Below are 60,871 nucleotides of genomic sequence, written 5' to 3'. Positions count from 1 at the left end.
CTGATCTAGGGGAGAATCGGTGCACAGTGCACTAGAATCTGGATGAAGAAGTCGAGAGAAAGAGAGAGATCAGAGAGGTAAGCGGCGCCGGTGGCCGTGGCTCTGCCTCTATGTCGTGAAGGAAGGCTCATCCACAGTGAGGGTCTGAGGGATGAGAAGTCAAGAGAGAGAGATCAGAGATGTGATAAGTCAGTAGAGAGAGAGGTGAGTCACTTATGTGATGTAGGTGTGGCCAAATTTGAAGACGGAGAGAGAAATCGGCGAGGAGGGTGGTGAAGTGAGGTCGAGTCGAGAGACAGAGAAAGAGAATGACTGAGTTTCTGAGGGTTTGATTTGTATTCAACGGTTGAGATTAAATCTCAACCAAATCCGACGACTATTAAAATTCCAAATATACATTTCAAATTAAATAATATTTTTTTTTCATTTTGGTTCAATTCGGGATTACCGAAAGAAAGAAATGTGAGATCGGTTCGGTATTGGATACCGAAATTTTTAGGATTTTCAGTTTGGTATTTTTTAGGTTCACTTTCGGGATTTTTTTGGTTCGGATTGGAATATTCGGTATTTTTTTCACCCCTAGTCTTCTGTTTCTATTTTTGAGAAGAAGAAGAAAAAAAAAAAGATACAACAACAAGGCTTCTAGTCATTTAGTACTCTTCATTTGTAAGAGAGGTATTAGGTTTGATTCTCGCCAAAAACGAGTTTGAACCACATTATTTTAATTCATTGTGAGGCTAAACTCACCCCCTCTTGTATATAATACTTGTTTGTTAAAAAAAAAAAAAAAAAAAAAACAACAACAAGGCTTCTCAAGTGGCCTTTGTTGAAGGCTCCTGTGTGTGGAAAGGTTCTTGCCATAGAGATCGGCTTTCAAAAGAGCACCTTTGGGCAGAGGCGTCTCAATAGACTATCTTAAATGTAGAAAAATAGAACACTTCTTTATATATGAATAAGTTATATCCTATCTTAGGGTTACACATCCGTACTATTAGCTTTGTACATATCAAAATTAGGATAAAAAACACACAAGTAGCTTGATATATACCAAAAAAAAAAATATATATAACGTACCACAATTTGTCTTTTAGTGTACTAAAATACTAATACGAACCCAAGTTAAGATACATAACGCACCAATAATGTTATATTTAATGTATATGTGCATGCATATATCATGTTTCATGATTATATGTTAATAGCGTTTGTTGTGGTTTTAGAATTTCAAACGACTTTTATTTGAGAGAGAATTTCTTTTAGAAATGTTATATGATAAGACATCTACTAGATTTTAGGAGTTTTGTGATATTAATTTGTGATTAATTGGCAAATTGAAATGAAAAGTCATAGTTTTTCATCGATAATTAGTTGAAGAATGTTTGATAAAAATTTAAAAACTACAACATAAATGGGTCTCCCTCATGCCATGTTTACAATCTTGATTTGTTTACGAACGTAAATGGTATGAGGCAAGGTGAGACTAAATTTGAATTTCAAGAGCTGCAATGACCAATTTAAGATTTATGAAGCAATTAAGAATAATTTTGTGTTTTGGAAAGCCTCATCGTAAATACCAAAAAAAAAAAAAAAAAAAAAAAAAAAACAATAGACTCCAGTTTTATGGTCCACACAATCTACACGAGAGATGAAAACATGCGTAAAAGTCAAAGCAAAAAATTGGGAGGTCCAGACAGTCAGTCAGTCAGTCAGTCTCTCACTTGGAGTAGAGATATAGAGATATCACCATCACGGCTCCTCCTCTTTAACATTCCTCTCTTCCCCCACCGCCCAGATATCACCATCCTTTTGCAGTTAGCGTATATTCTGTGTCTGTCCCTGCCCTGGTAAACTCTTCCATCTCCAAACTATGCTCATATTCTTTGTTTATATTTCCAATTCCTTAACTTGCAGTTTATTTTTGGTGAATTCTTCAACATGGGTTTGTTTTAATATCTCAGATTTCTTACTTCCTGCATTTTTGGATATATAATATGATTTGGATAATAGCATCTTAGATGATCGTTTGGTATCTTTGATTTGTGAATTTGGATGGTAAGATCCTGGCTTTATTAGAATTACCTCATCAAGTGTGTTATCATTTTATGTATTATAATGCTCCAATCAAACTGCATGAATGATTTTGGTTTTGGATCATCTCGTTGGGGAATGCTGATCACTTTTTTGTTTTTAAGTAACTGGGTTAAACTCTTAAATTTGCTTTCTTTTTTTCTTTTTCTGGTTGAAATCCAGTGCTCACGATTGTTTATGCAACTGAGGGACACGGATTGCTATTGGTTCCAGAGGTCCATTCTCATTTGTTTTATGTTCAATTATTTTTAACCCAATCACTATAGAGGCAGACAAAATTACAGTTTCAAAGTTTTTCGCATAAACATCTGCGTATGTCAGTGGATTGAGTTGTCGATGATAGTTTATGATTTGCGCTTTGGATGGTGATATCACCCAATGGTTGAAAATGTACAGAACTTGTTCATAAATCATGATATCTGATAAAATGCACTTTGGTTGGTGCTAATACCTGATTCTTGACAATACACTGTTGTATAGCACTTCGCTTCCATAGACTCTACTTGTACTGTGACAGGCTTCTGTTGTAGGTCATTTACTCCTAGGAAGAATATGTCAAGTCATGAATGCATCCTAGTAACTACAATTTTTTCCCCGAAGTCTTCACTATATAAAATGGATGAATATGAAAAGAGATAGTTCTGGGAGATTTGGGTTCTGCAACAGGTCATGATTTTGAAACAGTAACAAGCCGTGTTACTAAAATTTGTACTGTAGTAATGGCTGATTGTAAGATCTATTAACTTTGTGGTTGGACTTCTCATGGCCTGAGGTACTGATGCACATGAATCTATTCTTTAACATGCTATTTTCATCATTGCCAAGCTTCAAATTCTTTAACTGCGGCTATATACTTATATCTATAATTTTCACCAAATACTGGCTTGAAGTCCTTATTTTGATTGTACTGTCATTCTGTTCTAATGTTAAAGTAACTTTTACTGGTTAAGCAGCAGCTATGGACAATGGTTCTGGTCCAAGTTTGTTTCCGCTGCACCGATGCAAAACTCTTCACCTGGTTGGTACCGACTTTGATTTTGGATTTGCATACGGTTTGTTGTGGTTTTCTTTGGTTTGAGGGACATTCAATATTGTCTTCGTTCTTGTCTTTTTTCTCGCAAAACATGATTTTACAAATCCATTCATCCAGGTGAGGCATGGACAAGGAATCCACAATGTAGAGGGAGCTAAGAACTACAAAGCATACATGAAACCTGAATATTTTGATGCACGCCTTACTCCACTAGGCTGGCAGCAGGTGGGAAGAAAATCAACAACTTTTTCTTATACAGATACTATGTTACGAAAACTTTGAGAACTACAAAGCCTGTAATGAATATTTTCCTTCTACAAGTAAAGACATTGTCATCAAAGATAATTTATGAATTGTTCTCTTACTGCGGTGGCAGGTTGATAATTTGCGTAAGCATGTTCATGAATGTGGGCTTTCCAAGAGGATTGAGTTAGTCATTACATCTCCTTTGCTAAGGTAATTATGCCATAATTCCCGAATCTAGCCTACCTCTCTGTCTTTTTCTTTCATGGTAGTGCTTTTTATTAATCTCTCTATGTTTTGTTGAAATATTTTCCGCTTGAAAGGTTGAGTACAACAAACAAATAACGGTAGAAAAGGATCCAATTCGTGAATCTTTCTCATGGAAAATTTTTTGAAAAACTGTAAAGGCATAATTTGGTTAGTTGGACTAAGTTGTGTGTATATAGGAGCTTGAGAGGAGAGATAAAACAAAAAGGTTGGGTTGTAATTGTATTCAAGAATCTTGATCTTAACACTATGTTTTTAGAGTTGAAAATATGGTAATTTGGGGGGTCATTTGGAAATTAAACTGTAATTTTCTGTCAAGAGATTTTTGTTTATTAGGTTTTTGGTTAGCAGATAGAAACAATTTCGGAGTTGTCTTAACATATCTATTTCTTTTCAGAGAAATTTTTGGTGTATGATTCCTGGACATGGGTATTATAATCTTTCTGACATGAATAGACACTGGTAGTCAGTGACGGCAACTCCCAGAGTTCTAGTTACAAGATGACAGAGACGAAAATAACTTGTTTTATTTATGATTCGGAATTCACAGAGTACATGATAACTAGTACTTAGAGTTGTAGAGGTTACGCAAACGGAACCTTTTCTTTGTTATTTTATGTTGAAGAGATGATAGGATGTGAGCCAAATCTTAAATTATCTTCTTATTCCAAGATACTGAAAAGAAAAGAAGTATATTACACTTGTTTCTTTGTAATTAAGCTTAGTTTTTCTGGAAATTTCGTTGTTAATGCAATAGCCAATTTACAATTGATGAACTTGCTTAATCTGTTCTTGAAGATTCTTCCTCCCTGGAGAAACATTTCCATTTTTAGATTCTGTTAAGCTGTAATTAAAGTTGGTTTGACTGACTAGGACTCTGCAAACGGCTGTCGGAGTATTTGGAGGTGAGGGTTACAAGGATAGAACGGACGTACCACCTCTAATGGTGGCAAATGCAGGAAATAGTGAACGCCCATCGATTTCAAATCTCAACTGCCCACCAATCATTGCGGTAGAGCTTTGTCGAGAACATTTGGTATGTCAGCTAAGAACCAAATTATTTTGACTTCTTTGATTTTATTTTTTATTTGAACTGGACGTGTGTGAATCGTATGCAACTTAATGTGGTCAAGTTTAACCTCAATTGTTGAACATTATTAACCTAGTGGCTATCTTCAATATCTATGGAAGAAAGCTAAGTTTTCTTAGGCAAGTTTGGTTATTTGATTTGTCCCTTGATAGTTACATTGTTGTGGTGTAGCGTCGCTTAACTTGGCTTGTCTTTGCCATGTATTTTATAATGTCAGAATTTTCTGATCAAATTGATCAGAAGAGATGTCAAAAAAACCTCTTTGTTTATTTTTGTATGTTAAATAAGAAATTGTTAGAACTCATCGTGAACTTGGTCCTTAGTAGCGTTGGTGCGTAGTCTTGATGTTTTATTGATTTGATGCTCTGGGCTTTAAATTTTATGTTGTAAATTTCTGGTTGCAGGGCGTTCATCCCTGTGATAACAGGAGGAACATCAGCGACTATCAGTTTCTATTTCCTGCGGTTGATTTTTCGCTGGCAAGTAGTTGGATAGCTAACAATTACTGGGGGAGGAATTAGTATTTTTAAGTTACTTTATGGTGCTTTTCATCTTTTGGTGGCTGTACATTTGGATTGTTATACAATTTTTTTTCAATTTTTTTATTGTTATATGCTAATATCTTTAGTTTTTACAGATAGAAACTGATGAGGATATATTGTGGAAGGCCGATGTGAGGGAGACGACAGAGGAAGTTGCAGCTAGGGGATTGAAATTCATGAACTGGTAGCTTATCTTGTAACCATCAGAAGCAAGAAGCTATCTTATGGAGCACATGCTCCGTTGGTGTTGCTATCTATTGTTGTTTCATAAACTTTCGAGTTTTTAAGCTTATCAGCCCTTTTGATGCTCTCATCCTCCATAAGATCGATACTTTTTTATTGCTCGTTTTCTTGTATGATCAAACTTATACCGGTTTGGTGCCTCCTTGTCACTTCACAGGTTGTGGACAAGGAAAGAGAAAGAAATAGCGATTGTTACTCATAACGGGTTCTTGTCTCACACGCTAAACGCACTAGGAAATGACTGTCATCCTTCGATGAAAAAAGAAATGTCCAAACAGTAAGTGCACTCTATACAAGGATCACAAGCTTAGTAGATGTTTCAATAGTACTAAAGCTAACAAACTTGTTAGGCATTGATTTTCCGAGTTATCAGGCTAACACTCTTTTTCTTTTATGTCATTGCAGCTTTTCAAATTGCGAGCTTCGCTCCATGGTCATTGTTGACAGAAGGTGAGTGATTTTTCGTTAGTTATGAAAGGGATTCCTTCTGTTTGATTAGGATTCTTACGATTTCTGTTCGTTCTCCAGTATGGCAGGGTCCGATTCATCAACAACTGATTATCCAGGAAAGATTCCATTGGGGCCGGATCTCCCTAGTGATGTTGCTGATGAGAAGTACCGTGGGAAAGAAAAGGTCCGAACTCAAGTGTAAATTGCACTAAAGAAAGGAAGATGCTAGAAGTGGTGGACAAATTCGGACATCGTGCTTGCATAAAATGGTAGTGTCTGGTTTGTCCATGAAAAATATCAGAGCACAGGGTTGCATTGTATGAGACCTGTATTGTTGATGATGGTAAATGGTTATTTCAAGTACAAACAGCAGTGTCCTGTGGTCGCGTATCGGCGTTTTAGTCCTTGAACTATCAGCATTTGCTCACTTTTATAGACAAAAGAGTAATTCTGGTTGCAATGTTTTGGTCCCCTCCCACAGGCATACTTGGCAAGTCCTCTTTGTTTGCGTTTTTCGTCCTCGTTGCTTAACAGTCGACAGTAGTGAATGACCTGTTTCAATTTCAGACGTTGTTAGAACTGGGTGTCCAGCAAACAAACAGCTGAAACTGTTAGTAGTTTGTAGTCGGGAGCTTGGCGAATCGACAGAGAATTAGATAGTACGGAGGTTAGATTCTAGGTTTGATTTTCGACTTTCGAGCAATAAGAGCAAAGGCTGAAAACCAATGTCGTTAATTATGTAGGTTCAAGGAAATACAGGATCAATTTTGTTTAAACCCCAATCATCCACCAATCAGCTTGCAATTCTCCATCCTCAGTGATAAAACTTACAAGCATGCTCATAGGTCATGACAAATGGCATACAAAAGAGTTGAGGCATTTGATAAGACAATTTGAGTGAGAGATTGTAGTGCTCAATGATGCGGCCGATGAAGGCGCTGGCGGCGTTATTGCACACTGCAACGGCGGACCAACAGAAACTAAAACTAAAATAACGTTTGGCAATGGATCATGTTGAACGAAAATGCTGTGGAGCGATTATTATAGGATATCGATAAATTTATAGTCTTCCAAACGCGAATCCAGCCAGCACGAGCAGCTGTTCAGTTAAGACTTTAGAACATCAAAATATTGTACAGGCCTCTTCTTAGACTTGGCACAGAGTTCCTGAAAAACATCACAAGAATGCTTTAGTTTCAAACTGTTGTTTACTTCTACCATCGGGTTTGCGGAGTGCCCAAACACTTGAACCTCTATCGTATAATTGTTCTTCATTCACTGAAAGTTGAAAAGTTGATACCTCTATTGCAGAAGCCAAACGCAAAATTGAAGATTCACCCCATGGGCGGCCAACCAGTTGCAAACCGATTGGAAGCCCTTGCTTGTCGTAGCCAACCTGCACATGGTAAACAAGTACAGAAAAGTAGAAAGTCAGCCAAAAAGAGAGGAAAAAAAAAAACAGTTGACATGAGGAAGGTCGTAATAACATTTGAAATATCTTGCTTCGCCTTTGACCTATATAGGTGAAGGCTTGAGAATAACAACATGACAGAATCAAGTACAGAAGAGTAGAACGTCGCCGAAAAAAACTCAAAAACAAAAAGGTCCCTTGAGTTACAGCTAAAAGAAATCTGCCCTTGTGGTTGTTGTTGGTAAAATCTTCGATAATTCAAATTAATACTTCAAATGTATAATTACTTGCAAAAGTATGGCTTCCATTCCATGAAGTTAGTATTAGATGGCCTCAAAACTGGAGGTTTTAAGAAGTATTGTCTCTGATGCAAGCATTAGAGTACTTTGAATAACTTGTCGAAAAAAAGCACAACAGGATATAGTGCACAATTGTTCTACCAGAGTAACCATAACCAAATTATGAATCCAAGAAAAAAGAAAGTTACTCACTGGTACAGAAATAGCAGGAAGTCCAAGAAGATTTCCCGCAATGACAAACCGCATGAGATCACCTGAAACCAAGGAAGCCATGCATCAATGCAAGTTTGAAAGATTGCAAAAAGTGAATTACATTTTTTTTTCTCGTTCACTAGTGACTTTTGAGTGTGAGATAAAAACTTCAAGAATACCACATTTCAAATTCTTCCAACGACAATGAAGTAATACTAACTTATCAGTGTGGCTACCAACCACTTTAAATTCAATGATTTTGACATGCATCAGGAGATTGCTATAAAATTTTCCAGAGAGAGAAATTAAAAAACAAAAATAATTATCTTCTCAAGCTTCAATTCAGATTGTAGAACAGCTGACCTGTGACCCGCATGTCTGTCTCCCCATCTTTAAGAGCAGCTGGTGGAATTATAGGTGCTGTCATGCTGTTTTGCACAAAATAATTAGAGAAAGGAAAAAGTGTGCATATCAGTTAAATTCTGAGTTTCTACCAAAGAAAAAAATGCATGATTTAAATTGTGGTCATTCATGACAAAGGTACCCACACTTGAAAAAAAGAAAGAAAATTAAAAAAAACAGCGCTACTTATAGAGGTGGAAAATGAGTATAAGACCACTGACTAGTGATGACATCTATCTTCAAACACACAAAAATATAACTAAGACCTGTTTTGCAGAGTGTTCAACAGAAGATGTTTCCCAAATTGAAAGTGGCATTGTAAAATTTTCCCAGAGAATTTTATAAACTTGTTTGGTATTTCGTGTTTTTTTTTTAACTTTATCTGTTTCAATAACTCTGAAAACGTACATCTAAAAAAAGTAAACGAAAGAGGCCCAGGAAATGGAAATAACATGTCACGATGACTGTATTCAACAACAAGAAAAATTCGCAGTACATATAATACATAAATAAAAGGTCTTGCTCATCAATGTTCCTATAAATAAACAAGAGAAACATTTTCGGAACTTGGAATGTAACACCATCTAGTTTAGCTTTATATATAATTATAAGAATACGAATAAGGAGCGGACAGGTGCACACCCATTACTTCAGTAATCAGTTAGGCTTTACATACCCTGTTGTGGGGGTCACTATGACATCAACCTTCTTGAAGATCTCCATATGATGGTACATAATCCTTCTCCTGAAACAAATTAGGTGACCCTGTCATAACCCATAAGAAGTTACTGTATATTTTCAGAGATCTTTGAAACATTTGCATACCATGCCATTCCAAATGAGATAAACCAAGTATTTCTAAATGCAATGCAATTCACTATGGAAAGAACATTAAAATGTAACAGAATTCACATTTAGAGGCATGTTATAGCCAAGTGGGGATTTACAAGCTAAAGAGCAGGTGTTACTGGAAGCCTGGAAGTTGGCCACCTCAAGTCCATTTATGTCGCAAAAAACCTTACCGAAAGAAGTGGGAAAGAAGACCAATCAGCAGAGTCAGATGAAACAACTGGGTCCCACTATGGATAGGTGATACAAATTCAACTTCAATATGAGAAAAAAGTTATTTTTGAGCTTCTACAGATGCCTGGTTAAATGATCAGAGACAAATTTGAAAGTAATGATCCATGAATCACTTCTTTTAACAATGATCACAATCTATGTGCCAAATTTCAGGTTACAAAGAATTGGAAACTAACGACAGTTTAATAGGCACTGGAACATTGTTTTGAGAATCCTCCAAATAAATATTACTGTAAAACTTGAAATTGGGATTTGGAGCATGACAGAAACTAATATTGACAAGCTTCAGAACCTAAAATGTCCCTATAAAGAAAAAACGATTCCAATTCCTCAGGAATAAAAAGAATCCTAACGAAATATCATAAAAATGTTTAGTCGCTTTAGTCAGTTTTCAATTGATATAGGATGCTTGTATGGTTCCTAGAAGCTTGCACTACAACAATGAACTTAAATAAATGTATGATATTACCAAACATCCCAAAAGGTATTAAAGATTTCAGCCATATAATTGTTTTCTGGTAATTATTTTGCCTCACCTAAGACATTGGGCAGCAATATAATCTGACGCAGAAAATGATCGGAAAAGAGCCACATTAGTGCGTGAGTCATATGACAATTTTGCACCATATCTACAGACATAAGAGTAAGAAAAAATCAATAAAATAACATCAGATATAAATAAAAACCGAAAGAAATAGGATCATTCTTTCATATGTTAACCTCCCACCAATTCTTGACTTTTCTATAAATAAAGTCTCTGGTTTTGTTTTTTCAATAATAAAATTGTTTTTTTTTTTCTGAACTTTATCACGCATGTCTTTTGCCCCTTTATTTAAGTGTATGTCTATACATTTTCCCATTTTACATAATCTTTTTCTATTAACTTCAAATGCTAAATAATTATTTTTTGAATTACACTTGAGTTGCTTCTTTTGTAATAGATCTAACTTTTCAAGTGATCTCGTACTCTGCATGCTTTAAAAAAAAAACATAATTTATTCACGTTACTCAAGTTCATTCAAAAAGAAACTTCCGATGTAGATACCCGATCAATTCAAAAATTATAGTCCTTTATACGTGCTTGGTAGCGGCTTTTTAATACTGAAGGAAATTGAAGACATTTAAAGATTAAAGTATTCAAGTTATTCTGGGACACTTCAAAAGTTTGAAACAACAGACAATTATACACATAATATAGAAAATATTCTCAAGATATTGAAGTTTTTGTGTATATTATGTCTACGTTTACTTTCACTTTTATGTTATATAAGTTTGCCGAAACCCCCCCACTTAAAAGTATATTCCTCCCCCTGCCAGTATAGATAACCCAAAAGAAACATACCCTTCCTCACAATATGGATTCAGTGCATTGAGAAACTCAGATCCAATTGAAATGAGATGAGCAGTACGCATTTCATGGAGCTCAGGTACAACAATCTCCACCATCTATGATAAATGGACATGCAGAGTCTCAGCTAACATCCAAGAAGTTATTCCTCAACTTAAGAAACAAGAATGAGTTTCAAAAAGATACAAAGTACATGACAATGATGATGACTTACTTCACAACCATGGGTTTTCAATAGAAGACTAAGAACATCCTCACACGTATCAGAGATATCAGTCGAATGTACGTCATTAAACCACTGCAGGAGAACGTTTGTATATTCATAAGATGTCATGTAACATCTAATCGAAATGACCATAGAAAGGGTAATTACCGCTGTATACTTCCCCAGTCGCAAGGATCCCAGAGTATTCAAACTGTCATACAATGACAAATTTGGCACAGAAGGTGGGGACTACAAAAAATAGTGAACAGAAACTGGTGTCAGATATGGAAGAAATTAAGAGGATTCACACCTTATATATGTAAAACTGCTTGTAAAATTGAATGAAACAAACACCTGTCTTACCATTTCACACACTTCACACACTGAACAAACCATCTCAGCAATAAATTCATTTATAACTACATTTAAAATTAAACTACAAAGAAGATAGTACATTTTTTAATCCACTATCAAAAAACAATCTTATTATATTACATGCACTAGGTTTCTTTCTTCCAGGAAATAGACTTCCCTTTGCCGGTCAAGAACGAGGTCTCATTTCAAATGAGTTAAGAAGGAAAGTAGAATAAGAGTAAAGGGGAATTATGAATCTATTTTGGTGTACCGTTTAAGCCGGTAATAACTAATTACACTTACCGGTTTCAAACTAAGTCTATCTGCAAGAGAGGTGCCCAAAATTGCCGAGTACCTGATAAATTATTATTTTGGTCAGAACACATTAGTAATACTGAAGGTCTTTGGCCAATGCACCAAACATAAAACTGAAAATAATTAGGTTTAAGTAAGAAAAGTTTATTACACATGAGTCACATGACACATCCTGAGAAGGATGGAAGCAAACACCAGCAAGAGTAATGGAGTACATGTTCACAAGTATGAGTTACTTACACTAACATGACATCCTCCACTGTAGATGCAATTGGTCCAATAATTTCCACAGTCCCATCCTCACATAATGATCTGTGATGTAAAAGTGCACAAAAAGTATATCAATTTGGCATGAAGCACATATCACAACATCCCAGTCTGATGCTTGTTGCTTGTCTACATGATTGCATATGTCAAAATTTTATGAGTTATCAATTATCATACTACTTCGATAGGGTTAAACGTATAAGCCATACTATAAAAGTTAGAGAGAGAGAGAGAGAGAGAGAGAGAGAGTAAGCATATATTAAAACTAAAACATGAAACAAACTTGTCCATTAATAAATTTTGTGTTACATGAGAAAAATCTACAGTCAAAGCTGTTTTTCCTATTTAGACGATTTATATGCTTCTAATATAGTTCTCTTAACAATTGAGAGTAATGTGGTAGGTCCTAGAAAGAAAAGGATCCCCTTTTCAAAGTACCAACTCACCCTCCAATATCTGTCCGTCCATATGTTGTCTTCAAGCCCACTACACCACACAGAGAAGAAGGAATACGGACTGAACCTGCCTTTTTACATTGATTTAAGCATCCCAAATTAGTATAAAGGAAAGTAAGAAACAATATTAACCCTTTCATAACTATTTTTTGCACAACCTCCACCATCAGTTCCAAGCGCTGCAGAACACAGTCCAGAAGCTACAAGTGCCGCAGGGCCCGATGAAGATCCACCTGTATACCTTTCTGGTGCATGGGGATTTCTTGTTGTTCTAATGAAACAAAATTGGGAAAGAAAAAAAAATCAGTAATATAAGACTCAAGCGAGAAAACCATGCTAATTGTGAAACAAAAGAAAATAACGCTACTTGTATTTATCTCTCACACAGGAAAAAAATACTGCATAAAGTTTTGTCACAGTATAAGAGTGGTAGTTCGCCTATATCCTAACAACTTAAGCGTTTGAGATTATCAAGTTTACAGTTTAAACATAAGCACACAGGAAAAATGAACTGTATTTAAATCAAAGGATCAAATTGTATAACTATGACTTTGACATGTTAGACACATTGTGTCTATGAAAAACACTGCACATACAAAATCCATCACATGGTTGCTGAGAAAGAATTGTTTACCCATAGTTCGAATTATTTCCGGTTGTACCCATGCCCAACTCATGCATATTTGCCTTCCCAATGAAAATCACGCCGCAACTACGTAATCTCGAAACACAAACTGCATCCTTCTTGACAGTGCGAACCTCATGCATCCATGTTGTTCCACCTGTTACCATAGAGTGATTAGTTAAGTAGGGTCAAATGTTTAACATATATTCTAAACACAAAGGTGAAGATTATTTACCCTTAGATGGATGGGGAAAGCAGTCTATATCATCCTTGATTGCCACAAAAATCCCGTCTAAGATGGATAAGGGATTCCCTACACAACCAAAACAAATGGGCATCAAAGCTTACTACTGGGACACTCTACCATAGGTTAATAGCCAAGACAATCATTACAGCCAATTATCCTTCTATTAATACCTTCCTCAAACCTCTTTGTCGAAGCTGCAGCTTGGCTCCTGACTTCTTCAGGGTTGAAAGTAATCAACAGAGGTTGTGGTGGTTTCTTATTACTGAATTCATCTATAACTGAAATTACATGCTCCGCGACCTGTGAATAAGAAAATAAACTCATAAAAAAAATCAATTTAAGGCGAACCGAGTCATAAGATAGTATCAACTTACCAGTGACGGGGTTGCAAGCTTGGAACGATAAGCATAAGCATAATCACGTATCCTCCAGTACCGAAAAGATTGAATTGAATTCCCACTCCAGCAGCTAGCAGGATCATACTGTGGAAGGCATTTCAAAGCCACTTCAACTCTGTCTTCTGGTTTTCCATCTTCATCAAGAACAACCACCCCGGCTTCTAGTTCTAATTTTCACATCACATTCACCAGGTCAGTGATCCTTACATCCAATTCCATTAAAACAATGGAGTACAACAAAAGATAAAACCTTTTGAGACCCAAATTAATAAAAATCAAAACCAAAAAACCTTGAGGGGGAAATTCAGGTTTGAACATGGGTCCCTCTGGTATCAGAGTATTCCTCAACAACTGTGGATTGCAATAACAGATAATTTACTTTCAGTCTCTTCTAATTCGAATCGAAAATCTCGAACACAGTAGAACATTTCAACAAGTAATTGAATTACTGAAAAAGAAAGCAACACAGAATTTTGAAAGACCTGAGTCATCTTGTTCTGCTTCTTCATAGCTGAGAGTATGAAAGAACCTACGATGGGGGCCTCAACAATCCTCACAAACAGCTTGAAAATCAAGCCAGTCAAATGTGGAGCTGCCAATCCAAAAACCCAACAAAATCCAAATCATCAAACTCAACAACAATCGATGAATTCATCTATAAATTCATAATTTGATATGATCATATGAGCGCGTGTATTGCTTTTGGCTGACTGACCCTTGATTTCTTCTTGCTCGTATTTGACGGCGGACAAGTCCACATCCTCGGCGGCCACCATCACCCGCTTCTTCCCCATTTTTACCGGCAGCAACAAATTCGGCAGAAAGTCAAACAAATTTGTAGTCTGAGCAGTGGTAGAGAAAGAGACGGTGAAGGTGGTTGAGAGACAGAGAGAGCGGGGTACTTTTTAGATTTTGCATATATGCTGCCGTCCCTGATATTGTCATGAGGTAATGCATGACTCGGTCAGCCCTTTTTTCTCTTGCTGCATTGAATTATCCGCAAAAACCAGTAAATATATTTAAAATTCTGAGAAACAAATTCCAACAAGAAAAAGTAATATTTTAGAATATTGTTTGAAATTGTTCAACTTTGGATTTTGAAGTCTCATTCAATCAAAAAACAGTCCAACTCAAGAAATAATATGGTATGGACCAAACTTAACAATGTGTTGAAGCATTTTTCAAGACATTCAAATTGAATTTTCATTGTTCTACAATTCTATAGCATGATTGCCAGTTGACGTAATATCCAAACCAAATTCTTTCTCTTCAAAGTCAATTACCAAGTTTCAATTTGAAAAGCTCGTTTCTAAACCTTGAGCGTGATACTTTCAAAGTCTAAATCGTTTCTAAGTGATTCGTGTTGCTCTGTTGTACTTTGAATACACGTAACAATTTTCATGCAAGTGTCATGTTGTAGTTCAATTTACTTAAGTTTGAGTTAGTTTAACTTCCCAAACTCAATGGTACAATCTATTACTCACATATAGCACAATCCCTAAATTAAAAGTTTAGCTTTCTTGAGTTTTCGAAATTTAACTTTTAGTTTTTAGTTTTTAGTTTCTTTTTTTTCTTTCTAAAAACTAAAAATAGTTATCAGACAAGTTTTATACTTTCAATAAAATAAAAATTAATAATTAATAATTAAAAAATAGTTATCATATAGCCCATAAATTTACTTTATTAAATTTTGTTTGTGTGATGCACCTTGTACCATGATATTTTGTAGAAATCATCAAAATGTTTGTTTGTATTCAACACCATCGAGGTTCTAAGTAGATCTACTGAACTTAGATCCTAATTCTATTTTAAAATTTCTTAAGTTTGTTTAAACCATTTGAATTAGTTGAATTATTACTTTAGGTAACATTGTACGTAATCGTACTCTTTTGTACCACTTTATTCTTATTAATTCCAACTTATCCCTTTTAATTAGGCTATTTCTAACTTAAAGGGCTAAAATTTCAATATTTAGTCCTGTATTTTCCACTATTTATCTATACGTATGAGGTTAGGCAGCTTTTTCCTCCAATGGTAAGGGACCTAGAATTCCCAACCAACTTTATTATTTTGTTAAACTTTTGTATTTCGTTGATTTTTTTTTCCTAATAATTTTGGAATTAGTTTTTGTATAATCTATCTTGCCTTATTTTTGTGAACATTTTTATGTAAATAAAAATTCAAATTCTGAACAAAAAAAATTTATGAGAAAATTGAATTTTTGTATGGATTAGTGAACAAATGGATGTGTATTTATAGAGTTTGGTATCATATCTAATTTGGATTAATTAATAATATTATTTTGATAGTTGGATTTAAATTTGAGCCTTTGGATTTTTTTTTTATTACTGTTAAAATTGAATAAATGGAATTTGAGTCGTTGGATTTAAAATGATGTAACTGGGAGCGCCATACTGAATCAAAACCCAGGAGACGCGACAACCATTGGATGGCAATGGCACGCCAATCTGCACCGTAGAAACCATGTTACTGGTGCAGTTGCCCCCAATCGATCGTTATCTTCCAGCCAGCTAACTTGCGCGGGCCCGCGTGGGCTAGCCTGCTGCTAATGGTCTCACGTGGGCCCCCCAGCACACTTGCAATCTTACCCATTTGGAGTGGGAAGCAATCCCAAATTTCCACCCTTAAACCCAAAATCCCAAATTTCCACCTTAAAATACACCTCTCAAAGAGGTTTTGGGCCCAAATTTTAAGATTTTTTTTGTTACCCATCCTCCATTGGTGATAGCCTTATAGTTGCACACAAAGTATTTGGAAGTAAAACACTCCTAACCATACCAGAATTGATATTCTTAATATTCTTGCTATCCAACATAAAACCACCATAGGTAGGTATCTAGGCATACACAATATTATTTTCTAGAGGGATCAAACTAATGCAAAGGAACTAATTATCAAGATAAAAAATAAACTAGCTAGTTGGAAGGCAAATTCTGTTTCTAAAGCTGGAAGACTAACTCTCATTAGGGCTGACCTCTTAGGTGTCCCCAATCATACTATGTCTTTTTTTAAGTGTCCTAAGAAAATCACAAAGGCTATAGATAGAGAAAGTAGGAAAAAAATTTGGGGAAAAGATTGCAAACTTGTCTTTAGTGGCTTGAGATAGAGTTTACAGCTCTAAGGAAAATGGGGGATTGAGTATCAGGAAAAGTGATTACTTTAATAATTCTTGTTTAGCAAAACTTGGCTGGAAAGTCCTAACGGATAACCAAAATTGGTGGGTACAAATTGTTAAGAATAAATACTTGAAGAGAGAGGATTTCCTTAACACTAAAGTCAGACAGAACCACTCATGTGCCTAGAAAGGTATCCTTAAGGCTAGAGATATTATTAGAATGGGGTTGAGGTGGGTTGTGGAAAATGGAGAGAGTATCCTTTTTTGGACCCATAACTAGGTTTTTCCTTTCCCACAATCCAACTTTATTTCTCCCAATCTTAATGATATCGATCTAAACGTAAAAGTGAGTCAATTCATTATTAATGGACAATGTGAAAGAGATCATCTTCGATCGCTAGTTGATGAGGACACTGTGAATAAAATTTGTAGTATTCCCCTCCCCTTAACCCCCAATGCGATATGTGTTGTTGGGGGCCTAATGCTAATGGTAAGTTCTCAGTTAAGTCGGCAACATGGATACAAAATACTGATAATAACAATGAGAATTAAGAGAGCTTCTTAAGAAAATGTGAAAGCTTAAACTCCCCAATAAAGTTAAAAATTTTAGTTGGCTTCTCATAATTGGAAGGCTTCATACAAGAGACAGATTATCAAGATATGTCAATAATATCTCGTCCACCTGCCCTATGTGTAATTTAGAGGATGAGAACATATCTCACTTATTTATAAATTGTAATTTTGTGAGGCTAGTTTGGAATTGTCAAAATATCTCTAACAACATAAGATTAAATCAATCTCTCCCTTTTAATGATTGGCTCAATGAATTAACTGTTAAGAATGATGCAGGTTTATGTGATCTTAGTAAAGTTTTACTAGTTTGCTGGCAAATTTGGAAGGTGAGGAATCTGGTGGTATTCCAAAATAAAGTTCCAAAACCTACATGGATCGTTAAGTCTGCCTCAATCTCGGAAAGGAGTTCATAGATGCCAATGGTATAATTCATGTGGTTTACGATGGTAGTAGGTCTTCCCCGCCATCTTTTATCCAGTGGTCCATTCTGAATGCTGGTTTTGTTAAACTTAATTTCGATGACTCGGTGGTGAATCAAGGTGCTGCTGCTGGGTTTGTGATTAGAAATGAGAAAAGATAACCTATTGTTGTAGGGGCTAGATTTATTGGTCAAAATACTATTTCGATTGCAGAATGTCTGGCGTTGTGGGATGGCTTGTGGATGGCTAAGGCCAAAGGCTTGGCTCGCATTGTGGTGAAGGCTAATTCAAAGCTGGTGATTGAGTCTATTAGTGGAGCCTATAACCCCCTTTGGAGATTGAAGTCCATCCTGGAGGATATTCACTGGCTTGCTGGGTCTTTTGAGGATATTTGTTAGAAGCATGTTTTTAGGGAAGCCAATTTTCTGGCAGATGTTATAACTAGTCTGGGTTATTCTGTTACTGATTTTCATGTTTGAGATGGAACTCTTCCTTTGGAAGCCCATTAGACCTTCATGTTTGATTGCACCCAAATTGGTTGCCCTATGAGCTTTTCTATTTAATGAAGTCTTTTTCTATTTAAAAAAAAAAAGGTGTTTGAAAGAAATTTCCTTCCACTTGTCCCACTTTGAAATCTTGGCAAACTAAGATAAGAATTGGTCGGCCTTTTTCTTCTTGAATGGACTTGACCATAAATGTGGGGTTGACCTAGCGCATTAAATTTAGACATATATTAGGACTTACTAAAACATACATATAGTAAACGTGCACTTCTAATTTCTATCTCTTTTCTCATATGACTGAAGGTGTACGATAGTATTTTTTTTTCTTTCAAAAAAGGTGAATAACTGATGGTAAGTTACGATTATTCACCTTTTTTGGGTCCGGAGAGACTATAGGGAATTTCACCCTGCTCATGACTAGAGTCAAGCAGACTCACCAACTCGAAGCATCGAACCCGGGACCTCTCGTATTTTTTTGTTTATTGGAGAGTCGCGGTCTGTACCCTTATCACTAGACCACTTGTTATGATTTACAATAGTATGTTTCTTGATAGGACTAGATGCGCTCGTATTGTGTGCGTGTGTGAAAGAGAGAAAATTTCAAATGAAAGAAGATTTGGTACTTCTCTCAAAACTTTCCTAGTTTTTCTACTTACTGACTGGAGACTTTTGAGGCTAAATACCTAACATTCAGAAAAATTTTGACCAAAAAAAACACACATATATACATATACGTAGGTCCTTTTATTGTATGTTTTATGGTCCTTTTATTGTAATTTTGACCCAAAGTCTAAATCGTTTCAAAGTGATTCGTGTTGCTCTATTGTACTTTGAACACACGTAACAACTTTCATGCAAGTGTCATGTTGTAGTTCAATTTACTTAAGTTTGAGTTAGTTTAACTTCCCAAACTCAATGGTACAATCTATTACAATCCCTAAATTAAAAGTTTATTAACTTTTAATTTATCTTTCTTGAGTTTTCAAAATTTAACTTTTTGTTTTTAGTTTCTAGTTTCTTTTTTCTTCTAAAAACTAAAAATAGTTATCAGACAGTTGTAGGCCTATTTAATTAAACGATCTAGGGTTTAGAGAGAGAGGGGGGCGGCTACACTTAGAGAGAAGAGAGATTGATTTAATTGTGAGGGGTGTTTGATTCACCCCATTGTACCTTTATTTATAGTAGTAGGAGAGGTAAAAACCTTTCCCTTTAGGATTACAACATTTAATAGGTAATCTACTCCTAATAGGAATATAAGATACATTCCCAGATTTCCTAGGATTTACACAATCACATTCCTATTCTAAATATGACTGCAACACTCCCCCTTGAGTGTGTAAATACTCAACAAACCATCGCATCAAATCTTCAGCAGATAATATAGAATAGTTGATGAAGTCATCGGCACAACGGGTGATCGCAAGTCTCAAATTTAAGTGAAGTATGCATTTGTAGTAAAACTCACAAAAACCTCGCTATGGTAAAACCCAAGGCATGGGGAAAACCCCATAGACTAAGGAGAAAAGTGAGAAGTATGCATAATGTCTAAAACAAACGTCAAACAGGACGAAAGTAGTGAACTTAAAGAAGTATGATTAACCCAGGATGAGTGCCTCATTAAAACCTTGTTAGGTAGCAAAAACCCAATGGGAAAAATGCTTCTAATCGTAGGAAAAAGAATACATTAAGATCATGTGAGTATGCTTTTAGATACACCCCCTGAGTTAGACATAACTTTTAAATAAGAGAACTACAAGCGATTCAACTTAGATAATTTACGCATACCGATTCCTTGGACGAGCTTTTGAAATGTAGACTTGGGCAATGACTTGGTGAAGAGATTGGCTAGGTTGTCCTATGAATGGATTTGCTTGACTTTAATGTTCTGATGCTACTTCTGGTGTGAGTAAAAGAACTTTGACGCTATGTGCTTGGTGTTGTCTCCCTTAATGTATCCATTCTTCGACTGCTTGATACATGCCGCATTGTCTTCAAAGATCATCATAGGAAGGCCAACAACTGATGTAAGACCACTAGTGCTTCGAATATGTCCCATAACTTCTCTCAACCAGAAGCATTCACGCGATGCTTCATGCAGAGCGGGAATCTTAGCATGGTTAGACGAAGTCGCAACTAGCGTTTGCTTGGTAGACCTCCAAGATATAACGGTGTCTCTAACAGTAAAGACATAACCTGTTTAAAAACGTGCTCTATGTGGGTCAGACAGATATCTAGCATCTGCGTAACTAACAAGGCGAGAATAAATCTGAAGACCATAGAGGGCGGCAACACTCGGAGATTTGTGGGTATAGAACAAGCCCAAATCCATAGTACCCTTGAGGTAGTGGAAAATGTCTTTAACACCATTCCAGTGCCTGCGTGTGGGCGCATTGCTGTATCTTGCCAAAAGATTCACAGTGAAGGAGATGTCGGGTCTAATGCACTGAGCCAAGTAAAATAAAGCCCCAATTACACTAAGGTAAGGAACTTCGGGTTCCAAAATCTCTTCCTTATCCTCTTTTGGATGGAAGGGATCTCGTTTAGCATCTAGAGTCCGAATGACCATGGGTGTACTCGAAAGTTTCGCTTTATCCTCATTAAAACAACGCAACACATTTTGGGTGTAGTTTGATTGATGTACTAGGATTTCAACCCAACAATGCTCGATTTCCAGGCTAATACAGTATCGAGTTTTCCTAAGATCCTTCATTTCAAATTCCAATTTCAAGTGTGCAGCAATTTCCTCAAGCTTTGCAGGAGTCCCAATGAGGTTTATGTCATTGACATAAACTGCAACGATTGCAAATCCAGAATGTGACTTCTTTATGAACACGCATGGGGGTAATTCGTTGTTCATATAACCTTGACTTGTCAAATATTCACTCAGACGGTTATACCACCCACATCCGCCCGGATTGTTTGAATCCGTAAAGTGACTTCCTTAACCTAATTGAGAGAGTGTTCCGTGGTCTAGAACTATTTGAACCAGTCATAGAAATACGCAGTTACCACATCCATAAGCTGCATATTTAGTTTTTCGGAAACTACCAAATTGATTAGGTAGCAGAACATTATAACGTCCATTATGGGGGAATACGTCTCCTCATAATTAATCATAGGGCGCTGAGAGAAGCCTTGTGCTACGAGGCGTGCTTTGTATCGCACTATTTCATTCTTCTTATTACGCTTCTTCAAGAAAACCCACTTGTAGCCAACAAACTTCAAGCGTGGTGGTGTAGGAACAATAGGTCCAAACACTTTAAGTTTTGCGAGCGAATCGAGTTCAACCTGGATTTCTTGTTTCTAGTTTGACCATTTGGTTCTACATCAGCATTCATCGACGGAACGTGGTTCAATGTCATCCTTAAACATGTTGTCAGTAGCTACTGAGTGCTCGAATGCATCGTCGACGATCATCTCATTCATATTCCAAACTTCATCCAATACTCCATAGTGGATCGAAATCTTGCGATTCTCGGGATGTCGGCATGTTTCATCTGAAGCATCACCGTAATCTAGAATAACCTCATGCGTTGGAATATATGAATGAGCGATGGTCGGATTCAAACTAGAGTCACTAGTTGGTGCAATTTTCCTCTTCTGGGGTTGTGAATCCTTTGAACCAAGGGGTTTGCCATGCTTAGGGGTCATAACAGATGCTTGCCATATGGAGGGTGCGGCCTCCCCATCTTCGGGGGTGGTCCAGCCTTCCCAATATGGTTTTTGACGTACGCGGGGTACATATATCCTTTCAGGTGTGTTTGCAGTGAGTATATGTGATCTTGCCACCTTTGCTCGATCATTAAAAGCATCCAACATGCTTTGAACAATGCTCTGAAGATCTATAATTTGACGTACCAATTTCAGACTGGGCAGTGCAGGGATCTAAATAAGACATAATGGGAGCATACCATGACAATTCGCGGCGTTCTACAGGAATGTTAGCATGCTAATCTCCCCATAACGATGGGAAGAATGTCTCATCAAAGTGACAGTCCGCAAAACATGAGGAGATCTCCTGTCAAGGATTCTAAGTAGCGAACAATTGATGGCGAATCATAACCGACACAGATTCCCATTTTTCTATGAGGACCCATTTTAGTACGTAGCGGTGGCGTTATTGGCACATAAATGGCGCACCCAAACACCCGTAAATGCGAGAAGTCAGGCTCATATCCAGTGACCAACTATAATGGTGAATGTGGTTGAGTAGCAGTGGGCCTCAGGCAGACCAACATAGCTGCGTGCAATATTGCATAGCCCCAGGAAGATGCCAGTAATTTGGTTCTTATAACCAAAGTCCGAGCGATCAATTGAATGCGCTTTATGAAAGCTTCTGCTAAGCCATTTTGAGTGTGAACATGGGGTATAGGATGTTCCACATCAATCCTTACTGACATGCAATAATCGTGAAAAGTCTGTGACGTAAACTCTCCAGCTTTACCCAGTCGAATTTATGGTATCTAAATGGTCCGTAGGTTGGTTGGATAGGTTCACAAATGTCCCCTTGAATCCTCTGAAGAAATTTAGAGGGGTCATGAATAATCTTTGTATGGGAAGGTTGAGTATTCAACTTCCCTAAAGAACACGTTTTGCATGGTGGGAGTCCAACATAAGGATGTAACTTATGCCCGTGTGAAGATTTGAGGATACGACGCATCATGTCACGTCCAGGATGTCCCAAACGGTCATGCCAAAGCAACAAAATGTCCTGGAACTCAGGCATAGGGCCGGCCACACTGTGGGCTTCTATGCCGCGAATGGTTGTGATGTACAACCCACTTAGCAGACGTTCCAACTTCTCATGAATATACTTCTGGCTATATTCGTATGAAGTGATACAAAGAAATTCAGAACCATTATCTTCAATGGTTTCAAGATGATATTGATTATCTCAAATATCTTTAAAACTCAGCAATGTTCTTCCGAAACGTGGAGAATAGAATACCTCCTTAATGGTCAAAATTGTACCATTAGACAACATGATTCGTGCATTTCCATATCCTTTAATCAGGTTGGATGAGCCTGAAAGAGTTGTCAAATGAGCTTTCTTGGGTATGAAGTTAGTAAAATAGTGTCGTTCAAGCAAGATGGTGTGCGTGGTTGCACTATCTGCCAGAGAACTAACTTCCCCACTAAACATACCTAGAAATAAATTGATTGAATTGGTCACATGCATAAATATAAGTCCATTCATTCAATTAAGCAATTCGAGAAAATAATATCCATTCAAATAACAATCCATAATTCAAAACAAATCAAAACCAAACAAATTATTCTAAATACTTAAAAAATTGTTCAAAATTAAACCATAAACCTAAAAAATAGGGGGTCGGGCCGGCCACTCCTAGTGGGTTCGGCCACTAGGGGTAAACACCCAAAAACATGTCTAATTTATTCATCCATAGACTCTAATGCATCTTGAAAATCCAATATCTCCATTGATATAGTTGCATCTTCCGGATGATTTACATGTGCAAAATTAGACTCACGACGGGAATGATACTTGGCAATAGCCTCAGGGGGAGCTCGGCATAAGCGTGACCAATGATCCATTAATCCACAATGATAGCACAAGTCCAGTTCAGTAGAAGCGAGCTGAACGGGAGCTTTGCCCTTGTTCTTGAAGTTTAGGGCCTTAGGGGCAAGTGGTGGACGTTGCTGGGTCACATTTCTTCCCTTAGGTGCGGTACTCTGTTGACCTTGGGCCCTGTTGGAAATGTGCCCTAAAGCCAATCATGTGATGATACTTTACGGACATTTCACATGTTAAACTAATCCAGTTTAACATATAAAGGGCATAAATTATTGTTTGAGCCGTCTCATATAAATGTTATATGCTTAAACGATAAAGTCCAAGGAATATGTGATTGGGAGAATGTAATCTAATGAAGTTAGATTCATGAGACCATTCTTTCGTAGACACATCCTAAATGTTCCTGATCATAGGATTGCCAATTGGGCATTGACAGTCCGTTAAGATCGGTACGTACTATGTCTTCTCTCAGGGAGAGTGAACAGTCTCGATTCATTGGTGTGTGTGACATCAAGACAAGTACGGTAGGTGCTCAATAGAGAATGAGTTCACTGAACGCGATCAACGAAGGGTTCTCATATTCCATGTCACATGAGAACTCATGGTTGGGATAATGCAAAGTAGTCCTTTGACCTGAGGCATCATAGTTGTCTTGTGGTTAAGACCTTGATCTTTGATTATGTCAAAGTCATCCCACCAGGAGGGTGTCCACGGCATCGTTGGGGTCAAGCCGCTTAGCTATGGAGACAAGTGAATGCGCAACAAGGGATCTCTAACCTTCAAACCGTTTGAGGGAGAATACTCTCTGATATGATTTGAATCTCTGGCCAGAGTATGAATGAGATTAGGGAATGCGTTCCGAATCACATTCAAGGTAATCATATAAGCACAAGACACACATTGGATAGTAGACATGAGAAAATAAACTATCAAACCAAACAATGTGGTCAAGAGTATTAGATTAGAGAAGGACCGTATTGCATTTGTAATCTCGAACTGAATAGGTTCTCTAACCTCTTCTGATTAGCTTGGGTAACCATGATATGCTGCTAGGTGTCACTCATGGTTTGTGGAAGCCCTAAACGTGTATAATCACTAAAGGGAGAATTGAAAATAGTTTCAATTCACAATCGATGTAAAATGGTTTTAATCGCCTACTACCTCGCTAAAAGGAACCTAATGGATCGCACACCGTGAAAGGTGGAGATTGGAGATTAAACGGAAATGAGTAAGAATGATTAAATGGTTTAATCATTTATTTATGGCAAGGATTAATTAATATGTTAATTAATCAAACGAATAAGTTCGTTAAAGACTTCGGGATAGTTTTGGACCTTAAGGCCCAATGGGCTTCGAACGTCAAGCCCATTAACTTAAGTTGTATGACAATTTAATGAATAAAGATTCATTAAAGCCCAAAAGCCCAAAATTCCCCTAAATGGCCATATTAGATGAATTAGGGTTGTTTGGTTATTTAGGTCACTTAAAGAAGTGACTATATAAATGACTTTATAACTAAATATTCATTAAGTGAAAAATGGGTTTATTTTGGGGGAAAAATAGGTGAGAATTATCTCTCCATTTTCTCTCTAAAGAGGCCAACACCTTGGAGGGTACATCTAGCAATCCTACTACTCCAAGGTCACTCATTTCTTCTACAATCGAACCTTGGTGTCGAGAATTAGAGGTTCTCAATTTTGGGAACTTGGAGAACCTATTCTTCCATCCAAATCCATGGATCTAAGAAGCAAGGAATGAAGGCCCTTATCTCTTTGGGTGATTAGCCTTTGCTTATGCAAAGAGGAATCTACAAAGGTATTAATTTCAACTCACTTATGTTTTGAGTTGATTATTGGTTCACCAATCTACTAGGCTTTGAATTTCATGGGTAAATGTTTTGTTTTTGAGTGCATGTAAGCATGATTCCGCCTTTAATTGTTAATTGCATGCTATATGATGTTGCTCAAATGAACATGTTTTACAAAATAATTCCTTCAAGTGGTATCAGAGCCTAGGTCTAGTAGTTGGTGAATCCTTTTGTGTTTTGTAGTTCATAAGTTTGTGATCTAAAAGTTGTAATTGTTACAAGCTTTATTCTTGCTTCTTTGAAAGTAAATTTTGTTGGAAAATTTGCTATCTCAAATGTTGTAGATGTTGTTCATATGAGCATGAATATTGGAGCTAAAATTTGGTGCCATGCTTTTGGGAAAATTCGGCCAAAATCAAAGGGTGGATTTTTGGGTTCTTGTTTGACTTGTTAAAAGTGTTTTAATGTGTTCTTTGGAACCCCTAAGTACCCTAGTTTGGTTAGATGTTATTTCCCTTAAGTAAGAATGGTTTTGGAATGTTTTTGGGTGGAAAAAGTTCATGGAAAAATTTGGGTTTTTCATGGATGTTCTTCATTGTTCTTGATGTTCTTGCCAAGAACAAAAAGGTTTGGTGTATTGATTCAAAGTTTTGAATTATTTCATAAAGTATATGTGATATGTTTTTAAATGATTTATTATGTATTTAAAGTGTTAGATATTTGTATAAATGATGATTGAAATAATTGTGATTGAATTATTTCATAAACTTATCTTACATACACTTGCATGTTTTTGACAAAACTCACTAATCAACACACACACCAACCTTATCCCTCCCCAAAACCAGCCACTCCCTCAAAGGGAGTACTTTTGGGGCTTTTATGCAATTACATAAAGTTTTGATACTTTTGTGTATTTGCACTTTGGTCCAAAAGTTTACGTTTTTACGTTTAGGTCCAAAAACGCTAAAGGACAAATTGTTTTGATCCTTTAATGATGTTTTTGCATTATTAAAAGTTTGGGTTCTAGTTGTATTTACATGAAGTTGTGACTTTTGTGTATTATACAAAGTGACCCCAAAAGTTTTTGTTATTGCAATAAAGCCCAAAAAGTTGTGGTTATTGCATGATGGCCCAAATAGGATGAGAACAAAATTGTTTTGTCTCTTTAAATGAGAATTGGATTTTCATTTTGTTTAGCTCCATTTAAATCAATCTTATGGATACAAAAACCAAATGAAAATGTTGCATTCAATTAATTAGTTAAAGTGTTAATTAATTAAAGGGTGATTATGAACCTAAGCCTAAAATAATTGAGCTATGTGAAAGGCGTTTCAAATTTGTTTGAACCATGGGAATGTGTAGATTAGATTTTGGTTGTAATTTGATTTGATCAAATGTTGTAAAAGGGCTTAAGCTCTTCTTTACTTTAAAGTAATATGTTATATGCAAATGTTGTAATGAGCATAAGCTCACCTTTACTTTGAAGTACTTCTTTCTTGCTTTATACGATATGCATGAAAATGAAGTAGTTGGGTCCAACGCCCATAAGACAACACGCCTTAATGTGATTAAACGCGTAACTAAAATCAATCTTCATTCCTAGACCGAGATTCAACACAAGGCTCGTGTTGAATCTAAACAAAGGTTCATAATCATCCTTAGGCCCTAAGGCAACTATATAGTCCATCAAATGAATGCAAAGTTTATGTTAGTAGTATCATATACTCTTGCTTTAAAAATCGTTTTAAAAGCATAGTGGGAGTATTATGTACAACTAAAACAAAGGGATGGACCAATAGTTGTAATAGGACCAAAATAGTTTTAATAGAGATTAAAATGTATGTTTATATGTGATGAGACACAAAACCCTCAACCAAACCAATATTAAGTTGATAAGCGAGAGATGTTTAGAATATCTCTTCGTGGCCTTCCACCGTGGTGGGATCCAATCGTTTATGACTTGTACACCGGCTTCACCCTATCATGGGGGAGTACAAAGTGCATGCTTATACTCAGGAGGAATCCATATACATATGATGAGGTGAGTGTAGGCAACGAGGATAGCTATACATCGTATCATCGTGAGGCTATTCTTGAACCCCTTCACACACTAAGCATGGTGGGAAGAACTTAACTAAGTGAAATGGAGCCAACATCATATCATTGTGAGGTGACATTCTCTAGAGGCCAAATAAGATGGGTACTTGCATTAGTTGCAAATGAGTAAGCGTACTCTCTCATTATTATTGTTGCTAGCCATACATCGTATCATCGTGAGGTGGGCTTGGTAATAGTGAGCCTCCCATAACCTACTAGGAGTTTCATCCAAAACTCTCGAATTCCTATGAGGGATATGGAATTTGCCAAAAATAGTGGGTGCTGCTATTTTGATTTAAAGACCCGAATCAAATGGCTTAAAATCAATCAATTTATATTCGTTATGTATTTGATTACCAATATATTTGCAAACGCTATCCAACACTTGACAAATAAAAGCCGAACGTTTAGTTTACGGACTTGGTACTACAAAACCATAGATTGTCTTTAATGGCTTGTAAAAGTACCAAAGTAGTCTCATCCTCACAATCTTCCTATTGATAATGTATCATTAGAAGAATATGTTAGAAAAGGTCTATCATAAAGAGGACAACACTATTAAATGTCATAATTCTTCAATTACAATTTGTTGTATGAAGAAATAGGAGTTGCTTTGAACAACTCTTAGTCAATGCAAACACTTAGTGCTTGTTTCTTTGTTAAATGAACAAAGAACTTGAGAAGAAGGCACAAAGGCATGGACACTTTATGTGCCATGATTCTTCACTTACAATTTGTTGTGTGAAGAAATAAGAGTTGCCTTGTACAACTCTTTAAAGTTTGTAATTATGTTTAGAACATAATGGTTGGTTGACAAAAATAGTCCATTAACATGGACTTATAATGATTTTGAATCATTAAGTGTTGAAGTGATAAACCACTTAACGAGACGGAAACTAGGCAAGGACTTCACCTTTGTTTCCCTATCCTAATCGTTCACTAAGTTTATTGTAAACTATGTAGTGAAAAATAACCACATGCTCTCCAAAATGTTTGATGTGTATAACACAATTGAAAAAGGTTTCAAGAGAGATAGTGGGAGTTTAGGGACCATGACTAATGTAGTCAAAGGTGAAAGTCAAATAAAGAAGATAAATAACTCCAAGGGAACAAACTTTCTTTATGAAATGATGGACATTGGAAGGGGTATTTGCAAGAAATGTCTTGCAAGTGTCAAGAACACACATTTCGAAGGTGTTGAAAAATGTTCTTGAATAGTTCAAAACAGTTGGTTCTTCTACTTGAATGCATGATTCCGTATTAGTGACTATGTTTTACAATCGTTGTAAAAGTGTGGCTAATAAGAAGTAGAAGATTAATGTGAGAAGAGAAAGTACTTCACATTCGAAGCGTGAATCAAATGTAGATCTCTGCGAAAGCAGATGGTACTTACTTCCTCATATGAACTACCAAAGAAATTGGAAAAACATAGATTGTCTTTATATTCCAATTTTAAGGAACTAAATTCCGTCACTATGTGAAATGGATAAATGTTTTGTTTGACAAAACAATGTTCTTTATTAATCAATGATTAGATTATGGTAATCTAATTAATTGTCTCTATAGTAGAGATAATATGGTAGTGTTAACTGTTTAGAAAATAATGATGCTTAAAACCCAAAAGGTTGCAAGGTAGTGACTAATCTCAACTAAAGTTGTGATACCTCTAAAACATAAATTACGAGTTGGTCATAGATGGACGCTTTGGATCGTTAGATCCGGATCCAATACCTTCTTGTTAAAATTGTATAGAGGCGAAATGTTCGAATCTTTATTCTTTTGGAAAGAAGAAAGAATCACAAAGTTGTTGAGGTTAATTCACTTAAATGTTAGTGGCACTTGTCCACAAACATAATACTACTCATGTTGGATAACATTCACCGAAGATCACTCTCGGTTGGACTATAGTTTATTTTGAATAAACACAAGTCCGAATACTTTGCAAAATGTTTCAAAGAATTCAAGTAATGTAAGTTGATGAGTAAGACATCTAAAGTATTTACCTCCTTAGATTTGATCCAAGGAAAGGTAACACTTTAGATAAGTTTCCTTGAAAGATATCAAGGAAAATAGCATCATAAGATAATGTATTTCTCCATTAGGAGAAGAACGAACTTGAATAAGATTTAGTTCGTTAGATGTTATCTATTACCCATATATAGGATATATACTTCTAAAAACAATATGATTGTCAATGAGAAGATCTTCCAATATTTTCATGACTCCATAAGATGTAGTTGGAAAGAAAGACAAATGTTAAGCATGTTAAAGATTTGGGGTTGTGTGCTAACAAGCAATATTTGTTTGATAATAATCTTGTAGGATATCCTTAAAATAACTTTTGGATATCGCTTCTATAAACCAACTAACAAATGTTGTTTTGTTGGGTAGTTCATTGTAATTCTACAATGTGATTTGCCTAAAAGCAAATGAACGAGAGATAGAACTCGAAGAATGGGTTCTTTGAGAGACAAGAAAGTAATCAACAAATATAACAACCTAGTTCCTATACCACAAGCTCCAAGGTAGTCGATAAGGATTTATAAACCGTCTCAGTTGAATGGTTTTGAACTTTATGACTACATTGAGTGCATATACGATATATACTCAAGGAAATGGTAAAGTACCATTTGACTTGAAATAATGAAACCTTCAAAGCTAATTGGTAGCTTAAGGTGACTACAATCAAAGAGAATGGTTGACTTTAAAGGAACCATTTTTGACGTAGTCTTAGTTTCAATTAATTCGAAGATTGCTAGCTACAACTAAATGGTGATTCAATGTTTTGACATAATATGGGTTTCCGAAACCATTATTAAGATAGTCTTGATAATATATGTGTAAAACTACTAATCACAAGACATGTAAGTTGTAGAGATCCATCCATCATGGATCTTAGCAAGTTAGTGGGAGCTATTTGCATTTTATGAGAAAAGGATCAAATCGTTTGATTTCTCATAAAGATGTAAATGAATCTTTTGTTTACTAGTTTTACAAAAGATTAGTGGGAGTTAATCATGTTCCTAAAAATTTAAATATATATGATATATTAATTTTGGAAATGAAAAGAATACTTCTTCGTTAAAGTTATGACTTTAATACATTATATGAAGATAGAATGTATATGGGAGATATAGTCTATATACATGGGATGGAAATCTATAATGATATATTTCATGATATAATTGGATTATATCAATCCCTAATAATAGACAATGGATGCTAGGAAGTTTCTCATATGATGATAAACTTCAATAAGAAGGACGATTCTAGTAAGACTAGCAAGTTGCCCTTCTCAAAGGGAATGTACCCCTTTGACTCCCAAAGAAATAATGCGTAAATTGAATCCTTTATGCATATGCAGAAAGGTGATTTATGTATTTCATATTGTATGAAAAACATTGATATGAGTTGTACCTAGAACGGTACAAGACGATATCAGTGCAAGCCCAGGATCAGAACCATGGCAACTGTCAAGTGAGTCCTTAAGTATTTAAGAAATACTAAAGGATAAATTCCTCAAAGATCGAGGAAGAATCAAAGTAACGTAAAGGAAGCGTAAATGTATTAGATTATGAATCTAATCCATCATTGGATGTTTCTTCATTATGAATGAAGAGATAAACGAATATCTCTTTATTATGACTAAAGAGATATTTGGATGGAAACATTAAAGTAATGACTTTAGTGTGTTCCATTATGAATGCAAGATATATTGCCATATAGAAGTTTACAACAATGTTGTTTGGATGGGAAAGTTCATTTATGAACTCTCTATTCGGTTCCAACCAGAAAGTGTATGACACTAATGGGGCGATAGCTCAAGCCTGGGAATCAAGGTCTCATCAAGATCCGAACACAAATGAGAGACTGAACCACATGATTGAGAATCATGTATAATGGTGACGTCGTTATTCTCAAGGTTGCTTCTGTGGATAACACATATAGATATCCACTGTCTAGGCCTACTATTCAGCCATTTATGAAATGACTACAGAAGAGATATCATCATTGATGATCAAGCTGATTGGCTCTAGTGCAAGTGGGAGATTGTTGGAAATGTGCCCTAAAGCCAATCATGTGATGATACTTTACGGACATTTCACATGTTAAACTAATCCAGTTTAACATATAAAGGGCATAAATTATTGTTTGAGCCGTCTCATATAAATGTTATATGCTTAAACGATAAAGTCCAAGGAATATGTGATTGGGAGAATGTAATCTAATGAAGTTAGATTCATGAGACCATTCTTTCGTAGACACATCCTAAATGTTCCTGATCATAGGATTGCCAATTGGGCATTGACAGTCCGTTAAGATCGGTACGTACTATGTCTTCTCTCAGGGAGAGTGAACAGTCTCGATTCATTGATGTGTGTGACATCAAGACAAGTACGGTAGGTGCTCAATAGAGAATGAGTTCACTGAACGCGATCAACGAAGGGTTCTCATATTCCATGTCACATGAGAACTCATGGTTGGGATAATGCAAAGTAGTCCTTTGACCTGAGGCATCATAGTTGTCTTGTGGTTAAGACCTTGATCTTTGATTATGTCAAAGTCATCCCACCAGGAGGGTGTCCACGGCATCGTTGGGGTCAAGCCGCTTAGCTATGGAGACAAGTGAATGCGCAACAAGGGATCTCTAACCTTCAAACCGTTTGAGGGAGAATACTCTCTGATATGATTTGAATCTCTGGCCAGAGTATGAATGAGATTAGGGAATGCGTTCCGAATCACATTCAAGGTAATCATATAAGCACAAGACACACATTGGATAGTAGACATGAGAAAATAAACTATCAAACCAAACAATGTGGTCAAGAGTATTAGATTAGAGAAGGACCGTATTGCATTTGTAATCTCGAACTGAATAGGTTCTCTAACCTCTTCTGATTAGCTTGGGTAACCATGATATGCTGCTAGGTGTCACTCATGGTTTGTGGAAGCCCTAAACGTGTATAATCACTAAAGGGAGAATTGAAAATAGTTTCAATTCACAATCGATGTAAAATGGTTTTAATCGCCTACTACCTCGCTAAAAGGAACCTAATGGATCGCACACCGTGAAAGGTGGAGATTGGAGATTAAACGGAAATGAGTAAGAATGATTAAATGGTTTAATCATTTATTTATGGCAAGGATTAATTAATATGTTAATTAATCAAACGAATAAGTTCGTTAAAGACTTCGGGATAGTTTTGGACCTTAAGGCCCAATGGGCTTCGAACGTCAAGCCCATTAACTTAAGTTGTATGACAATTTAATGAATAAAGATTCATTAAAGCCCAAAAGCCCAAAATTCCCCTAAATGGCCATATTAGATGAATTAGGGTTGTTTGGTTATTTAGGTCACTTAAAGAAGTGACTATATAAATGACTTTATAACTAAATATTCATTAAGTGAAAAATGGGTTTATTTTGGGGGAAAAATAGGTGAGAATTATCTCTCCATTTTCTCTCTAAAGAGGCCAACACCTTGGAGGGTACATCTAGCAATCCTACTACTCCAAGGTCACTCATTTCTTCTACAATCGAACCTTGGTGTCGAGAATTAGAGGTTCTCAATTTTGGGAACTTGGAGAACCTATTCTTCCATCCAAATCCATGGATCTAAGAAGCAAGGAATGAAGGCCCTTATCTCTTTGGGTGATTAGCCTTTGCTTATGCAAAGAGGAATCTACAAAGGTATTAATTTCAACTCACTTATGTTTTGAGTTGATTATTGGTTCACCAATCTACTAGGCTTTGAATTTCATGGGTAAATGTTTTGTTTTTGAGTGCATGTAAGCATGATTCCGCCTTTAATTGTTAATTGCATGCTATATGATGTTGCTCAAATGAACATGTTTTACAAAATAATTCCTTCAGGCCCGTGGTTGGGCTTGCCACCCATTGCCATGGCCACGACGATTCTTTCGTCATATATGGTTGCTAGAATAGGTTACATGCGCTTCAGGCGCGGCGTTCGAGCCAGTGGGTCGCAATTGATGATTCTTCGTCAAAAGCTAGTTCTGTTTTTCAGCAAGAAGTAAAACAGAGATCAAATCCAAAAACTTGGTGAATTTTATGCCCTATATTGTTACTGCAGGACAATATTGATGGCATGGAAGGTTAAATAGGTCTTCTCCAGAAGATCTGATTTGGTTAGTTCCACTTTGCAGAATTTCAACTGTGAACGGATTCTACAAACTTCAGAGTTGTATTCATTCACCGACTTAAAGTCCTAGAAGTGAAGATGATGCCACTCGTGTCTTACTTCAGGCAAGTATATGTCTTTCTGGTGATCGAAACGGTCAGATAGAGCAAGCCAGAAGGTGTGTGGGTCATCCTTAGCGAAATACTCAGTTTGCAGTGTATCATGGATATGCCTTCGAATGAAGATCATTGCAATAGCATTCTAAGCTTCATCAACAGGTTTGTCGGCAATAGGTGTCTCAATAGTGGCTTTAATGCCCTTTGCAGTCAGATGGAGCTTCACGTCTTGAACCCACTTCAAATAGTTTCTTCCAGAGACTTCTAGAGCGGAGAAATCGAGCTTGTTCAAGTTCGACATGTCCCTAAAACAGAAGGAAAAACGTGAGTAGTCATATGGTAAGCCATAGACATATATTGTAGAACATAAAGGTTATATAAACATGTATTGGTTTAATTTATGCATGAAAATTACAGGTTTCATATGGTATGTTTTGAATGAAAACTTTGGGTTTCAAAGGCACTAAATTTGAAACTACAGGTTCAATTTAGTTTTAGGAACAATTAGTTCATAATGAGAGGTTCCTGTAAGAAATACATAATGCAATATACTAATTTGAATATAGTGGATATGAGGTTCTTTGGGAACTCAAGTGTGAGAGCTTTGTTACTACGAAAGTATGTGACAATTCAATGTATACAAATAAATTATTGAATCGTTAATGTCTAAAAGTGATCTTTAAGTCAATAATTTTGGATTCATTATCAGATTAATGGACTGCATGTCACTTTTAATTAATTCAATAAATCAGGCCACACGGGGTCGATTGTAGAAGCTAAATAATATTAAAATAATATTATTGGATCGAAAATATAGCCCCAAAAATATTTGGGTTGGGTGCCGTGAGTAGGCAAGGCCCTAAGGCCTCAGGGGTGGACTGCAAGTTTGGGCTTCAAGGGGGTGTGGGTCAATGCCCAGTGATAGCTAGCCTGTGAGGTGAGGCACGGGAGGACAAAGCCCAGCCTCATGGGCTGGCGTGTGGGTTCGTATAGGAGCTTAGCCGTATAGGCTGGCTTCCTGTGTTGCGAGCCGTAAGAAAAACTAAGCCCAATCAAGTGGGCTAGCACCGGAAGGAGCAGGTCTGCGGGCCTGGGTGTGTGCGGGACAAGGACCCAGCAAGCAAAGCTTGCCGTGGGTTTGGTCTAGATTTAGGAAGGCTGCAAGCCTCCTTAGAGGTAGAACTAGGGCTTCAGGCCCATACCAGTCAATCAGGCTGAAGGCCTGAGGGTCCAAATAGGTGCAGCAAAGCCCAGAGGGCTGCTACTGATATTGTGTCGTAGGGGTCGTGCCATACTATGTCCAATTTCCCTTAGGGTTTAGGAAACCCAAAATTGCTTCTAATTTATTTTATATAATTTGACTCGCATATTCCACATAAGAATTTAATTGTATGATGCATGAAACAAATTTATATATTGACAAATATATGAACATATACAATATATATATATATATATATATCGAAAGTAAAATATAAACATAGAGGAGTTCATGCATCATGGGGAATGTTTTCATGCTTCGTGGACGTTTGAAATATCTTCTTTTATTTTAAGCGTACCTGATTATCAGAAAACGAATAAGCCTTTGAATTTGGTGGATGATAGCCTCCTCCTACGTGCGTCAATTCCTCAGCTTCTGGCAAGAGCGTGCTGAGAACGTGTTGTAGGCCTTTTTGATTGAACGATCTAGGGTTTAGAGAGAGAGAGGGCCGGCTACACTTAGAGAGATGATAGATTGATTTAATTGTGAGGTGTGTTTGATTCACCCCATTGTGCCTTTATTTATAATAGTAGGAGAAGTAAAAACTTTCCCCTTTAGGATTACAACATTTACTAGGTAATCTACTCCTAATAGGAATATAAGATACATTCCTAGATTCCCTCTAGAATTTACACAATCACATTCCTATTCTAAATATGACTGCAACACAAACAAGTTTTATACTTTCAATAAAATAATAATTAATAATTAATAATTAAAAAAATAGTTATCAAATGGCCCATAAATTTACTTTATTAAATTTTGTTTATGTGATGTACCTTGTACCATGATATTTTGTAGAAATCATCAAAATGTTTGTTTGTATTCAACACCATTTGAGGTTCTAGGTAGATCTACTTAACTTAGATCCTAATTCTATTTTAAAATTTCTTAAGTTTGTTTAAACCATTTGAATTAGTTGAATTATTACTTGAGGTAACATTGTACGTAATTGTACTCTTTTGTACCACTTTATTCTTATTTATACCAACTTATCCCTTTTAATTAGGTTATTTCTAACCTAAATGGCTAAAATTTCAATATTTTGTGACAGCCCGTCCCTAATTATTTTTATCAACAGTGTGAAATGTCTAAATTACCCTTGGACGTTAATTGGTGTTGTGGGTGATATGTTTTGGTTGTGGCCCAATTCATGTTAAGTCCTAATTGTTTGGACCCAATTAGAACTAAATTTTTCCTAGTTTGTGGTTGGTTGTTTTGTTGCCAACTAGGACCACACACACTCACACACACCCATACCCTTACCCGTTGACCTTTTTCTCTCCTCCCTCTCTCGGTTTTCATCCATTATCCGTACAATTGTACGGTCAACTCGTGAACCAATCAATTCAGGCACGGATTGAGGTATTGGAAGCCATCTTCGTGTTCCTTGTGAGCTCAGGAACACATCCATACCATTTTTAGAACGTGAATCTTTCGAAAACCCGAGAACCCAAAAATCCCAGATTTTGAGCACTGTTCATGTGATCGTGATCGTGGAATTTTCAATGAGTTTTAAGGTTCTAGGAAGCTTTAGGACGTCTACACGAAGCTCGAGGAGTAATTTTGAAGTGTTTTGGACATTGGGAAGCTCGAGTTCATCGAGTTTCAGAGGTTGCCGGAGTGTTCAAGGTTTTGATGGATTTCAAGGCTTGAAAGTGGTAAGAATGTGTTCTACTCACTCTAAGCTTCATTTTGAGACAAATTTCATGAATTTTGGTAAGAAATGAAAAAGATATGAAGTTATAAAGTTTTTTCAAAAACCGTCGAAAATTCAAGTTGCAGACGGCGGCAACCAGCGAGGCTAGCCAGGAGAAGGAGAAGAATATTTCGTCAAAGTTGACGGAATATTTTAACGGCGTCAGGTAACGCCGTTAATTTCTGTTAGGGTTTTAACAGAATATTCCAAACGGCAATTAAGTTTCCGTCAGGGTTGGCCGCGCGTCGAGGCGTGTCTAGCCGTGCCCTTGCCGACGCGTGGTGGCCAGTGGGTGGTCCAAAAATTATTTTAAAAATATGGGGATGTTCATGAGGTTGAGTAGATCACGTTGGTATATTCAAACTCCCCATTTGAGCATTGTATGAGAAGTTATTAGCTAGTTTTCGTTGTGTGCTTTAATTAATGTTTATTTAGTTATTTTGCATATAGGTGAGACCTATCCAGAGGACGAGCGCCATCAATCGAGGCTCGCGGGCTACGACCCTTCGACATATCAGTGAGTGGGCTTTTGGTTTTTCGTATATACCTATATACTTGAGATTTTTTTTCCAGAAAATGAATTTGAATGATTGTACGTTTTGAAATGCCATGCAAATTATCTGCCTATTTTATTTATCCATTAGTAGTTGCATATATTTATGATTGGTGTTGCGGACGCATAGGTAAGTGTCAGGTAAGTTCATAAATTAAAGATATGAGATTGCTTTAGTTATGCGAGATATGATATGATGCACTGAGAGATCATAAACCTTCACCCTAGTGTTGGTGCTCCCGCCCATAGTTAGGGCACAGTCCTTCATGTGATGTTCACCTCCTGTATCATATGCTCACCTTGGATCCAAGTTAGGTGCACAGGCTTGTCGTACAGACCATTATAGGTGGTTTCGACTCATAGGTGACCCACGATCATTTGCACAGTCTTCACGTGATCGTAACACTAGAGCATATTTATTTTACACCTAATCTTGTCGTACAGACCACTTTAGGTGGTTTCAACTCATGTGCAGGATTTGATATGATTGAGATTGGTTATGAGCTATAGACTCAGCCGTGCAGGTCACGTTAGGTGGAGCTGGCTGATATGATATCTGGCATTGATATATTTTAAGTTAACTGAATTACTTATGGCATTTTATTGAGATACTTTGGCATGATATATTTCTATGGATTTTCATCCTGAGCATGATTTCTGATATAACATATATTATATGTTCTAGGAAATTATACAAGTTTTACGGCGAGGGGTTAGAACTTTTGAGAAATGAAATGATTTTGAAAAGCTTTGTTTTTGCCCACTCACACTTTCTGCTTTGCGCCCCTCCAAGTTTTAGGTTCAATGCCTTGGTGGCTTACGAGGATTTCTAGAGGTTCTGACAGATTTCACAAATGTAGGATCACCTTTGGGTGTTGTATAATTAGTACTTATCCTGTCGGACTGCACTTAGGCTACTTATGCTCTGGTTGTGTAATTCACACTTAATCTCGTACTAGCACCTTTTCTTAGCTAGTATTGCTGGTAATTTGGTTTTTAGTTATTCGTATTTCCTTATATCTCTATTGCTTCCGCAATGTGCACATGGCTACGTCACCCTCACGTGACGGCCAGCATGCTTCGATATAGGTCGAGGTGTGTCATATTTAGTCCTGTATTTTCCACTATTAATCTATACATATGAGGTTAGCAGCTTTTACCTCCAATGGTAAGGGACCTAGAATTCCCAACCAACTTTATTATTTTGTTAAACTTTTGTATTTCGTTGATTTTTTTTTTTTTTTTTTTTTTTTTTTGCTAATAATTTTGGAATTAGTTTTTGTATAATCTATCTTGCCTTATTTTTGTGAACATTTTTATGTAAATAAAAATTCAAATTCTAAACAAAAAAAATTGTTGAGAAAATTGAATTTTTGTATGGATTAGTGAACAAATGGATGTGTATTTATAGAGTTTGGTATCATATCTTGATTTGGATTAATTAATAATATTATTTTGACAGTTGGATTTAAATTTGAGCCGTTGGATTTTTTTTATTAATGTTAAAATTGAATAAATGGAATTTGAGTCGTTGGATTTAAAATGATGTAACTGGGCGCGCCACTCTGAATCAAAACCCAGGAGACGCGACAACCATTGCATGGTAACGGCATGCCAATCTACACCGTATAAACCATGCTACTGGTGCAGTCGCCCCCAACCAATCGCTATCTTCCAGTCAGCTAACTTGTGCGGGCCCACGTGGGCTGGCCTGTTGCTATTGGTCTCACGTGGGCCCCCCCAGCATACTTGCAATCTTACCCATCTGAAGTGGGAAGCAATCCCAAATTTTCACCCTCAAACCCAAAATCCCAAATTTTCCACCTTAAAATACACCTCTCAAAGAGGTTTTGGGCCCAAATTTTAAGATTTTTTTTGTTTCTCATCCTCCATTGTTGATAGCCTTATAGTTGCACACAAAGTATTTGGAAGTAGAACACCCCAAACAATACCTAAATTGATATTGTTAATATTCTTGCTATCCAACATAAAGCCACCATTGGTAGGAATTTAGGCATACACAATATTATTTTCTGGAAGGATCAAACTAATGCAACGGAACTAATTATCAAGATAAAAAAATAAACTAGCTAGTTGGAAGGCAAATTCTCTTTCTAAAGAAGACTAACTCTCATTAGGGCTAACCTCTTAGGTGTCCCCAATCATACTATGTCTTGTTTTAAGTGTCTTAAGAAAATCACAAAGGCTACAGATAGAGAAAGTAGGAAGTTTTTTTGGGGAAAAGATTGAAAACTTGTCTCTAGTGGCTTGAGATAGAGTTTGTAGCTCTAAGGAAAATGGGGGATTGGGTATTAGGAAAAGTGATTACTTTAATAATGCTTGTTTAGCAAAACTTGGCTGGAAAGTCCTAACGGATAACCAAAATTGGTGGGTACAAATTGTTAAGAATAAATACTTGAAGAGAGAGGATTTCCTTAACACTAAAGTCAGACCGAACCACTCATGTGCCTAGAAAGGTATCCTTAAGGCTAGAGATATTATTAGAATGGGGTTGAGGTGGGTTGTGGAAAATGGAGAGAGTATCCTTTTTTGGACCCATAACTGGGTTTTTCCTTTCCCACGATCCAACTTTATTTCTCCCAGTCTTAATGATATCGATCTAAACGTAAAAGTGAGTCAATTCATTATTAATGGACAATGGGATAGAGATCATCTTCGATCGCTAGTTGATGAGGACATTGTGAATAAAATTTGTAGTATTCCCCTCCCCTTAACCCCCCCCCCCCCCAAATGCGATATGTGTTGTTGGGAGCCTAATGCTAATGGTAAGTTCTCAGTTAAGTCGACAACATGGATACAAAATAATGATAATAACAATGAGAATTAAGAGAGCTTCTTAAGAAAATGTGAAAGCTTAAACTCCCTAATAAAGTTGAAAATTTTAGTTGGCTTCTCATAATTGGAAGGCTTCATACAAGAGACAGACTATCAAGATATGTCAATAATATCTCGTCCACCTGCCCTATGTGTAATTTAGAGGATCATAACGTATCTCACTTATGTATAAATTGTAATTTTGTGAGGCTAGTTTGTAATTGTCAAAATATCTCTAACAACATAAGATTAAATCAATCTCTCCCTTTTAATGATTAGCTCAATGAATTAACTGTTAAGAATGATGTAGGTTTGTGGGATCTTAGTAAAGTTTTACTAGTTTGCTGGCAAATTTGGAATGTGAGGAATCTGGTGGTATTCCAAAATAAAGTTCCAAACCCTACATGGATCGTTAAGTCTGCCTCAATCTCAAAAGGGAGTTCATAGATGCCAATGGTATAATTCATGTGGTTTGCGATGGTAGCAGGTCTTCCCCGCCATCTTCTATCCAGTGGTCCCTTCTGAATGCTAGTTTTGTTAAACTTAACTCCGATGGCTCGGTGGTGAATCAAGGTGCCGTTACTGGGTTTGTGATTAGAAACGAGAAAGGAGAATGTATTGTTGCATGGGCAAGATTTATTGGTCAAAATACTATTTCGGTTGTGGAATGTCTGGCGTTGTGGGATGGCCTGTGGATGGCTAAGGCTAAAGGCTTGGCTCGCATTGTGGTGGAAGGTGATTCAAAGCTGGTGATTGAGTCTATCAGTGGAGCCTATAACCCATTTTGGAGATTGAAGTCCATCCTGGAGGATATTCGATGGCTTGCTGGGTTTTTTGAGGATATTTGTTGGAAGCACGTTTTTAGGGAAGCCAATTTTCTGGCAGATGCTATAACTAGTGTGGGTTATTTGGTTACTGATTTTCATGTTTGGGATAGAACTCTTCCTTTGGAAGCCCATCAGACCTTCCAGTTTGATTGCACCCAAATTGGTTGCCCTAGGATCTTTTCTATTTAATGAAGTCTTTTTCTATTAAAAAAAAGTGTTCGAAAGAAATTTCCTTCCACTTGTCCCACTTTGAAATCTTGGCAAACTAAGATAAGAATTGGCCGGCCTTTTTCTTCTTGAATAGACTTGACCCTAAATGTGGGTGTACCTAGCGCATTAAATTTAGACATATATTAGGACTTACTAAAACTTACATATAGTAAATGTGCACTTCTAATTTCTCTCTCTTTTCTCATATGACTGAAGGTGTACGATAGTATGTTTTTTTTTCTTTCAAAAAAGGTGAATAACTGATGGTAAATTGCAATTATTCACCTTTGCTATAGGGAATTTCTGAAGGAATATTTTAGGGAAAACATGTTCATTTAAGCAACATCAATAAGCATGCAATTAACAATTAAAGGCGGAATCATGCTAGCATGCACTTAAAAACAAAACATTAACCAAGAAATTCAAAGCCTAGTAGATTGGTGAACCAAAACTCAACTCAAAACAAAGTGAGTTGAAATTGTACCTTTGTAGATTCCTCTTTGCATAAGCAAAGGCTAATCACCCAAAGAGAGGGCATTCATTCCTTGCATAATAAATCTATGGATTTGGATGGATGAATAGGTTTCTCCAAGTTCCCAAAATTGAGAACCTCTAAGTCTCTTCACCAAGGAGAGATTGGAGAAGAAATGAGTGACCTTGGAGTAGTGGGATTGCAAGATGCACCCCCAAGGTGGCCGGCCTCTTTAGAGAGAAATGGAGAGACATGTTCTCTCCAATTTTCTCCAAAACAAACCCTAAATGAATTTTGGCTATAAAGTCATATTTATACCTTTATTCATTTGAGTGGCAAACTTGTAAATAAGTCCAAGTTCACTACCCTTAGCATCATGGCCGGCCATTAGGATATTTTGGACTAATTGGGCCTTTGTGAATCATTATTCATTAAGTTGTCATACAACTTAAGTTAATGGGCTTCACGTTCGAAGCCCATTAGGCCTTAAGGTCCAAAACTATCCCGAGGTCTTTAACGAACTTATTCGTTTGATTAATTAACATATTAATTAATCCTTGCCATAAATAAATGATTAAACCATTTAATCATTCTTACTCATCTCCATTGTTTCTTCAATCTCCTCCTTACACGGTGTGCGATCCATTAGGTTCCTTTTAGCGAGGCAGTGGGCGATTAAAACCATTTTACATCGATTGTGAATTGAAACTTACTTTCAATTCCCCCTTTAGTGATTACACACGTTTAGGGCTTCCACAAACCATGAGTGACACCTTGCAGCATATCATGGTTACCCAAGCTAATCAGAAGAGGTAGAGAAAACCTATTCAGTTTGGGATTACAAATGCAATACGGTCTTTCTCTAATCTAATACTCCTGACCACATTGTTTGGTTTGATAGTTTATTTATTCATGTCTACTATCCAATATGATTCGTGTGCTTATATGATTTCCTTGAATGTGATTCGGAACGCATTCCCAAATCCCATTCATACTCTGGCCAGAGATTCTAAATCATATCATAGAGTATTCTCCCTCAAACAGTTTGAAGGTTAGAGATCCCTTGTTGCGCATTCACTTGCCTCCATGGCTAAGCGGCTTAACCCCAACGATGTCGTGGACACTCCAATGGAATGACGTTTGACATAATCAAAGATCAAGGACTTAACCACAAGACAACTGTGATGACTCAGGTCAAATGACTACTTTGCATTATCCCAACCATGAGTTCTCATGTGACATGAGTATGAGAACTCTTCGTCGATCACGTTCAGTGAACTCATTCTCTATTGAGCACCTACGTACTTGTCTTGATGTCACACACACCAATGACTCGAGACTAGTCACTCTCCCTAAGAGAAGACATAGCACGTACCGATCTTGATGGACTGTCAATGCCCAATTGACAATCCTATGATCAGGAACATTTAGGATGTGTCTACGAAAGAATGGTCTCATGAATCTAACTTCATTAGATTACATTCTCCCAATCACATATTCCTTGGACTTTATCGTTTAAGCATATAACATTTATATGAGACGGCTCAAACAATAATCTTTGCCCTTTATATTAAACTAGATTAGTTTAACATGTGAAATGTCCGTAAAGTATCATCATATGATTGGCTTTAGGGCACATTTCCAACAATTTCACCCTGCTCATGACCAGAATCAAGCAAACTCACTAGCTCAGAGCATCGAACCCGAGACCTCTCGTATTTTTTTGTTTATTGGAGAGCCGCAATATGTACCCTTATCACTGGACCACTTGTTATGATTTACGATAATATGTTTCTCGATAGGCCTAGATGTGCTTGCATTGTGTGCATGTGTGAAAGAGAGAAAATTTCAAATGAAAGCAGATTTGGTACTTCTCTCAAAACTTTCATAGTTTTTCTACTTACTGACCGGAGACTTTTTAAGTCTAAATACCTAACATTCATAAAAAGTTTGACCCAAAAAAACACACATATATACATATCCGTAGGTCCTTTTATTGTATGTTTTATGGTCCTTAGTTTAAACATGTGAGATAGATTCTGAAGTAGCTAGTATAGTAATACAGCGTATGCATAATGCATGGGAATAATATGAATATAGATTGAGTAGGACTCATAAGCTATTTCCCTCTATCCTATCATTTAACGGGACAAACACGTAGATACGACCTATAAGCTATTTCTCCATTATTCACCCCACACGTGGATAGGAAGTAACATTTACATAGAGCTAATTGCATGATTTCACAGGTCGACGTGTCTTGAGCGCTTACGCTCATTAAATTGTGGTTGAAAAATACTTAACCCGAGGGCTAGACCTAACGGTACTTATACCCCTGCATAGACCTTTTTTCATATTAATGATCGACACGTGGTTTGGAGTTGACGTTTGGACATTCATGTGCTTGAAGCTCCGTACCAAAAAGTTTCATAGGATGGCTCCACATGGTTGGAGGTTGTGATGAAAATTTGAATTTTGGAAGCTTGTTTTTTATGGATTTGGATCCTCTCCGAGGCAATTGATCGGGATCCTCCTGACCGGTGCCTGTGGGCCTTTGGATTTTTATCCAACGGCTACAATTATTATAACTTTTAGAAGACCTCCCTGTTTGTAGCCGTTGGATAAATATCCAACAACTTACAGACACTGATCAGGAGGATCTCGACCAATTACTTCGGAGATGATCCAAATCCATTTTTTTTATAAATATAGCGGTCACGTCCAAGAGTTGCTTTTGCGTGGGAGATTGTAGTACCTTTGTCGACATAATTTCCCATATTTTGGACACACACAAAATAATTGAAAGCAAATCATTATCATGCCTCTTCTAAATTGTACCGTCTCACATTGATACACCCCATAATATACATGTGTGGTTGCTATTGACAATTTTGCAACGTATATGGTTTACGTTTAATCATATCAAAATTGAAAAATGGTTTCAGCACACATTTTTCCTCTTCTACGAACTCCTGTTTATTTTTAGTCTTGAATTTCCTTCAGTTTCATTAATTTGAAAGTTAAAATTATTAAGTATATAGAAGAATAAAAACTGTGTAGGAATCGCTTCTCAAAACATTCAACGTATTTGGTACCAAGTAATTACTAAACCAATTATGCTTAACAACAATTGACCAAACAATATTTAAATAAGAAAAATGCTAGCGACATTACGTTTTTAGACCATATATTTTTAATTGAATTTTGGATTTCACCTGTTTTATAAATTGGGGTACGTTGAGTATGACTTTGCACCTACTCCAACAATCACTGGAGTTTTTTTTTTTCCAATCAAGGTAAAATTTATGGAAAGAATCAGTTAGTATAAGGTAAGGGGAACTCGAGAGTCCAAGATAACCAAGCAAATGCCCGCTCTACAAAAGAAATTAACAATGAAATAGATCCAAAGTGAGCAACCCATAGCAACATATAAACAAAAAATTTAGACATGAAAATGTAAAGCAGACACCTTCACCAAATCAGCCGCACCACCACCACATATCCATAACCACCACCTGGAAGAAGGGCCAAAGAACTATAAGGATGAACAAAAAATGGGAGTAGGCAAGCTGCTCACGATGAGAGCACTCTCATAATCCTATCAAATAGTGCAAATTGCACTTCAAATGCTACCAACCACCAAATGCGTTTTTTGAGGAGACACCTGATAAAATGAGTAGCAAGAGCAAATGGTTGAGGATTCACGATAAAGAGTGATATTTGAAGAGAAACGAAACATAAAAAACAGAAATGAGATAAACTAAGCGCAAACTAAAATAAATCTCAGAGCAACATGCGATACAAAATGCTTAGAATCAGTCGTGGTTTCTTTTGTTTTTGCTGGTTCACTTCACTTCAATTGGCATCTGCAAATTAATTAATCCAATCCCAGTCAACCCATCACCTCTTATCCCTTCTCCATCTCAGCTTCCCAATTCCACGCTGAGTGGCCCCACCCCCAACCTCATAAGTCTTGCAACCACCGCACTCCGAATAATTTTCCTTCTAAGCGTGCGACTGTCAGATCATTACTTAGTATTACAAGATTAATACTATTGTAATATTTTTAATGGACAAGATAGAAAGATTAAATTTTATAAATTTAATGACTTGATGGTGGTGATGAATTATTATTATTATTATTTTTTGGATTAAATGATTTTATCAACATTAACTGATGGAAAGTTAAGTCTCATAATAGTCTAGCAATAATGTGGTTTTATTTCATCTTTGACGAGACTCAAACTTAAGACCTCTCACTTATAAGTGAAGATGAATACTACTAAATCATAGTACCAAGTGGATGTTATGAATTATTATTTATCTATTGATTAACATGTGTATTTCTTATTATTAATAACATGTCATTTAATTTACAAATGACAGTTTAGTTTATGAAACTTTAACGAAAAGTTTCTGATACTGTTCATTTTAATAAAAAACCACTTTTTACACTAAAAAATAATCCTGATACTATTTAGTTTACCTTTTATTTTGTCTTTATCATTAAAACTCAAAATTTTCAAATCATTTTCGTTAATTTCTTTTAGTTTAATCTACTAGCATTATTATTCATTAGTTTACGCAAGTCTCTTTATTTACAAAAAAACAAACAAAAAAAAGGGAAAAATCTACTAAGTCGTCTCCAACCTCGCTGGCTATGGACTCAGAAACCAAGTGACCTCTCTCTCACTCTCTCTCTTTCTCCTCTAGCGTCCCAAGCTCTTTTCGCCATAACAATGGAAAACTACTCATACAACTCCTATCCCGAGTCCGGCAACTCGTCCCCACGGTCCCGAGATATTGATTTCGAGAACACTCCGCCATGGGAGGTCGACCCAGCCAATTCTCAGACCCAAAGCTACAAGGCCAAGTTCATGTGCAGCTACGGCGGAAAGATCCTCCCTCGCCCGCACGACAACCAGCTCTGCTACGTCGGCGGTGAGACCAAGATTTTCTCCGTCGATCGCAACATCAAGTTCGCCGCCATCATTTCCAAGCTCTCCTCCCTCTCCGAGTACGACGTGGCGTTCAAGTACCAACTCCCCGGCGAAGACCTCGACGCCTTGATCTCCGTTACCAGCGACGACGACTTGGAGCACATGATGCACGAGTACGATCGCCTTTACCGTGCTTCCGCTAGGCCCGCCCGCATGAGATTGTTCCTCTTTAATGCGAGCCCCAACGGTGGATTCGGGTCGGATGATGGAAGGTCCAATAAGGATCGGTTCGTCGAGGCTCTTAATTCGGGTCCCACCCAGGCGCCCTACCTGAATTCCAAGCCTCCGGTCCAAAATAATGTGGAATTTCTCTTCGGCATGGAAAAGGGTGTCGTCCCTGCTGCCGTGGCGCCTCCTCCTCCTCCGGCTCCGATACCGGAACAAGTTGCGCCGCCGCCTGACTTTGTCAGATCGGGCCACACAGAACGGGTTATCGGATCGGATCCGGTGGTGAGTCCGGTGGAGTTCCAAAGGCAATTGCAGAGGCTACAAATCGGAGAACAAGATCAGCAAGCTATGTACGGGAGAAAGAACGACGACAATCTCGTCGGAGGCTATAGCGGCTCTGGAGATTATTACGTACAGAAGATGCCGGAGAAGGCTCCTCCGGTGACGGCTGCGCCGCCAGCTGGCTACTGGCCGGAGATTTCTAGCGGGGGGTTTCCGGGGATAGGAGCTCCGGAACAGCCGATGTATATGTTTACATCCGCACCCGGAGGCGGGGCAGTGTACCACGCACAACCACCGATGGTACGACCGGTAACCGGGCCACCGGGTCAAGAGTACTACCACGTGCAGCAGCGAGTGGGATCTGAAATTTACCGGGAACAACCGCCGAGGTACAATGTAGTGCCACAACCGCAGCAGCAGCAGCAGAGTACTCTCCCACCACAGCCGCCAAAATACGTGGCGACGTACGCCGACACAACACCGTATGCACAGGTGGCGTACGATAGCACGACGGGGAGACAGGTATACTATAGTGCGCCGGGAGGGGTTGTGCAGCAACAGCAGCAGGCGTATCAAGCCGTGGGCCCCGCGGCGGTGGGCGGAGAAATGCGAGCGGCTGGCGCGTTGGGTCAGGAGGGTAAGGTGGTGGGTTCAAAGCTCCCTCAAGCTTCAGTGTGATTATTAATGATTTAGAAGCTTCTTTTATTATATACAATATCATCTTGATATAAATATTATATATGACGACATAAATTTGAAAGTTGGTTTCTTGCTTTACTAAAGAGACATTAATGGCTTAATGCTTTGTGTTTGTTTAAGTCTTGTTGCCAGTAATTAGCTTTATAAGTTTACTTTTGAATTCGAAGAATTTGAACGCGAGATATCTTCGAATTTTGACAAAAAAAATACTATTACGTGTCTAATTTTCAATTAGTAATTTGAATTCGAAGTACTCATGTTTATGAAAATTACAGTTTTTTTCTTTTCTGAGACAATGAAAACTAAGTTAGTAGAAAAATGTTATTGATCATGTTCCTTTTCAACTTTGTAGCTCTCTCTAGTCTATGATTTACAATCTTGAAAATTTGAGAAGCGCAAATATAATGCTAAACTCTCCTTAATTATTAAGTTTTTAGTTTTATTAATTTTTTGAAACGAAATGATAGCGACTTATTTTTTTGGACAAACGATATTATTGTTAAGAGTTTCTTCTTCTTTTCCTTTTTTTTTTTTGTCAAGAAACGATAGCGATTTTCTATCACTAAACCATAACAGTTACAATTGTCATATGGGTACAATCTCCAGTGACCAAATCTTTGATCTGGATGTAATTCGCAAAAACAAGCATTAATAATAATCTCCTAATTGGCTACACAAGTGCACACACATTAGCACAAGCACCGCCAGTACAAATCTGCTACAAAGACGGCATACGTAACAATCATATACCATAGCACATGTATATACAAAATGTTACCATCAGACAAGTGCGATCACATAAAACCATTGCTGACAAGTGAGGTCACTCAAACCATAACTCACAAGTGTAGCACATCAAATCATCGATCATAATTGGGGCCATATCACTCTCTAGGCGAGACATTACCCGCTAGATGTGGGACAAACAAACCTACACAAATCCGTGAAACGAAATCTTTTTGGTTGGCTCGGCTCCATCGATTGGCTCATCTCCACTTTTAAATCTTTGAGTGAAACTTTGAGTGAAACTCGTTGCTACCGTAAGTCAACCATGAAAATCAAGCCATAGAGCAAAGATCTTGATGACTTTATAGGCCCATGCTGATCCACCACCAATATCACTGATATTGTTCCAACTTAACCACCTATTACTAGATGTTGTGTTCTATCACAAAAGACCTCAGTGATATTATGAGTACAAACTGCCATCCCCTATATTAATTGTATATTATTTCACTATATGACCCATGTGAGATCCTATTCTTCAACATGCTCGAGTGGCCCTACACAGGATCGCAAGGGAAACCAATTCCCACATTGGGAACTGGCCAAGTCATCATACTGGAGCTAACACAACTTTTCGAAAGCCCAATCATCATTTAAAGACTAGAGCCAACACAACTTTCCGAAGGCCTAGTCATTCAATAGCCTTAAGCTGAAGCTAGTGCAACTTTTCAAGAACCCAGCTTAAGAAGGCAAATTCGAGCCCAAGACATGTTGAAAGAATAGCCCGCTCGGTTACCATGATAAACTTTATAGGCTCATGCATGTCCACCACCAATATTGTCCCAACTTAATCAATTATTACTAGGTGTTGGGTTTTATCACAAAAAGCCTTAATGATATTAGGGTGGAAACTCCCATAAATTAGTTGTATATTATTTGTCATATGACCTATGTTGAATCCTATTTTCTAACAAATATGACCCACCAACAACCAATAAACCAACCAAACCCGCCTATCTTGCCCTAAATCAAGGGAATTGGCCCTGAGACAGTTGATCTCAACTTTTAGGGCGAAGGCTGCATCAAAGCCATGAAAATTAGTTGTCCACAAAATGGTGAGGGGAGAAGAGGTGTTGCACAACACAAAGACAAGAAAGAACCGGAGAGAAGGGGAACAAGAGAGGGAAGGTCGCAAATGAGTGGTTGGCACAAAAGGAAGGGGATGGGAAAGGGTGGAGAGGATAGGGAGATAGAGAGGTTACAAGGAGAGGGAGAGACTGTCATCGCCCCAAGCCAAAGGAATGGACCAGCGACTAAGATTTGCACATCAGTTAGAGTTTTTGTTTGGAAAGGGAAAGTAAGGAGGCTCGGGAGAGAGCAAAAAGTCCAAAAGGACTTAGGAATACAGGAATTCTTCTTATCTTCTTTGTTTTCTTGAAGTAGACCCTTTAAACAAGATATTACTTCGAAATAAAACAACAACAACAACAAATTATGTATTTTATGTTGCCAAATAATGTGTATTTGTCCTAACAAAAGATGCCCATTCAAGACCCAATAAATATACACAAGCGTTTGAATTTCCACGAAGAGACATGTGTGCAATGATTTTAGCATGAATCAAACATGAATAATAACTAGGGAATTTTAACAAAAAACTCCTGGTACTATACTTTAACGAAAAATCACATTTTTACACTAAAAAGTCAATCTATGTACTATTCACTTTACTCTTTGTTTTGTCCTTATCGTTAAAACTCAAAGTTTTCAAGTCACTTTCATTAGTTTTCCTTAATAACTATCAATAAGTAATGATAACCCCATTAGGAGAGTTTTTTCAGTGTGTCGAGAACATGACCCGGTATACCAAATCTAATAATACAATTGGTTAGAATGTATTTATTTTTTCAAATTTCAGACTAATTGTATAATTACATTTGGTATACCGGACGTGGATTACACTTGATGTACCGAGTCATATTCCTGGCAGACTGAAAAATTTCTCTCCACTAAACATTTGGCAGTTGACACGTGGCAACTTTATTTGAATTCAAGCATAAGTTAAGGATGCATCATTGCATGAGGAGTCCCCTTCTTCTCTTATTTTCCTAGCAACTTTGATGATGTCCATTGACACGATTGATACAATTGGACATTATGATGATGGACAAAGTTGCTAGGAAAATAAGAGAAGAAGGGGACTCCTCATGCATCATTTATATATATATATAGATTTTAACAAGGCCATGGAAAACTTTATTGTTTAGACCAATTGGCTGCAGCTACATGTTAGGGTTAGGTTTTTTTTTGCTCTAACATGTTAGTGATAGTTTGTCGTTCATTAGTATTTTCTTTTCAAAGTTTGATTCGCTATTTCTATGTTGCAAAATTATTCTGACACTAACATGTTGCAAAATTGTTCTGAAGAAGGGGACTCCTCATGCAATGATGCATCCTTAACTTATGCTTGAATTCAAATAAAGAATTCTTATATAATCTTGAATATGCGCTATTTCTATGTTGCAAAATTATTTCTATTTTGAAAAATTATTAAACAATCAACAACTTTATTTTACAGCTGTTTATTCTGACAGCACAATAAAAACAATTTTTTATTTTTTAAATACAACAATATCAAACTAGCTCTTAAAGCAGATTAAAAAACTGAATTCTAACGTGAGCAGTGATCGAATAGTGTATTTAAATTTTTTGGTGCCCACTCCTAACAATAATAAATTTCCGCAATGAAAATGAGGCGGTGAATTCAAGTTGTCGCTTCACCACAACACTAAGGTAGACTTTTGGCGTTTTAATGATGTTTAGTAGGACAACCATTTTTAACGTATAAGATTACTTTTGTAATTTCCCGTTTTATTTTCCTTTCTCATCCCGGGTTTGCTAGGACTATTTATATTTTACCATGTAATCACATATAAAACCGAGAGCCTCTCTAAAACAACTTGTGTTACGCCACTCAGTATTACGGTCTGGTGATATTCCTCTTTACTTGAAAGTGAAAGGTTTTAAATTCGAATCTCGTGGATGGCGAATTCGATACCAAATTAGACTTCCCATTGTGTGGGTTAACCAAACTCCTCATTCCCTTAATGTAAAAATATTGATTTACCAAAAAAAAAAAAAAAACTTGTGTTATAAAGTCCTATCAATGAGTGACCATTTGTGATCCTTTTAACGGTTAAACTTTAACTTCCGCCGTGCCAGTTTATTCTTCACGAGCATTATAATTCGAGTTGAAAAGTGATGACAGGAAGATGCATTTTCTAAAGTTCAATATCATTGAGACATTGAATGAACAAGTCAAACCAATTGACATAAAAAGCCATAATTGTAGCAACAAGGACAAACCATAATGGCCCCAACTTCTCTTACATGTCAGTAAGTAATATACGATGGGTGATGTTATCTACACATCCATTTTTACTGTTTATTTATGTTCTCTGATCCCCTTCAATTCCAATTCATTCGATTTGCACTTTGGGAAAGATAAAAAGAGACGCGTTGATAGCACCATCCCATATGAAAGATGTTTCGTCAATACAACCCGCCCGGTGCAAACAACCAAAGTGTGATTGGGGCAAAGCATGAAACGTTATCCAACCAGATCATTCAATAGCATACATACCATCACCTTCATGGCTTAATTAAGTGACTAATCCACCTGCTTAGCATTCTATAATTAATTATCCAACGACAAATTTGGTCCTCGTTTGGAATAGATTAGTACCAATCTAATTTCTAATGACAATGGTTGCCTTTGTAACCGCGTTAATTGAAAACCTAGCACTGCTCTAACAATCTTAGTTGCAACCAAATGGAAGTTGTTTATCCAAAAACTGGGAGAGATGAAAAACCCAGAAAGAAAGACAAACATAAAAACACAAAGCATAACTAATGATTTCTAGTTTAAAGGATTCACTCAAATCTAAGGTCGGTCAGAGTTAAGAGTTAAATTTACTTATGAAGATTTCGATATTCAGCCACAAGAAAAAATAATCGAATAACATATGAAGCTGCTATCCGCACTTCAAACTAGTCCTGCTCTACCTGGTGTCAAAAAATATGAGAGCGAATACTAGATGACAATTCCAGCGTGCCAGTAACGATAACTGTAATTCTAACAGGTAAGAAAACACCAATTATTCCACTTAGCATTACCTTTTCTTTTTTTTTTCGCAAAAAGAACATTTAAATTTCTCAGAAGAAAGCATATATCACGTAGCCAAAGAGCCTTGAAAAAGGAGAGAACAATAAACACGAGAACTGTTTCTCGGTGTCAACACCTAATGCCCTAGTGATACCTCATCCTTTCTAAGAATGAGAAGGGAGAATGAGTTAAGGAGAGAATGAGTCAAGGAGGTGGAGAAAAACAACAAGATATAAGGTACAACCGTGTTCCTGGCCTGTTTCTTTCCCCAGCATTCCACCATTTTTCTAAAACCTATCCCCTGTGACTAAGAGCAATTCAAACCATGTTCCTGGAACCTAAACATAGAAATCCTGCATCTATAGTAGCATGATGAAAAAACCAGAACAAAGTTATATGCAAGACAAATGTATGCGTACCATAATCATTTTAAATCAAGCAACGCTAACAATAACACTATTGTTTGTTAGAAGCATTCAGTCTTTCATTCTATTTAATAAGTTCATAAACTAGTGCGGCAACATAAACGCCTCAAGTGCATGCATAAGTATCTCCCTACATAGAGATAATCCTATTAGACATTCCAAGTTTCCAAGTATGGTAATAAGGATCGATCATGATCCAGACAAAACAGCACGGAACATTTACCACACAAAGACACTTGACAAAGGTCACATCAAACAAGCATCTGGCACTTGTTACACCGAGCTTCCTCAACTGGCATCAGACTTCTCCAAAGCTGTAACAAAACGTAGTGTCACCGTGTCAGTACATAAATTTATTGGACACCCTTGTAGTAGATTTTGTGCATGTGCAGAGAGAGAGGGAGGGAGGGAGAGTGTGCGTGAGAGATTACTATTGTAGTTGAGAAGCTTCTCGATAAGATCAACATGAGTCATAAGCATACGCCGGCAACAGTAGCGGACCAGACCCAATGCATCAAGTGCATCTCTGTATCCAGAAGATTCAAACCAGTAAGTAAATTTTCTTCCGGGACAAACTAATAGGTTTATTCCTACACTTCAGCCTGGCTGTCTACAACCAGGGAAGAGTACACTTTTAAAATTACTCATAGCTATTTGTCTGCACGTTAAACTCCAATATGTACACACATTTGTATGCACACGGATTCAAAAGAAAAAATATTGGAAACATATTATTCATCATTCAAGAATCTATATAAACTACACCCAAATGATTACTCTGTAAAAACTGAAAAATGAGCACTGCCCATCAAGAAACCTCGTACCCAAGTCATTTAAAAGCCTATTTTATTACGCATGCAGATGCAACAGTACAAATAACGGAAACAGATTCACCATTCAAGGATATATAAATTACTGTAAAACTGAAAAACGAGCATTGCTACTCATCTAGAAGCCTCTTATCCATGTCATTATAAAGCCTATTTTATTATGCACGCAGATGCAACAGTAAAATTGTTGGAAACAGATATGCACCATTCAAGGATCGATAAACTACACTTAACTGATTAGTCTGTCAAAACAGAAAAATGAGCATGGCCAGTCGAGAAACCTCTTATCCATGTCGTTACAAGGCCTATTTTATTACCCACGCAGATGCAACAGTAAAAATATTGGAAACAGATTACACACTGTTCAAGGATCTATAAACTAAACCCAACTGATTAGTCTGTCAAAACTGAAAAATGAGCATTTCCCGTCGATAAACCTCTTATCCATGTCATCACAAGGCCTACTTTATTATGCGCACAGATGCAACAGGAAAAATAATGGGAACAGATAAAGCACCACTCAAGGATCGATAAACTACACCCAACTAATTAGTCTGTCAAAATTGAAAAATGAGCATTGCCTGTCGGGAAACCTCTTATCCAATATCCATGTCATTACAAGGCCTATTTTATTATGCTCGCAGATGAAACAGTAAAAATAAGGGAAACAGCACCGTTCAAGGATCTATAAACTACACGACTGATTACTCAGTCAAAACTGAAAAATGAGCATTGCTCGTTGAGAAACCTCTTATCCTTGTCATTATAGGGCCTACTCTATTATGCACGCATATGCAATAATAAAAATAATGGAATCAGGTAATGCACCATTCAAGGATCTATAAACTACACCCGACTGATTACTAAGAACTGAAAAACTAGCATTGGTCATCGAAAAACCTCGTATCCATGTCACTATTAAGCTTATTTTAGTATGTCTTTTTCCGCCACTCGTACAACACACATATCATCATAAGCCCCTCATAATCAACCCAATTAAACCCTAGGCTATGCTTATACCAGGCATTACAGAACTGGTTTTTGACATTATATTGTGCAATTCACAACATGGAACGACCATAAACTTTATGCACGTTCTCCACCATTAGCATAAACAAAGCAAGAATCTTTGATATTATTGAATTTTAAAAATCGGGGGAAAACACCTGAAAATTGAACAACTCACCCTTCAGTGTAATCGGCCTGCAGCAGGTCTAGATACGTATCCCACTTGTTTCCGATAACCTAAAATTAAACATATAAACCACCAATTATTCAATCATCCCCAAATTCAACCCTATCGAAACGCTGAATGAAATTAGAGGAGCAGAAAACCCTAGGCCTAGGGTTAGGTTAAGGGCGAGTTGGGGGTACCTTGCCGCAGGTGAAACAGCGCACTGGGATGATCATTTTGATTTACCCTAACTCTGCTTCGCGTGTCCGAATGTTTCTTAGTCTTCGACAACCACGGGGGAAAGAGAAACACAGAGAAGGGGAGGAGAGAGTGCCTAATTGCGGGGGCGGGAGAGGTTTAGGGTTTTTGGTTGATATAATTGGCTTTTACAGCTGGGTTGGTTTGGTATTGATAGGCTTTGAAAATAAAACTGTTTCTTGCGAATATGGTGAAATTTTTTTGTAAAAGTTCTTTTGTAAAAATAGCAGTATTATAGTGTTTGGTAAACTTTTATGTAAAATAGCTGTGACGATGTGAAATGATCAAAAATGGTATAATACTAGATGTGCTATTAATTTAATTTTCTTAATAAATAAAGGTGAATTACTAAATTATTTTATTTAAAAAATATATATATTTATAAATTTTATCTTAAACATATAATTCAACGTTTAACAAGAAATCATAATCTAACATTCAACATATAATTCAACATTTAAAATATCTATTTACTATACAACTATTACTTTCATTTTAAGATGAATACCACTAGATCGTAGTACTAAGTGACAACAAATTACTTCCATTAACTTTTCTAAAAAAACATTACTTTCATCTGCAGCCTTTCATTTTTACAATCTATCTTGTTTGTTAATCTTCTAAGTTTGTTTGTTCAACTCCCCAACCAAACAGTAAGGCGTGTTCCAAACAATAAGTCCCATAAGAGGCATGAGCGGGGAAGGAGTTTAGCGAATACGCGAGGAAGGTGACGCATCTAAGTTTTCTGTATTTTGATTGTTTGTATTGTGAACTTTATGAGTAGATTATTTAGATCTAATTCAATGGCCAACACTAGTTTTAGATCCAGTTTAGGCACAATTCCAGATATAGTTAATAAAGACCAAAAACTTGATTTTCAAATTGATGATAGTGTCGACTTTGGAGATTGGAACATCCCCAAAGTTTCAAGTAAAAAGATTTACAAAAAGAAATGGGCAGTAACCTCATTTAGAAGTGAACACCATGTCAAAACAGTTGAAAAAACTTATGCTCTTAGTAAATAACATGAAACTTGTCAATTATTCATTGCAGATCAGATTAAATCTCTTAGGAAATATGGTCATAACTACATTCATATAGGCTTAGCCTAAATAGCCGTAAAACCTTTAACACGTAGAGGCCTTAATCCCTCTATTTTGTTATGTCTCCGAGATGCTAGATTCACTGATTTTAGTGATATTATACTTGGAATGATTGAATCTAGTCTTTACAATGGACATATCCACTTTGATTGTTTTTCAGATCTTACCATAAATCTTTCAGATCCTCATATGTTAAAAGCACTCACATTAAACATCAAAACTTCAGGATATCAAGTTCTTGAAGGAACACAGCCCTTGGCTTTAATCTATCGAGTCTACTACAAAGTTACTGGCACAAATATGAATTTCCAGGCCTTAACCAAAAGTCTTAGAGATCATACACTCTTAATCCAAACCAACCAAGAAAATGCAAACATTAAAGTTCCCAAAACCGTTAGGTGGTCAGATATCAGTCTACCTTCATATTGGTGTTTGATTAATGAAAGTAAGCCAGTAGCCATCCAAAACAGTCTATTCAATCTAGACAACATAGAATAATACTTTGATGGAATGGTTAAAATTAACTTTGATTGTCTAGCCAGAAAGTCCTGTGAGTCTACCCAGTCTCATAGATCCTTTGCTCCTAGCAGAAATTCTTTTTCTGGATCCATACCAACCGATAAGATGGGTCAGGATCAAGAATTAATCAATTCATTAGCCAATAGGAAATTTAAAGCGGTAGAAACCAATTCATCTATTACTCAACAAGAATTAATTAATGATTTGATTAATATCAAGCTAAAATCAATAGAAACAACTTCTCAAGTCACACATCCAAGATACCAACGTCATACCCAAGATCAATGAGAACAAACAGAATCTGATTTCAAAGCAGGTTAGATTAACCATCAACTTTTAGTTTTAAATAAACCATTTAAAAAGAATAGTAAAATGCTTAATGTTGATATTGTAACCACATAAAATATTCCCAGAATGAATATCTTCAGAAATAAATATACACAAGAAGAAAAATTAGAAATCTATAAAAAAATGGAATAATTTTATGGAAACCCACAGATTTGAAGTATTTTTCTTCGATTATGTTGAAAAGTACAATAAGTCTGAAAACAAATTAAAAGTAATAACTAAAGAAAATTGGCTTAAAGAAGACAAAATTACTGTCTCCTCTAGTCATCCTCCACAAGAAACAATTCTCATCACTACTGCAAATACGCAAATTCCAGCAACTCCTTTTAAACTTCCCAAGGAAAATGCAGGAGTTAAACCAGTCATTGAACAAAAAAATTTACCAATCAAAGTCTCCATACAATTAGTAAACAACTAGATAAAATTGAAACTAAAATTGACCAACTTTCTTAACCAAAATCAATAATCAGGGAAAAACCCCTGGTTAACTTCCCAGAATCCTATTCAAAGGCAGTAGCCTTAAAAACAACATCCACAAGTCAAAAAATTGATCAAATGTTATTAGAATTAAAACAAGAAAAAGCAGTTCATGTTTTAAAACATCCTAATGAATCCCAATTAGAAATATCTTCATCATCCTCTGAGTCCGAAAATGATTCAGATTCTATCTGAAAAGTTGAACAAGCTATTCAAAATTTTGAACTCAAAAGAGTTATCGATAGACGAGTCAATCCAACATCTCTTACCAAGAATTGGTATTCCAGACCAATTCCTCCAAATATTCAATTTGAAGAACGAAATATCCAAAATCAATTCTCAGTCTCTTCTGATAAACTCTATGAATGAAATATAGATGGTTTGTCAGAACAAGAACTTCTCAACAAACTCCAACATATCTCTATGGTTGCTAATAACTATATTACCAACCATAATATCAGCCAACCACAAGTTGTCGACTTCTTGGTCACTGGATTTAAAGGAATGCTTCATTTCTGGGGGGAGAAACATCTCACTGAACAATCTAGAAATGAAATAAAAAACGTTGTTAAAAAAGATGAAGAAGGAATACCCATTTTCGATGAACACATTGGACAAGGTGTCCCAGACGCAATTAACACATTGCTTTTCACAATCGTAGAACATTTCGTAGGAACACCTAGTAATGTCACCTCTAGGATTCATAATCAACTCAGCAATCTGAGATGTCCAACTCTAAGCGACTTTAGATGGTATAAAGATATGTTCATGTCTAGAGTCATGCTCAGAGAAGACAGTAATCAACCATTTTGGAAAGAAAAAAATTATAAATGGATTATCAAATCCTTTTGCACATAAAATCAGAAATATTTTAGTAAACGAAGAACGTATCATATCATATCATACTCTTACTTATGGAAATATAATTAATATTATCCAGAAGGAAAGCTTGAAAATGTGTATAGATATGAAAATTTCAAAACAAGTTAACGAAGACAAATCCATCGCTAAATACGAATTAGGCACGTTCTGTGAGCAATGTGGATTACCTCCTATAGCTCACTCCAACAAAAAGAAAAGGACAGATACCTACAATAGGTATCCAACCAAGTACTCCAATAGGAGACATTTCAAATACAATAAATATTAAAACAAAATCTTTGAAACTAATAAGTTTTATGATAAACCAAAATCAAACAAGTGGAAGAGAAAACCTTTGGGGAAAATCCACTCCAAAAATACAGAACAAAAAGGAAATTGCTACAAGTGTGGCAAATTTGGCCCTTATGCCAACAAATGTCGTGTCAAGAAAACAATCAACCAGTTGAAGATCTCTGAGGAAGAGAAACTTCAGCTAATCCAAGTTTTAGAACTTAGGAACACAGACCATAGTCAATCAGAAGATGATTTGGAATTATCCTCTTCTGACAACAACTTTTCAAGTAACAGTTCATCTCCAGACATCAAGGTCGGATGTACCGATGCTTGCTGTAATAAAATCTCAGTTTTTAATAAACAAGAAGAACAAGAAGATCTTCTGATCGAATTAATAAGTAAAGTCGATAACTCTGAACTTAAATCTTTCTATCTCAAGAAACTAAAGAAGTTAGTTTCTTCTAACGAACCTGGCACTAGCCAAATCCAATCAACTCCAAAAATCTCTGTTAGCACAACCTTAGAAATGTTCAATAAGACTAAGAAAGAAATTACAATTAAAGATCTCCAACGTGAAGTTCATAAAATCAAAGACGAAGTTAGATTTCTAAAGTCCGAAAACATAGAAATTCGTACGCACCTCAGTAGAGTTCAAACCCAAACACTTGAAGAACAAAGCAGTTCTTTTTCAGGTCATAACTCGGATGCTCATTTGAGCAAAAAATTCACACAAGACTTAGTTTTAGGTCTTTTAGACAATATAAGAATCCATAAATGGTATTCTAAAATTAAGAAAATAATTGAAGATTTTCATTTAGAAACCATTGCTTTAATAGATTCAGGTGCAGACTTGAATTGTATTCAAGAAGGGTTAATATCTACTAAGTATTTTCATAAGTCATCAGAAATACTTAGTGCTGCTAACCAATCACCGATGCAATTAAATTAGGAAATACCTAAAGCGCATGTTTTCCAAAACAATATTTGTTTTAAAACTCCTTTTGTTTTGATAAAAAATATTTCTGATCCAGTCATCTTAGACTTCTTTTCATGGCACTCATATATCCTTTTAAGGTTCGTCATAATAGGATTACCACCCATGTTTTAGGCCAGAAAGTCAAATTTGAGTTCTGTAAGGAAACATATCTCAAAAAATTAAGACATCTTCAAAAGGATAGCATTTCGCAATCCATTAATTTGATTACACACAAAACACAACAAATTAATTTCTTAAAGGAAGAAATTAATCATAAACGAATTGAAGAACAACTAACAAATAAATCTTTGTTAGAAACCATTAATAATTTTCAAAAGAAACTTGCTAATGATATCTATTTTGACATTCCCAACGCCTTTTGGCACAGAAAACAACATATTGTTAAACTTCCTTACATAAAGGAATTTAATGAATCTAAAATCCCAACCAAAGCCAGACCAATTCAAATGAGTTAAGAAGTTTTGGAATTCTGCAAAACTGAAATACCAGAACTTCTTAATAAAGGCATTATTAGGAAAAGTAAATCTCCATGGTCATGCCCTGCATTTTATTTTCAAAAGAACGTAGAATTAGAAAGAGAAACTTCCATATTAGTTATTAACTACAAACATTTGAATGGAGTATTGGAATAGATTCGGTATCCAATTCCCAACAAAAGAGATTTAATAAAGAGAATTTCTCAAGCAATTATTTTTTTTTTCAAAATTTGATATGAAATCCTGCTTTTGGCAAATCCAAATTCATGAAAATGCTAAGTATAAAACAGCTTTTGTAACCCATTTCGGTCATTATGAATGGA

At 36.5% G+C, this 60,871-nt stretch overlaps 4 protein-coding genes across 10 annotated transcripts; 2 read left to right on the top strand and 2 right to left on the bottom strand.

Moving 5' to 3' along the window:
• Window positions 1–1,658: 1,658 nt before the first annotated feature.
• LOC103430977 (phosphoglycerate mutase-like protein 1) lies at window positions 1,659–6,416 on the top strand. 7 transcript variants are annotated; one of them, XM_070822225.1, is made up of 11 exons: window positions 1,700–1,844; window positions 2,251–2,303; window positions 3,042–3,106; window positions 3,239–3,346; window positions 3,498–3,577; window positions 4,505–4,667; window positions 5,126–5,200; window positions 5,359–5,447; window positions 5,664–5,783; window positions 5,912–5,956; window positions 6,035–6,416. In XM_070822225.1, exons 3-11 carry the CDS (start codon window positions 3,047–3,049, stop codon window positions 6,156–6,158), a joined length of 864 nt encoding a protein of 287 aa, XP_070678326.1. In that variant the 5' UTR covers window positions 1,700–1,844; window positions 2,251–2,303; window positions 3,042–3,046; the 3' UTR covers window positions 6,159–6,416. The 7 variants fall into 7 exon arrangements, with proteins under 7 accessions (XP_008367347.1, XP_008367346.1, XP_017186597.1 ...); XM_070822226.1 differs by lacking the exon at window positions 2,251–2,303 and adding an exon at window positions 1,959–2,052 and having other exon boundaries at window positions 1,736–1,844; XM_008369125.4 differs by lacking the exon at window positions 2,251–2,303 and having other exon boundaries at window positions 1,659–1,844; window positions 3,045–3,106.
• A 256-nt stretch (window positions 6,417–6,672) lies between these two features.
• Window positions 6,673–14,574, bottom strand: LOC103430976 (fatty acid amide hydrolase). The gene is made up of 20 exons (XM_008369123.4): window positions 14,273–14,574; window positions 14,040–14,149; window positions 13,848–13,908; window positions 13,534–13,724; window positions 13,330–13,459; window positions 13,148–13,225; window positions 12,922–13,069; window positions 12,446–12,558; window positions 12,279–12,354; window positions 11,806–11,877; window positions 11,554–11,605; window positions 11,065–11,145; window positions 10,906–10,989; window positions 10,686–10,789; window positions 9,880–9,972; window positions 8,937–9,005; window positions 8,222–8,286; window positions 7,859–7,920; window positions 7,257–7,352; window positions 6,673–7,123 (listed from the first exon to the last, which is right to left on the bottom strand). Exons 1-20 carry the CDS (start codon window positions 14,349–14,351, stop codon window positions 7,064–7,066), a joined length of 1,824 nt encoding a protein of 607 aa, XP_008367345.1. The 5' UTR covers window positions 14,352–14,574; the 3' UTR covers window positions 6,673–7,063.
• Window positions 14,575–46,282: 31,708 nt separating this feature from the next.
• Window positions 46,283–47,956, top strand: LOC114824757 (uncharacterized). Its single transcript, XM_029101983.2, has one exon. The coding sequence runs from the start codon at window positions 46,486–46,488 to the stop codon at window positions 47,872–47,874; it is 1,389 nt and encodes a 462-aa protein (XP_028957816.1). The 5' UTR covers window positions 46,283–46,485; the 3' UTR covers window positions 47,875–47,956.
• A 5,289-nt stretch (window positions 47,957–53,245) lies between these two features.
• On the bottom strand, window positions 53,246–55,633 carry LOC103436572 (DNA-directed RNA polymerase subunit 10-like protein). The gene is made up of 4 exons (XM_008375011.4): window positions 55,416–55,633; window positions 55,228–55,286; window positions 53,643–53,737; window positions 53,246–53,525 (listed from the first exon to the last, which is right to left on the bottom strand). Exons 1-4 carry the CDS (start codon window positions 55,449–55,451, stop codon window positions 53,500–53,502), a joined length of 216 nt encoding a protein of 71 aa, XP_008373233.1. The 5' UTR covers window positions 55,452–55,633; the 3' UTR covers window positions 53,246–53,499.
• Between the last annotated feature and the right edge of the window lie 5,238 nt (window positions 55,634–60,871).

Source organism: Malus domestica, chromosome 05 (assembly GCF_042453785.1).
Source record: "Malus domestica chromosome 05, GDT2T_hap1".
In the NCBI taxonomy this organism is placed as follows: Eukaryota; Viridiplantae; Streptophyta; class Magnoliopsida; order Rosales; family Rosaceae; genus Malus; species Malus domestica.
Note: the sequence above shows the minus strand (reverse complement) of the source record. Positions and strands in the feature narration are given on the sequence as shown.

What these genes read in the sequence shown, in the direction of transcription:
- LOC114824757 (XM_029101983.2), top strand. Translation starts at nt 46,486, where the DNA reads ATGGAAAACTACTCATACAACTCCTATCCCGAGTCCGGCAACTCGTCC.
- LOC103430976 (XM_008369123.4), bottom strand. Translation starts at nt 14,351, where the DNA reads ATGGGGAAGAAGCGGGTGATGGTGGCCGCCGAGGATGTGGACTTGTCC. An exon ending in AGCAGAACAAGATGACTCAG is followed by an intron (nt 13,909 to 14,039) that starts GTCTTTCAAAAT and finishes TGCAATCCACAG; the next exon opens with TTGTTGAGGAATACTCTGAT. An exon ending in ACCTGAATTTCCCCCTCAAG is followed by an intron (nt 13,725 to 13,847) that starts GTTTTTTGGTTT and finishes TGTGAAAATTAG; the next exon opens with AACTAGAAGCCGGGGTGGTT.
- LOC103430977 (XM_008369125.4), top strand. Translation starts at nt 3,047, where the DNA reads ATGGACAATGGTTCTGGTCCAAGTTTGTTTCCGCTGCACCGATGCAAA. An exon ending in ATTACATCTCCTTTGCTAAG is followed by an intron (nt 3,578 to 4,504) that starts GTAATTATGCCA and finishes TTGACTGACTAG; the next exon opens with GACTCTGCAAACGGCTGTCG. An exon ending in AGCTTTGTCGAGAACATTTG is followed by an intron (nt 4,668 to 5,125) that starts GTATGTCAGCTA and finishes TTCTGGTTGCAG; the next exon opens with GGCGTTCATCCCTGTGATAA.
- LOC103436572 (XM_008375011.4), bottom strand. Translation starts at nt 55,451, where the DNA reads ATGATCATCCCAGTGCGCTGTTTCACCTGCGGCAAG. An exon ending in GCTGTTTCACCTGCGGCAAG is followed by an intron (nt 55,287 to 55,415) that starts GTACCCCCAACT and finishes GTTTAATTTTAG; the next exon opens with GTTATCGGAAACAAGTGGGA. An exon ending in CAGGCCGATTACACTGAAGG is followed by an intron (nt 53,738 to 55,227) that starts GTGAGTTGTTCA and finishes TTCTGGATACAG; the next exon opens with AGATGCACTTGATGCATTGG.